This window comes from Lissotriton helveticus, chromosome 8 (assembly GCF_964261635.1).
Source record: "Lissotriton helveticus chromosome 8, aLisHel1.1, whole genome shotgun sequence".
In the NCBI taxonomy this organism is placed as follows: domain Eukaryota; kingdom Metazoa; phylum Chordata; class Amphibia; order Caudata; family Salamandridae; genus Lissotriton; species Lissotriton helveticus.
The window spans coordinates 9,584,837-9,656,925 of record NC_136069.1 but is presented as its reverse complement, the minus strand read 5'-3'; the positions used below and the strand labels follow the sequence as shown (position 1 = coordinate 9,656,925).

The 72,089-nt window shown below is 48.8% G+C and overlaps 1 protein-coding gene across 1 annotated transcript; it reads right to left on the bottom strand.

Moving 5' to 3' along the window:
• Window positions 1-12,616: 12,616 nt before the first annotated feature.
• Window positions 12,617-64,514, bottom strand: LOC144772214 (kelch-like protein 13). Its single transcript, XM_078656361.1, has 6 exons — window positions 64,383-64,514; window positions 54,308-54,440; window positions 51,669-51,865; window positions 33,827-34,622; window positions 27,770-27,883; window positions 12,617-13,461 (listed from the first exon to the last, which is right to left on the bottom strand). The coding sequence occupies exons 1-6, from the start codon at window positions 64,476-64,478 to the stop codon at window positions 12,965-12,967; spliced, it is 1,833 nt and encodes a 610-aa protein (XP_078512487.1). The 5' UTR covers window positions 64,479-64,514; the 3' UTR covers window positions 12,617-12,964.
• Window positions 64,515-72,089: the final 7,575 nt, after the last annotated feature.

Here is a 72,089-nt window from a genome sequence, read left to right as displayed (position 1 = left end):
CTTTTGCTCGCCCGCCCGTATTAAACGTCATGATGAGGCGTGCGCGCAGCGGACGCGCGCAGCGTGCGCGCCGCCTGCGCGCCGAAGGAGCGCCAAAGGAGGGCCCGTCTGTGCCCGTCCGTGCACCGGCCGGGCACAGGGCCATGACTCCTGGCAGTTTTCCCCCCAATTTTTCTGTCCCTCCTGGAGTACTCCGGTACTCAACTGCAGAGCTAAGGACTCTAAATGTCCCCGCTTGTGAGGCTGCGCATACCTGGGTGGTTTTGGATAGTCGGTTCAGAGTTTGCTCTTGTTGTAACTACCAACTCAACAGTCCTGAACCCCTGCCCACCCAACCCGGCCATGAAATCAAAAGCATTCAGGCGGGCTTAATCAATGCCAGATCAATGGTGTGCCACACGGCTGAGGTCTTTGACCTACTAGCAGAAAATGATTTTGACCTGCTTTTTGTCACCGAGACCTGGATGACTGATTCTTGCGCGCCAGTAGTCGAGTTGGCTATTCCCCGTGGTTTTAGGATCTGCCGTGCAGACCGCCAACAGGGAAGAGGTGGAGGGGTTGCTGTGATCTATCGGGATCATTGGACCTTCACCTGTGAACACCTGGATGAGCTGGTGGAGGCAGAACTTCTCCACTTTTGCTTGGAGCTCAGCACGCATTTTACCTTAGGTGGCACGCTAATTTACCGTCCCCCAGGTTATGTTGGAAACTTTATTGGAACCCTGGAGGAGGTCATCGTGCCACGAGCTTTACGGTTCCCCCGCTTCCTACTGCTGGGCGACTTTAACATTCATGAGGACTCCGGGAATACCACTGCAGCTACTCGTCTCAGCGAGACTTTTAGTATGGCTCACCTCACTCAATGGGTGGACGCTCCTACACATGTGGGAGGTCACGTCCTTGATTTGGTTTGCACCAACTTTGACATCAGTATGTCCCCCCCCATGCCTATGTTGTGGTCCGACCATTGTTTGATTAAGTTCGCTTGGCAGTTAGATAAGGATCTGAGAAAAATTCCTTCTCTGGTACATAGGCCACGAATTAATCTGGTGTCATTATCTGAGACCCTTTCTGGCACCCGTCCGGATCCAATGACGGAAACGGAAGCGGCGGTTGATGCATTCAATCTTTGGATTGCGAATGGTTCCGCTGCCTCCACTAATGTGGGGGGTATCCGTCGGATGCGATCAAGACCCTCTCAACCATGGTTCACGCATGCTCTGCGGGAACAGAAGTTGGTCTGTAAGAAACTAGAGAGAGCCTGGAGACATGCCTACCTGCCAGCCGATAAGAAGACTTTACGGGTAGCTCAAAAGGAATATTATGCTGCGATTAAGACAGCTAAAGCAGATATTATTCGGACAGAATCGAGAAGGCGGATAACAACAGCAAAGAGATCTTCTCGATTGTCCAAAATTTCTTATCCCCATGTGCCGCCCAATCCCTGCTCCCTTCTTCCGCTCAATGGTGTGAAGAATTATCTTGTTACTTTACGGACAAAATTAAAAAAATCCAACTGGACCTGGAAGTGGCTCAAAAGACCTCTGCGATCTCATCTGTCCTGTCATTATCTGATAGACGATGTCTAGAGGCTCAGTTTGCTGCTTTCCGGCCGGCTTCGGAATCTGACATACGGCAAATCCTGGTGGCCTTAAAGTCCGGATCCCCCTCGGACCCCTGCCCTGCCAGGGTTTTGGGAGGGATAGTGGATATCATTAATCAAGAGGTGACTCAGATCGTCAACCTCTCCCTTTCCACTGCCTCGATTCCGAGAAGCTGGAAGGAGGCAAAACTGCTCCCGCTGTTAAAAAAGGCTGGTCTAGATCCATCAACACCATCGAGCTATCGGCCCATCTCACTGCTGCCAGCTTTGGCGAAGGTGTGTGAGAAGGTGGCTTTCAAACAGCTGGATAGTTTCATCGAGTCCTCTCACGCCCTACATCCTGCCCAGTCAGGGTTTAGGGCGGCCTACAGTACCGAGACGGCACTGGTTGAGGTCTCAGAGGCAGTTCGGGAGTGCTTGGACGGGGGCGGCAGAGCGGTCCTGATTCTATTGGACCTCTCTTCTGCCTTCGATACGGTGCCCCATGCCTTGCTTATTGCAAGACTGGGAGCCGTTGGCATTTCAGGGCTGGCCCTCGACTGGCTATCATCGTTTTTGAGCGATAGAACTCAGCAGGTTTGGATGCCCCCCTACTCTTCGGCCCCAAAGAGACTGACAACTGGAGTTCCGCAGGGGTCTACGTTGAGCCCTTTATTGTTTAACGTTTACATGACCCCCCTACTCTACCTGGCGGAACAGCTGGGAGCCAAAATAATGGCCTACGCTGACGATACACAGCTGCTTTTCACCTGGCCTAAGGGTGTGTTGGATCCATCAGCAATCCAGCACTGTCTGTCGGTAGTCTTTCGGTGGCTTGCACAAGTCCAACTTAAGTGCAACGAAGACAAGTCTGAGGTTCTGTTTTTTGGCTCCTTCCCTGTCAACTTCAAGGACCAGATTTGGCCCTCAGACCTGCCCTGCCCTAGTGCGATGGGAGGCCCAGCTAAGAACCTGGGGGTTTGGTTCGGTCAGGACCTGAAGTTTTCGGACCATGTCAAAAAATTGACTGGCATCTGCTTTGGTACCCTGCGAGCCCTGAGAAGATTTTTCCCTCTCCTCCCCAGGGCAGCTAAGGAAACTGTTCTTCGAGCCCTGATTTTGTCTCGGCTCGACTATGCTAACGCCTTATTTAGCGGCCTGCCTGGGTACATGATTCATCGCCTTCAGGTGATACAAAATGCTGCAGTACGTCTGCTTTTCTCGCTCCCCAGGAGGACGAGCGTGCGGAGCCACCTACGTAGCCTGCATTGGCTCCCAGTACCACATCGAATTTTGTTTAAAATTCTTGTGCTGGCATTTAGAGCAGCTCATGGCCAGGGACCGACGTATTTGCAGAAACGATTCTCATTCTACATTCCCAATCGTGCCCTGCGATCGGCCAACCAATGCCAACTGATTGTTCCCAAATATAGATATGCTCGACTGGGAGGCCAATCTATTTCAGTTAAGGCAGCTTACGCTTGGAATGCCCTCCCCCTATCCCTTAGAGCCTCTTCAACCATCACTGTTTTTAAGAAAGAACTCAAGACTCACCTGTTTAACGCCCCACTTTAACAGACTTGCTCCCGATCTATCACTCCTGATGTTAAACTACTCACCGCGCCAGGATACCCCATGGTAATAGAGCGCGCTATAAAAGTTTTAATAATAATAATAATAATAATAATATTACATATGATATGTATAATAAAAATTTGTACAGATTTTTTTACAAAAACGACCTGAGATTAGCCTCGTTAATTGACCTTTGTTTGAATAACATTAAGAGTATCTCTGTGAATTACTTTAGTAGGAACATCTTTGACATATCAGAACCACCTTATCTTTTGACTTTGCCATACCTAAGTGGTACATGACAGGTCCTTTTTATGTTTGTTTGTACACAACATACACACAGAAGTCCTTCAGCTTAACTTTTGGACCTGTATAGTGGGACACCCCGTGATTTTGTTACTTTGTTCCCCCTGGTCCCTGACAAACCTAAAGAGGGGGCCTCCTTATTATTTCTAACCGATCCATGCTGGACCACCAGAAATCATTTCTGATTCTGCGCTTGGTGGCTTACATCCCCAAGTGACCAGAGTGGGCGGTTTCCATTATCCTCACCCTGAAACGTCATACTAAGTTGAGAGACAGAACAATCCCAACATTCCATACCAAAAATAATGCAAGAGTACACAGAAAATACCATATGCAGTAATACATAGAACACCACAAAACATTGTTTTATTTATTACCTCCGGGCCTGAGCCAGTGGGGCGACGCTCCTCCGTAATTGCAGCGGAGTGACCCCTGCCTCCACCTGCCATCCCTCCTTTACCTCATTTGTGCATGTTGCACCCCCACCCACTCTTCCTCTGTTGTCTGGGATGAACTCCCCACCCCTCTTTCCTATGTTTTCTGTGTTGCAGCCCCCACCCGCCCTTCCTCCATCGTCCATATTGTACCCCCACACCCACCGCCCTCCGTGTTGCATCTTCCACCCATCAACAATAAAAACAAATGCAATGACGGGGTCAGCACTATCTGTGTCAGTGTTGGTTCTGTTTCTTTCGGCAATCCTGCAGAGCAACCCTGCTCCTGTACAACATGCATAGTTTTAGATTTCTTTCTGAATGAAGCACAGAGATGATAAGGCACCGCTTGAGAGTTCCCAGGTGACATCTCTGCCCCTTGAAGGGGTTTAATCCAAAGCCATTTTCAGATCCGTCCTATAGAGTAGGTCGCAGGAACTTCACTCAAGTGAGGCCAAAGTCATGGGTGGTGTAGTTGATGGAGCAAGGTTTCACACGTACAGAAAAGTGTCGAAATCGGAAGGTATGTAAGGAATATTACTCATTTGGAAGAAGAACTGAAACCACTGGAGGTTGATAGTGCATGGAAGAGACTAACAGATGGTCTCTCTCTCAGTAGGTAGTTGGCTTTCTAATGTTGGAAGAAGCATTGTAGGTAAAGTACTGATGCCAATATTGGAGATACCACTAATAATTTTGGTGATAATGATTTGGTGCAAATGCTGCATAAATAGAAAAAGGTATACTGTGAATGAGAAAAAAAAGAAATATAGATGAAATCCAAATGGAAGAGTTAAAGGAGGATATATATATAAAAGAATGAAAGTTTACCAGAATAAAAGTGAAAAGAAACTCCCAAAGTAATTGAAGAAATTGAACTGGGAGAGTGTTAAAGTTGGCATCTGGTTCCGTAATTAGTGATGATATAAAATATCATCAAAGAGGGGATTGATGGAGCAAGATTTCACACGTACAGAAACTTGCTTGTATTCAAACCTCTTGATTTAACTTGTAATTAATTAATCAACATGTTTTGTCTACTAATATTTACATTATACAACATATCTAGTAAGTTGGGGAAGCTTTCGTATGTGCTTTCACTAACAGTAACCCGAGTGTCCTAAAATGGCCATGAAAATGCGGGAACTTTACTGCGCATGCGTCTGCAACATCTACGTGGTGTGACGTACCTCTGCTTTGGTGGGAAACTCTTGCTTCTGCGCACTAGTGCCAAGATGGCTGCTTCATGCTTACTCATACTTACGCCCATGCTTCTGCTTGTACTAAACTTGCTCATTCTGCCTAACACCTTGGCTGCGGCCGGAATTCCGCACCGGTGCTGGACATTCCGATTGCGGGCGTGGTCATGACGGCTCCCGGCCGTCATCAGCACACGCCCACCGTAACTCGTGACGACCGGGAGCCGTCATCAGCACCGAAGGGGTTAACCATTAATGCTATAGTATAAATAAAGTAATGGGGATAGAGAAAAGATGAGTGGTATACAGTGCATTCATTTATTTTTGTATTCTAATATGTTTTTTCTTTGACTTTGTTCCTAGCTCGTATTTGGGCCCAAGAGTGACTTGCATCTCCATATTGAATCAGCAATGCGCAGGCGCCGGGAACTTTGAGAGACCTCGAGCCATGACATTGAATCGATCCAATGAACTGTCTTTCCGGCAACGAGCCTGAGAACCACAATCAACAAATCCTGGGAAAGGATGAAGAGTGGCTACTGTATTAATTTTGTATAACAAATTGAAGTAATATTGGTGGGTGGAATAAAGTTGTGAGAAAATAAATTATGGGCAGGAATTTGATCAATATAAGTCAAGGAAGAATGATCTCATCTTAGTATGGTGTGATGACCTCTCCTCATCTTTCCAACCAATCACTGAAGGGGAACACATAGATGTCAGCGCTAAACAGCCCCGCTGCTCGTGCCAGCGCTATACAGTGCCGCTGCTCGTGCCAATGTTAAACAGCACCACTGCTCGTGCCAGCGTTATACAGCGCCCCTGCTCGTGGCAGCGCCAAACAGCACCCCTGCTTGTGCCAGTAATAAACAGCACCGCTGCTCATGCCAGCGCTATACTGCGCTGCTGCTCGTGCCAGCGCTGACCTGCACCGCTGCTTGTGCCAGCACTAAACAGCACCGCTGCCCATGCCAATGCTATACAGTGCCCCTGCTAGTGTCAGCGCTAAACAGCACCCCTGCCCATGCCAGAACTAAACAGCGCCGCTGCTCGTGCCAGCACTAAACAGCGTCGCTGCTCGAAGCACCACTGATCATGTCAGTGCTAAACAACACCGCTGCTTGTCCCAGCACTATACAGTGCCACTGCTCGTGCCATTGCTAAACAGCACCGTTGCTAGTGCCAGCGTTAAACAGCACCCTTGCTTGTGCCAGCTCTAAACAGCACCCCTGCTTAGGCCAGTGCTAAACATTGTAGAGAAAGAGCTGCAGGACTCACACAGGACGCTAACCACTTTGTCCATTTTTTCACAGGGTGGAGCACACTTACTGTGGGCATTTTTATTATAAAAGTATATAATAGAAGAACAAAACAACAAGATAGACAAATACAGTATTGCTTAGAAAATAGAGGAAGCTGTCACTACATTACAATGACTCAAAAATCTGTTTTACATTTCTTTCTGAATAAAGCACAAAGAGGGTAAGGCACAGCTCTGCTGAAGAGTTCCCAGGTGGCACCCCTGCCCCGCGAAGGGGTTCAATCCAAAGTCATTTTCAGAGCCGTCCTAGAGAGAGGGCCTCATGGACTTCACTCAAGTGAGGCCAAAGTCATGGGTGGGGCAGTCGGGTCAGTGGAGGGCCACCGGACTCACGCCAGGTCAGTGGAGGGCCACTGGACTCACGCCAAGTCAGTGGAGGGCCACCGGACTCACGCCAGGTCAGTGGAGGGCCACAGGGCTCCGGTGAGGTCATTCGAAGGCCACAGGGCTCCAGTGAGGTCAGTGGAGGGCCAGAGGGCTCCAGTGAGGTCAGTGGAGGGCCAGAGGGCTCCAGTGAGGTCAATCAAGGGCCACGGGGATCCAGTGAGGTCAGTTGAGTGTCACAGGGCTCCAGTGAGGTCGGTCGAGGGCCACCGGGCTCCAGTGAGGCCAGTCGAGGGCCACAGGGCTCCAGTGAGGTCAGTCAAGGGCCACAGGGCTCCACTAAGGTCAGCCGAGGGCCACAGGGCTCCACTGAGGTCAGCTGAGGGCCACAGGGCTCCAGTGAGGTCAGTCGAGGGCCAGAGGGCTCCAGTGAGGTCAGCCGAGGGCCACAGGGCTCCAGTGAGGTCAGCCGAGGGCCACAGGGCTCCAGTTAGGTCAGTCGAGGGCCACAGGGCTCCAGTGAGGTTAGCCAAGGGCCACAGGGCTCCAGTGAGGTCAGTCAAGGGCCAGAGGGCTCCAGTGGGGTCAGTCAAGGGCCACAAGGCTCCAGTGGGGTCAGTCGAGGGCCCCAGGGCTCCGGTGAGGTCAGTCGAGGGCCACAGGGCTCCAGTGAGGTCAGTCGAGGGCCACAGGGCTCCAGTGAGGTCAGTCGAGGGCCAGAGGGCTCCAGTGAGGTCAGCCGAGGGCCACAGGGCTCCAGTGAGGTCAGTCGAGGGCCACAGGGCTCCAGTGAGGTTAGCCAAGGGCCACAGGGCTCCAGTGAGGTTAGCCAAGGGCCAGAGGGCTCCAGTTAGGTCAGTGGAGGGCCACAGGGCTCCAGTTAGGTCCGTCGAGGGCCAGAGGGCTCCAGTGAGGTCAGCCGAGGGCCACAGGGCTCCAGTTAGGTCAGTCGAGGGCCACAGGGCTCCAGTGAGGTTAGCCAAGAGCCACAGGGCTCCAGTGAGGTTAGCCAAGGGCCACAGGGCTCCAGTGGGGTCAGTCAAGGGCCCCAGGGCTCCGGTGAGGTCAGTCGAGGGCCACAGGGCTCCAGTGAGGTCAGTCGAGGGCCACAGGGCTCCAGTGAGGTCAGACGAGGGCCAGAGCGCTCCAGTGAGGTCAGTCGAGGGCCAGAGGGCTCCAGTGGGGTCAGTCAAGGGCCCGAGGGCTCCGGTGAGGTCAGTCGAGGGCCACAGGGCTCCAGTGAGGTCAGTCGAGGGCCACAGGGCTCCAGTGAGGTCAGACGAGGGCCACAGGGCTCCAGTGAGGTCAGTCAAGGGCCAGAGTATTAGTTCCCTTTACCTGGACCACATTTAAGCCCTTACCCACCAGACCCACAGTAAGACTCGCCAGAGCCTGGTCTCGCCTTCCAGTCGATGAATGGACTACTAAACTCGCCAGTAACCAACCTCTCTATAATGAGGATCCTTGCCTAGCAAACCAGGCATATGAAGACTGGATCACTCAAACCCTTGATGACTCTCTCCTCAAAAGAAAAACCACATTGAAACGCTCCCATAAAACCACTCCCTGGTATTCAGAGGCTCTCAGGGTAAAGAAACGCCAATGTAGAAAAACTGAAAGGAAATGGCGTCTGGATTTTTCTCCGGTGGAAAAAATTCAAAGCCGCCCAAGCTGCATACTTCTCTAATAAAATCATTTTAGCTAAATCAAAACCCAGAGAAATTTTCCAAATTGTGAAAAAACTTACCAACTTGCCACCTAGCCTGCACGAGACTAAATCTACAGACCATTGTAACGAGGTGGCAGAATTCTTCCACCAAAAAGTCAATAAAATGTACGCATCCTTCCCCCCCTAGCCACCCTCCCCCCAGCTTGGACCAACACAATCATGGCACACCCCTCATTACAGCCTCCACCCACACTGGACCACTTCCCCCCTCTAGATCTTGCGTCCCTGGAATCTGTGGCTCGGAAAGTTAAATCTGGTTCCCCTGACGATCCAGCCCCGCCAGACATTGTAATGTCAGCATCCCAGGTCACATTGCCCACCATAATGGACCTCTTGAACGCATCCATCACCTCCGGCACGGTCCCTCTTGGCTGGAAACGGGCCATGGTCCAAGCCCTGCTAAAGAAATATAGTCTGGATCCCTCAGACTTTAGCAATTACCGGCCCATCTCCCTACTCCCCTGGCTGAGTAAAGTCCTGGAGAGATACATCAACGGCCAATTGGTTGCTTTCCTAGAAAACAACCATCTGTTAGATCCCACCCAGACAGGTTTTAGACCCAAACACGGAACTGAGTCCGCCCTTCTCATGGTCACCGAGGAATCCAAAAAAATCCTGGATCAAGGAGGATCAGTGGCAGTGATCCTCCTTGACCTCAGCGCGGCTTTTGACTCGGTCAGCCACGACATCTTGCTGAACCGTCTGACTAGTGTCGGTATCAAGAACAAAGCATGGCTATGGTTCAAGTCCTTTCTGAAGGACAGATCCTTTCGAGTATTCAACGGTGAGTCAGTGTCCACTAGCAGACCATTGAGGTGCGGGGTCCCACAAGGCTCCTCTTTCAGCCCTGCGCTTTTCAACATCTATATGAGGCCACTGGCTGAGTTTGTCCGTCCTTTTGGAGTCAAGATCATTTCTTACGCGGACAACACCCAGCTGGTAGTCTCATTGGCGCAGGAGGCTGACATGCCAATGGGAGGACGGCTCAGAAAGTGTTTAGAGGAGGTAAAGAGCTGGATGTCCTCCTCATCACTCAAACTAAATGGGGACAAGACGGAGCTGATGCTTCTGGGCCCCGCTGATCCTAGTTTCTTCAGCTCCTTGTGGCCACCCTGCCTGGGCACCCCCCCCAGCACCTAAGGATAACATCAAGAGCCTTGGGGTGTGGCTGGACAGATCCCTTTCATTTGACATCCAAGCCACCAAACTCTCGGCTACCTGCTTCGGCCTTCTCAGGATGTTAAAGAAAGTTCTTCCCCTTTTACCCATGGAGGCCAAACAGGTAGCCATCCAGGGTTTGATCCAATCCCGCCTGGACTTTAACAACGTCCTCTACCTTGGTGCTCCAGAATACACCTTGCGCAGACTTCAGACAGTGCTGAACTGTGCAGCTCGCACACTGCTTCAGCTCCCACGCAGACAATCAGTTAGAGCTGGTCTGATCAGCCTACACTGGCTGCCAGTGCGTCAGAGAATCCACTTTAAGGCCATGTGCATTGCCCACCAGGCCTTCTGGAACACAGGTCCTATGATCACCCGTGACCTAGTCACCCACTACCAACCCAGCAGAAACCTCCGCTCGAACCAGGCCTTCATGGCTACCGCCCCCAGAATAAAAAAGGCTAGATCAGGTGGCAGGACCTTCACCCACAATGCATCCAAGACGTGGAACGCCCATCCCCCTCATCTGAGAGCTAACCCTAATCTTTCCTTATTCCGTAAACAGCTAAAGACATTCCTTTTCAACTCTTCGCAGTAATTCTCTGCTAGCAATTCCTGCCTCCGCTAATTATCTCTGTTGGTTCCTAGCGCTTGGACGCCCCTGGGCAGCAACCGCGCTCTACAAATTCACATACATACATACAAGAGGGCTCCAGTGGGGTCAGTCGAGGGCCCCAGGGCTCCGGTGAGGTCAGTCCAGGGGCACAGGGCTCCAGTGAGGTCAGTCCAGGGCCACAGGGCTCCAGCAGGGTCAGTCGAGGGCCACAGGGCTCCGGTGAGGTCAGTCGAGGGCCACAGGGCTCCAGCAGGGTCAGTCGAGGGCGCCAGAGCTCCAGTGAGGTCAGTCAAGGGCCAGAGGGCTCCAGTGGAGTCTGTCGAGGGCCCCGGGGCTCCGGTGAGGTCAGTCAAGGGCCACAGGGCTCCAGTGAGGTCTGTCGAGGGCCAGAGGGCCCCAGTGAGGTCAGTCGAGGGCCACAGGGTTTCAGTGATGTCAGTCAAGGGCCACAGGGCTCCAGCGGGGTCAGTCAAGGGCGCCAGGGCTCCAGTGAGGTCAGTCAAGGGCCACAGGGCTCCAGTCAGGTCAGTCAAGGGCCACAGGGCTCTGGTTAGTTCAGTCCAAGGCAGTGGTTTCTCCACTCTGGGTCATCAGTTGTAGTTGGAGGTTCTGAGAGTTGTTTTTAAAGCCTCCCTTGAAAAGGAAACCATTCACTGATCCAACATATTGCTGACAGATGCAGTAATCCATCATGGTGCTGACAGACACAGTGATCCAACATGGCGTTGACAGACACAGTGATCCAACATTGTGCTGACAGACACAGTGATCTAACATTGTGCTGACAGACACAGTGATCCAACATAGCGCTGACAGACACAGTGATCTAACAACATAGCGCTGACAGACTCTGTGATCCAACATAGCGCTGACAGACACAGTGATCCAACATAATGCTGACAGACACAGTGATCCATCATAGCGCTGACAGACGCAGTAATCCATCATAGCGCTGACAGATGCAGTGATCCAGCATAACTCTGAAAGACACAGCGATTCAAGATAGTGTTGACAGACAGCGATCCAACATAGCACTGACAGATAAAACGATCCAACATAGTGCTGACAGATGCAGCGATCCAACATAGCGCTGAAAGACTCAGCAATCCAACATAGCGCTGACAGATGCAGTGATCCAACAAAGCGCTGACAAACACAGCGATCCAACATAACGCTGACAGACACAGTGATACAACATAGTGCTGACAGACTCAGTAATCCATCATAGCGCTGACAGATGTAGCGATCCAACATAGTGCTGATAGACACAGTGATCCAACATAGAGCTGACAGGCACAGCGATCCAACATAGTGTGATAGACACTGTGATCCAACATATCGCTGACAGGCACAGCGATCCAACATAGTGCTGATAGACACGGTGATCCAACATAGCACTGACAGATGCAGCAATCAAGCATAATCTGAAAGACACAGCGATCAAACATAGTGCTGACACAACGATCCAACAAAGTTCTGAAAGAAACAGTGATCCAACATAGCGCTGACAGACACAGTGATCAAACATAGTGCTGATAGACACGGTGATCCAACATAGCGTTGATAGACACAGCGATCCAACATAGCGCTGATAGATACAGTGACCCAACATAGCGCTGACAGACATAGCCATCCAACATAGCGCTGACAGACACAGTGATCCAACATAGTGCTGACAGACACAGCGATCAAACATAGTGCTGACAGACACAGTGATCCAACATTGCGCTGACAGACTCAGCAATCCAACATAGCGCTGACAGATGCAGCGATCCAACATAGCGCTGACAGACACAGCAATCCAACACAGTGCTGTTAGACACAGCGATCCAACATAGTGCTGACAGACACAGCGATCCAACACGGTATTGACAGACACAGTGATCCGAAATAGCACTGACAGACACAGCAAACAAAGATAGTGCTCACAAACACAGCCATCCAACGCAGTGCTGACAAAGCCATTCAACATGGTGCTGACAGACACAGCCATCCAAAATAGGGCTGACAGACACAGTGATTAGACATAGTGTTGACAGGCACACCAATCCAACATAGTGCTGACAGACACAGCCATCCAACATGGTGCTGACAGACACAGTAATCTAACTTAACACTGACAGACACAGTGATACAGCATGGTGCTGACTGACACAGTAATCTAACTTAACGCGGACAGACACATAGATCCAACATGGTGCTGATAGACACAGTGATCCAACATGGTGCTGACAGACACAGTTATCTATCATAGCTCTGACAGACACAGTGATCCAACATGGTACTGACAGACACAGTGGTCCAACATGGTGCTGATAGACACAGTGATCTATCATAGCGCTGACAGACACAGTGATCCAACATGGTACTGACAGACAGTGTGGTCCAACATGGTGCTGACAGACAATGTGATCTAACATGGTGCTGACAGTCACAGTGATCCAACATGGTGCTGACAGACAATGTGATCTAACATGGTGCTGACAGACACAGTGATCCAACATGGTGCTGACAGACACAGTGATCCAACATAGCTCTGACAGACACAGTGATCCAACATGGTGCTGACAATGTGATCCAACATGGGGCTGACAGACGCTGCCGTACAATAGATGTTTTCTTTTATCGAAGGGGTCCAGTCGGTGAAGCCTGAACAGCATCATTTTAAGGTTTGCCTCTTCACACAAAGTGTCCTATAGATGCATGACGAGCCAAGGTCAGCATTTCTTTGTCGGTGGTAGGGGGGACTCACGGGTCTGTGAGTCCACCGTCTCCTCAGGCATGTGGACAGTTAGCGTGCAGGCGCGAATGCCCCCAAGAGGCTCTTCTAGCTCCAAGACCTTGGTCCACTCGTCCTGGTCACAGTCGTAGCATTGCACAATGTCCACCATGCAGCGGCTGTTCCAGGAGTACCCTCCCACCACGTAGATCCGGCCATCCAGTACGGTCACCCCAACGTCGCTCTGGCCGTAGAGCATAGGGGCGACCACCACCCACTCGTCCCGGGCAGGGCTGTAGTACTCGCACATCAGCACGTCATCATAGTCACTGGAGCCCTGGAAGTGGTTGCCCCCGATGACGTAGAGGCGGTCCCCAACGGTGCACATGCAGTGCAGTCCGCGCAGGGTGTTCATGTCCGCCTTCTGGCACCACACCTCCGTGTCCGGGTCATAGCGGTACAGTCGGTTCTGGAAGGTGTCGTGAGTGATGCCCCCTGCAGAGAAAAGAGTGAGAGGTGAGACGCAAACTTGAAAACGCGCTGCGTAAAACCAATCCAATTCAAGTCAATCATAACTTTGGCGAATTTGACGAATCTCCATTAAATTTGCGAAATGGTTGCCTCGCCAATCTACACCCTTCCTTTCAGAGACGGGCAGATTGGTTTAAGTGCGACAAACTTATTTTGAGAAAAGTTCATTACAATAAGGCGTCACATGGATTTCAATAGTTTAACCTTTTGCTCAATGACTTGGACATTGGGCAACTTCAGTGCCCTACTTCTATTTTTAGAACACATTTTTGGGTGGTTTTCAAAGGTACATAAGAAGAAGCAAGTGGCAGGCACAGAAAAGAATGTGTACAAGAGATTGAGAGTACATCAGTGGTCATCAAAGGGAGGCGTGACCAGGCCTCCCCCAGCCTCCTCTGCCTCACCTCACTCTTACGTTTCTGAAGCTGAAGGGCAGTGATGGGATGTTTCTTGTGGAGTATAGGGCCCTGGCTACTTCCAGACTAGAAACACCCTCCTTCAGGCCTCATTATGAGTGGGTGGTTCATTCCGACCCGTGTTGAAAACCCCTGTTTATGCATGGGTTGGAATTAGGAGTTGTTATGTATTTACCACATCAGATGATTATCAGATGCATTAAATACCTCAACCTTCATTACATTTCGGCAGGTCAAACATGCCGGAATTTAACAGTGGAAAACCGTATGGTATTTACCGTATCATGCAGATTTTGGTGCATTAAACACCGCACTCCGTTCATGTTATTCCCCAACAACTTGGAACAACTCACTCAATAAATAACATACACCATGGGATTGTTGTTTATCATGTGTGATAAATATCACCTAAACTTGTAATCCGGGTCTCCAAGAGAAGCTACTCTCTCTCCTGTATGAAATTAAATGAATTTGTACTTGTAAAGCGCACTTATACCCCAACCGGGGTTTCCTGGTGCTGTACACACACCGCTGTGGAACCCTTCCTGGCTTTCCCTGTGAAATGTACACTCCTGGGCACCCCCAAGGTGGAGGCCAGGCATCCTTAGCGTTGTGGGGCCGTTGTGGAGATTAAGCAAGCTATTGCCCAGAGTCACAGAGTGGGACCCATGATTGGAATAGGCACCGAGGCGAGAATTGTCAGGTCCGGGGAAATTGAGCCCAAGACCCGCCGAGGCGGGTATTGAACCCTGGTCCCGGGCCAGACCTCTGCATCAGGGTCTGCCGCTCTAACCAGTGAGCCACACTTCTCCACTATGCTCTATGACAATGCAACCAAGGGCTGGAATGACCCACAAGTGTCTCTCAAGCTGAGAAGATGCCTCGACTTCGACCTTCGACTCTTTATGAGGGTAAACTTCCCTAGCCCATGCTCTCCAAACACCGGCAAACATCTCCACCTGCGTGGCCTCTAAGCACTGACAGAGCCAGGTTGGGACCTGCTATTAAACCCCACTCCATGACTGAAAGAGTGCAACCTCTTTTCTAGCACAATTAGGGGCATATGCATCATTGAAAATTGCATTCGCAAATGGTGCGAATTGCAAAAATCGGCCGTTCGCGAATGCAATTTGAACTTTTGGGATGCATCATAATTTTTGTACTTTTCGCAGTTTTAGTAATCGCTAAATTGCAATTACTTAAATTGCGATTGCGTTTAAGGAATCTCAAATTGAGATTCCTTAAATGCAATGCATCAAACAAAAAAAAATTGCGATTTCGCTAATAGGGGGACCAAATTACCATGAAGTTGACCTTCATTATAATTTGCAAAAACTTTGAAAAATGCACGAAAGTGCATTTTTCAAAGTTCATGCCCTTGGGGCATGTGCGTGTGCAAGATGTACTTATAGGCAGATTTCAGGGGTGCAACAGAGTGCGTCCTTTTGACACCCTGGCACCCTTGAAATTGCATTCTCAATTTGCGATTCTCTAATTGAGATTCGAAAATTGAGAATGTCTTCCTAATCATTCCTATGGGCCTCTAGGCCCATAGGAATGAATAGGGAGGTATTCCTTAATTGCGATTCGCAATTTGCGAGTCGCAATTAAGGAATTTTAAGAAATCGCTATTTTTTTAGCGATTTCTTCATGCATAGCAGTTTGCGATTCCTTATTAGCGAATCCTTATTTTTCGCTAATAAGGAATCACAAATGGCAATGTTGATGCATGTGGGCCTTAAAGTTGTTTCAATGCTCTTCCTAGCGCCCCCTCCACTTTATGTAAACCAAGCGCTATATCTTGAGATTCTCTACCTGTCGGGAAGACCATGCCTGTGGCACAAACCTGACACTGTCTCTATGGGCCAGATGCATCAAGCTAAAAACCGGTCGCAAAGGGGCAGATTCTCAGAATCTGCCCCTTTGCGACCGGTATTTTTGCATTTGGGATGCATCATCCCAAATGCAAAAATCGCAAATAGAGAATTCGCGAAATTGCGATTATTTGCATTTAAGGAATCTCAAATTGAGATTCCTTAAATGCAATGCATGTAAGTTTCAAAAATAGCGAATTCGCTAATAGGGCACGCAAATTACCACGAAGTACAACTTCATGGTAATTTGCAAAAACTTAGAAAAATGCACTTTTGTGCATATTTCAAAGTTTCATGTTGCGCACACACATGCCCTAAAGGCACGTGTGTGCGCAACATATGTGCACAGATCAAAATCAGGGGTGCAACAGGATGTCCTTTGGACACCCCTGCACCCTTGAACTCGCAATCTCAATTTGCGAATCGCAATTAAGGAATTCTAAGGAATCGCTATTTTTGTAGTGATTGCTTCATGCATTCCATTTTGCTATTCCTTATTAGCGATTCCTTATTTTTCGCTAATAAGGAATCACAAAATGGATGCTTGATGCATCTGGCCCTATAACCCTTGTATTGAACTTTCAGTGTAATGTCTATTCCTACTCTCTTCCATGTAACCGCCAGCAAGCGTTTAAAGCACCGCACAAGGCACTATGGGGCACATCAGCATTTTACCCGTAGCAAACGGACCCTTTGGAACTGGTAAAATGCTATTTCCGATCCATCAAGCCAAAAGGCATTCGCAATTAAGGAAATCACAATTTTTTGTTGATCTCCTTAATTGCGAAAGCAGTTAGGGAATCACAAATTGTGATTCCCTAAATGCAATGCATCATGCATTCGCAATTTGCATTTTCGCGATTTGGAATTGCAAATTACCATCAACTTCAAGTTGATGGTAATTTGCACTTTCGTAGAAAAATGCATATAATTGCACTTTCTTAGTGCCATGTGGCGCACACATATGGCCTTAGGGCATATGTGTGCGCCACATGTGCTCACATGCCAATTTTGGGGGTACAGTAGAGTGGTCTTTGGGCCTCTAGCACCCATCAAATAGCATTCGCACTTTGCGAGTACAATTGCGATTGACGTTTCATTCATTCCTAAGGGCCTCTAGGCCCATCGGAATGAAAGGAAAGGCATTCCTTGATAGCGAGTCGCAATTTGCGAGTCTCTATTAAGGAATTTGTAGGAATTGTACTTTTTTTGCGATTCCTACATGCATAAGGTATTGCGATTCCTAAATAACGATTCCCTAAAAATCGCTATTTAGGAATCGCAATTCCATTCTTTGATGCATGTGCCCCTATAATACTGAGGAAAAAAGAAACAGAAGGCACACTGGTCCCTGGTTTAAAGCACAGCACAAGGCACTATAGCAAGAAAAGTGCACACAGGGGCATGACTAAGCCAGCCAAGATGGCGTACGCATCTTCATAGTGCTCCGCCAATCAGCCCAAAAATCGGTAACTATCTATGCTTGAAAGCTAGCTTAATTGCCGCCCATTAACGGCGGTGGTCCCCTGGGGGCTGCTACTTGTAGCCCGATGCCCCGTGGCTTGCCCCGGCCCACCCAGCGAACCTCAGAGCAGAGACCTCTGTTGAGCAGGTCAGGGGACCGCAGACAACCGCGACTGAGAGACACCGGCAGCCGCACTGACCCACTACACTGCGGTAGGAGTGAGAACCCCGGAGCACCTGCATCGAGGGGGCAAGGAGTGCCCGATCAAAGTCGAGTAGGAAGAGATTCAGTGGGGACCCTGCAGTGGAGGTCGGCCGGGGGATGCGAGGACCTGGCGGACATTGGAATCCTCTCTGCCGGTAACGACTGGGAACCTCATCATCCACTTCTGGGAATCCCCTGATCGACTCCCAGGATAGGGTGTGCCGTGGAGCCCATGGGCCTGCTGTGGCTGATAAGGCGCTGGGGCCTTGCCTCCTGGTCCTGCAGGTGGCTGCGTCCAACGCACAGGTACCTCCCCGACTGCGAATGGACGAGTGCCCGGTCCGGGGTCAGCGCCATTAAAATCGAGGTGCATAGCACCCTCTTGGTGATGCCACCCCTGCTGTGGCGACAGACCTGGAGGCCTGAGGTGAGAGGCAGCCGGGTGGGCAGGGAGTATTGTCGACGGACAGCAGCCTGTGACACTCTCCGTGACTGTGGGGCGAGGAGCACTGAGAGATCCTCCGCAGAGCTCTGTCACACCTCGCCCCCTGTCACGCTGCCATGGACTATTGCTCTGATAGCTGTGGGGACCATAACGTTACAAGAAGAAGACGCCCGCAAGCCCTGACAATACATCGACTAGGTTCCTTTTTTTCGCTGCTGCAAGGGTGGAGAGGGCTGCGGACCACTCTTGCCTGACACGCCCCTGTGATTCCCCCGGCGAGGCTGAGATGACCTGCGTGACACCCAGACAGGCCCTTTGATCCAGAGACATTTCTCCCCACTTGGACGCTGGGGACACTGGGAGGGGTCCCATTTTTGGATTGTGGCCCTGACTCCCCTGGATCTAATTGCGCACCTCCAAGTGAGAGCCCACCCTTGGATGAGAAGTGAGGCTTGACCACCCTGCTGGGACTTGACCACCCCCTTCCCGGGCCTAACACAGGAAGTGTCTGGGAGTTTTTTTTCTCTTCCCAATCCGAAAGCACCGCCTGGTAGTGACAGCATGTACCTGAAGACCTCAATGTCATGGGGAGACTGCGATCAGCTGCCATGGCCCAACCATCATCCATGACGGACCCACTTGTTATGACCACTGACCACCTTTAGTTGGAGAGTGAACCGACTCTTACCACCTTTGAGAAATTAGATAGGATCCTACCAGCCATTAAACATTCTCGCATTACCATGGAGACCCAGTTCGGATCCCTCGCTGCTGACTTCAAACTTCTCCAGGACGATAAGCGCAAGCTTGCAGACCGGGTCTCAGATGGTGAGAAGTCCCTCTCTACTTTAAACCCTCTTGCAACCACTCTGCCATCAAAGACTTGCAGGACCGAGTTTTGCAACTAGAGAACAGGCCAGAGGATTTAGAGGGGCGCTTCTGGAGGAGCAACATTCGCCTATTGGGTCTACCAGAGGGTGTTGAGGGGTCGGACCCCCTCGCTTACCTGGAATCTTGGTTCAAGTCCTTTACCTTGGCATCCGCCCTTACTGTCTTCCATTTTCTGAAGAGGGTACACCATGTCCCGGAGAGATGCCAGCCAGGACAGATATGCAATACACTGTGCTGCCAGACGTATGGCACTTCTTCAAGTGGAGGACAAAACTATCATGTTGTTTCCAGATTACACATGCGCTGTCCAGTGCCAATGATCCTTCTTCCTGGAGGTCAAACGTCACCTTCGTCAACAAGAGGTGCAATGCTCTCTGTTATTCCCCGTCCGCCTCAAGATAATCTCTTGCGGCACCACTGTGTTCTTCACTTACCCCAAAGAAGAATGGGACTTGGCGGAACAACATGCAGGTAACTCAACGGGGGGCCCTACTGGGCGTGTGATAGGTGCCGGGGGCACTAGGGGCAGACACCAGAGGAGGAGACGGGGTGAGACACAACAAAGACCTCCCTTTCAGATTTCATCTGCCACTTTTCCCAACCTGGAGTCAATTATCGCAGATCACCGAAAAGCACTTCAAGCTGCAGTAAACGTACTCACCATGCTGTCATAGACGATGAGAAGGGCCCACACCTGTTCTCTTCTGAGGAGGACTCACTCCACTCTCATGACTCCCCTGTTGATTCACAGCCCTCTCCTATGGTGACCCCCCAAACTGCAGACACTCATCTAGCCACGTACCCTAGAGCCTCCGCAATGAACAATCACCTATTATCATACCATCTCTATGCGTACTTCTGCCAAAGCCGACAATAATAATCTTGGACTTTGATAGGCTCTTGGTTCAATAAATCAATCAGAACATTTGTAAAGCGCACTACTTACCAGCGAAGGTCTCAAGGCGCTGGGGAGGAGGGAGTTCTGCTACTGCTCGAAGAGCCAGGTCTTGAGGAGTCTTCTGAAGGTTAGCAGGTCCTGGGTCTGCCGTAGTGGGATGGGGAGGGTGTTCCAGGTCTTGGTGTCGAGGTGGGAGAACAATCTGCCACCGGAGTTTGCTTTTCGGATGCGGGGGACTGTGGCAAGGGTGAGGTCGGCAGAGCGGAGCTGGCGGTTGGGGCTGTAGAAGCTGTTAAGGTATGCTGGTGCGGTGTTGTGGAGTGCCTTGTGTGCATGGATGAGGAGCTTGAAGGTGTTCCTCTTGTTGACGGGGAGCCAGTGCAGATCTCTCAGTTGGGGTGTAACGTGGCTGCGGTGAGGGATGTTGAGGAAGAGGTGTGGTGCTGCAGCTAGGGCGACTGACTCCGGAATCTGGGAATCACGGTTCGATCCCCAGCACCGGCGGCAGGTCAGCCCAGCACCATGTGACTCTGGGCAATAGCTTGCTTAATCTTCCCGACGGCCCCCAGCGCCTATAGACCCTTACGGGTGATTGTGCGCTTTACAAATGTGGATTATTATTATTATTATTATTATTATTATTATCAGGCATGCAGAGGTGTTCTGAATGCATTGAAGTCGTTTCATGAGTTTGACTGAGGCTCCTGCGTAGAGGGCATTTCCGTAGTCCAACCTGCTGCTGACGAGGGCCGGGGTGACCGTTCTTGTTTCGGTGGGTATCCACCTGTAGATCTTGTGGAGCATGCAGAGGATGTTGAGGCAGGAGGACAAGACACCTTTGACCTACTTTGTCATGGAGAGGGTAGAGTTGAGGATGAACCCTAGGTTGCGTGCGTGGTCGGTGGGTGTTGGAGCTGTTACCGGTGCAGTCGGCCACCAGGAGTTGTCCCAGTCCGAGGGGGTGGATCCGAGGATGAGGACTTCCGTCTTGTCCGAGTTTAGCTTCAGTCGGCTGGTTTTCATCCACTCGCCGACGGCTTTCATTCCTTCGTGGAGGTTGGTTTTGAAGATGTGGGGGTCCTTGGTGAGGGAGAGGATAAGCTGGGTGTCATTGGCACAGGAGATGATGTTGAGGTTGTGTAGTCGGGCGACGTGGTTGAGCGGTGCCATGTAGATGTTGAACAGTGTTGGGCTGAGGGTTGAGCCCTGGGGCACGCCGCAGATGATCTTGGTGGCTTCTGAGCAGAAAGGGGGAGGCGGAGGCTCTGGGTTCTGCCGGAGAGGAAGGAGGTGGTCCAGTCCAGGGCCTTCTCTTGAATCCCAGCGTCGTGGAGGCATGTGCGTAGGGTGCGGTGGCAGACAGTGTCGAAGGCGGCTGATAGGTTCTGGAGGATGAGGGCCGTGGTTTCTCCGCAGGGCTCTGATGTCATCAGTGGCGGCAATGAGGGCAGTTTCGGTGCTGTGGTTGCTGCAGAACCCGGACTGGGACGGGACCAGGATGCTGTTTTCCTCGAGGTAGCGAGTCAGTTGTCTGTTGACGGTCTTCTTGATGACATTTGCCAGGAACGGGAGCAGGGAGATGGGCTGGAAGTTCTTGAGGTCCTTGGGGTCCAGCTTGGGTTTCTTCAGTAGGGAGTTGATCTCTGCGTGCTTCCAGCTCTCTGGGAAGGTTGCGGTCTCGAATGAGAGATTGATGACGTTACGCATGTGTGGTGCCATGTTGGTGCTGGCTTTGTTGAAGATGTGGTGAGGGCACGGGTCTGACGGGGAGCCGGAGTGCACGGTGTTCATGATCTTGATGGTGTTGTCGTCGTTGATGTTGGTCCAGGAGAGCAGGGGATCGGTGCGGGTGGTGATCGTGGGGGTGGAGGTCTCAGTGGCTGTTGGGGTGATCTTGTCGTTGAAGCTGTCGTGGATGTCGGCGATCTTGCAATGGAAGAAGGTGGCAAGGGAATCACACAGATCTTGCAAGTGTGGGATGTCGTTGGAGTTGGAGCTGGGGTTGGAGAGTTCCTTCACGATGCTGAAGAGCTCTTTGCTGTTGTGTGCGTTGTTGTCTAGGAGGTCTTTGAAGGAGGCCCTTTTGGCAGATCGGATGAGGTGATGGTGTCTGCGGGTGGCGTTCTTGGGGGCTGCGTGACTGCCTGGTGTCCGTTCACTGTGCCATTTCTTCTGAAGCTGAAGCTTTCGGCACATTTGCTTGGAGGCCTGGAAGTCTTCAGTGAACCAGCTGGCTTTCTTGCAGGTGTGACTGTTGGAGGGTTTCTTGTTCGTGGCGAGGGTGTTGGTGTAGTGGTTGCACTGTTTGGTTGACACATTTGCCTTTCTCGCTTTCCTCACAATACACAAAGGTACAATGAGTATGTTTAGTTTGGGAGAATCGCCCATTGTGGTAGGCTCCTAGTATTGAGAATGTATTTTCTACCCAGTTACTAATGTTTCCCTCATTATTCTTCACCCTACCACTATAACACACAGGGGCGGACACCACATGGCCTTTAAGGCACGGGCAGAAAAACCACGCTGTGTACATATCACACTTCAAGCTGGTAACAATCTCTGACATCCAGTATCTTACCCTCAACCTTCACGGCATGCACACTTTTAGGAAGCAATATGCTATCTACTCCTACATCAAGAGACAGAAGGCACAGAGAGCTTTCCTGCAAGAGACACACATCGTGACAAACAAATTAGTCCACTTGTGGAGGTGCTGGTTAGGGGTATAATTTGTGCCACAACATACTCCGCATACGTTAGGTGGTTGTGTCACTGTGGCTTTGTCCGAGTACCCTTCCAAAAAACTACAAAGAGGCTGACAAAGATGGACGTTATGCCCTCTTAGAGGGCCGTATTGATGGACAGCCCATCCTCCTGGGCAGTATCGATGCGCCCAACAATGACCAGTGATCGTTCTAGGACACCATTTCAACCACCCTTGCTCGTAGCACAGCGACACTGTGGGTTCTGGGTGGATACTATAATTGTGTCCTGGACCTTGATTTGGATAGGTACCATCCTCCATTACCTCACTCCCCCCCCACATACTCAGAAAGAACGCTTTTGTACCTGGGTCCACCACTGAGCACTCACAGACATGTGGCACTCTCGCCACCCCACATCAGGGCACTGTTCCTTCCATTTAGTCCCACACAATCTCTACATGCGTCTTGAAAACTTCCTTTGCTCTCCGACACTGGTATGTTTGCTACGGCATACAGAGTATCTGTGTAGGGTAGTATCAGACCACGAAGCACACATTATGGACCTTAGATGGGCACCTCTCCTACCCACCTAACCCCGCCTGGCAGCTGCCACAGGACCGCCTTGAAGATCAGGTCTTCCAGAAGTACAGATGGGACATCGGTCATTGGTTTAAAGCAATGCACAAGGCACTATAACAGCAAGAGTGCTCACCAGACATGGAAACATAAGGGATGCTGGTATCTGGTTTAACAAAAAACACACAATTGATGGACGGAAGGCTGAACAAATCAAAACATTCACCCCCAGTCAAGAGATCTGGGTTCAATCCATCATTCTTTTGCTCACTATGCCACCCCAGTTTAGACCCGGCCATATGCAAATCAGTCTAGACCCTGTGCCTCATGGGAACAGTCCAGACCAAACTGCCAAGCCAGGTCCGCCCTGATCCCCAAACAAGCATCCTATGACCAGTTTAGGGGTTTCATCCCTCTTCAGCCAGGATGGCTTGAATCTAGGGGCACAGTGAGCCCAGGACCCACGTCTGGGCATAACTGGCGCACTTAGGGCGAGGATGCAAAAGACACACAATTGATGGACGGAATCAGAACAAATCTCTTGATTGGGGGAGAATGTTTGCATTGTCAGCATTCCGTCCATCATTTGTTTGCTGTAACACTTTTCGCCCTAAGTGGGATGGGTATGGCCAGACGTGGGTCCCTTGCTTGCTGTGCCACTGGATTCAAGCTAGCCTGGCTGAAGAAGGGTGACATACCCTGAAACTGGTCCCAGGGTACTTGTTTCCGGTTGATCCTAATTCGGGGGTCAAAAGCAGGGATTCCACTGGATCAAGTTATTTTTCGTTACCATCAGTACAGATTTTTCAGGTGGTGGAACTTCATTCAGTCCCGGATATAAAGCATGGTATTTGGAAAAAAAATGCCTTGGATTCCATGGTGTGGTCAATGGTGAACATCAGCTGCATATTGTATGCATAATTTAATATTTTCGCGTTTTGCTTCTGAAGGGAGTGTATTCAGGGACGAATGTAGAGGTTAAACAAGTGGGGGATGAGGTTGATCCCAGAAGTCCAAATGAACCTTGATAGAGCGATAAGAGGGAGAGAGACTGACAGAGCCGTTCCCTGAAAAAACAGAAAAACAGAGGGCAGAAAAATTAGCCCAAAAAGAAAAACGAAGGGTGGAAAAACGAGCAAAAAATGGAAAAACAGAGGGCAGAAAAACAAGCAGAAAATACAAAACAGAGGGCAGAAGAAGGGAAACCAGAGAGCAGAAAATGAGCAAAGGAGACACAAAAAGAGGGCAAACAATCCAAGCAGAAAAGACAAAACAGAGGGCAGAAAATTAAGCAGAAAAGGCAAAACAGAGCAGAAGAGTTTAAAACAGAGGGCAGAAAAACGAGCAGAAAAAGGCAAAACAGAGGGCAGAGAAATAAGCAATAAACGGAAGCAGAAAAAAGAGCAGAATGTACAAAACAGAGGGCAGAAAACAGGCAGAAAAGGCATAACAGAGTGCAGAAAAACAGGCACAAAAATGCGAATGAGAGGGCAGTAAAAGGAGCAGAAACAGGCCAAACAGAGGGCAGAAAAAAGAGCAGGAAAGGCAAAACAGAGAAAAAAATGACGGGAGGAGGCAGAAATAGAGGAGAGAAGGTAGATAGGCAGCAGAGGGTAGCAGACTGTGGGCAAGCTGGACAGGGGAACGGTGGCAGGGGAAGCTGGCATGAGGACCTGCTCTTCCTCCCTTAGGATCAGCCATAGTTTTTGCCTTGTAAGTGTGTGTATACTTTATTTGACTGTACCCAGTGAGATGGTCACTTGGCTGCCTCTACACCAATGGGTAACCTAACCAAAGACGCGTTGGAGGCATTCACCCAGAGTTGACATCTTTGTCACTGGTTTGGTCATAATCAGAGTGGAGACCCCCATGTGTATAAGTTTGGTTACCCTCAGGCCCCCGCTCATGTGATATTCTTTTTCTCATGTACTGTAACAGCATTCATGAGCATAATGCCAATGGGGCCCATACATTGCTTTCTTCACAGCATGCTGCGTGTTGTCACTGCATGATAGTGGTCCGTCAGTGAGATATTTGAGGCTGTTCTTGTTGATTGGTCAGCTTTCCTAGCCTAACAGCAGTCCATCCATGACTTCCTGTGGGTAACTGCGCCAAAATACTGACTATCCCTCGCATAATTCTGTCAGTCCTTCACCGTCTGTGGACACTCTGATATCTCGCTTCTCCCTGACAAGATTGGGATGAACTCCGTGGCCAAATGATGGCTACCTCTTCCGTAAGGTGATGACGATAAATGTACAAGAAAGGCATATGCAAGCCGTCCATGTGTAACAAGAGTATATGTGAGTAGAACTGATGTTTGAGGATCTAAAATATATTCACTCAAAAAAACATGTTGTCATCTCGGGGCAAAATACTTTTTTCCCCTTTTGAGGAAGTTGAGCTTATTCAACCAAAATGAAAAGCTTGGGCCCGATTCACAACTAACTTAAGACAAAATCCTAAACTTACTACCATTTTCGTATTCACAGAATGAACTTAAGACCAAATCCTAAACTTACTACCATTTTCGTATTCACAGAAGGAACTTACTCATTTTGGTATTCACAGAAGTTAGGAGTCCTAACTTTAGGACTCCTAAATGCCTTCTGTGAATACCGAAAGTCTTAAAATTAGCATTTTTCTCAGTTTAGTAGAAGTAAAGTTAGGAGTACTAAAGTTAGGAGTCCTAACTTCTGTGAATACCGAAATGAGTAAGTGCCTTCTGTGAATACCAAAATAGTAGTAAGTTTAGGATTTTGTCTTAAGTTAATTCTGTGAATCGGGTCCCTGGTATTTTAATGTAAAATAACATTATTTTCGGAAATGGGCAAGCTGATAACATTGGACAAAATGTATATTTAAAAATGATATTTGATCAATAAAGTATTGAAAGACTTATTGCTTATGGGGATTCACTAGTGCCAGAAGGCACTTGCTGCCATGTTTGTTACTTCATGAATTTCATCATCTATATTAATATAGCCTTATAGCCCCCCGTAGAGGGCTATACCGGCTATTAAAGGCCCTCTCCATCGTTAAAGGCCACGAGCCGAAGGCGAGGGCCTTTAACAAGGGAGAGGGACTTTAATAGCGGTATAGCCTATCTACGAAGGGATGTAAGGCTATTAGAACATTCTGCCACTAGAGGGCAGAATGTTCTAACAAAAAAAAACAAAGCCTTATGGGAGCGCGAGGGGATTGGAATCCCCTCAGGCTCCCTGAAGCCTTTGTTCACAGCCAGAGCTGTGAACAAAGAAACATTGGAATGTTGGTGCTCCGGGCTTATATCAGCCATTATAAGCCCGGAGCATTCTAATGTTTTCAATGGAGCTCCCAACATTCCAATGTTCTAATCCTGCATCTACGATACTATTACTGCTGCTTTTGAAAGCATGAGCACGTATTATTAGTGTAACGTGGCTGCTTCTGATCATGCGATTCATATGTAATGCACCAGTAGAGGGCATGTATGAGCCGCTCGCTCTGCACCTGACTGTGAAATATTTCATAACATATGGGGCCAGGTTTACTAATCTTTCACGCAACGCAGCAAGGCAACACTGCGTTGCGTGAGAGGAAGAGAGCAGAAATGCGCCATATTAACTAACATGTGATGCCCTTCGGCTCTCGCCGTGCCTTGTCACGCTTGTGGCAGCCGAGCACCAGCGCAGACACCCTTGCGCCACGACCCGAGGCTGCGTGATGCGCTCAGAATAGATTTTGTACAGGAAGGGACACCGTCCTGCACGAAAACGACTCTCAGAGGCTGATTCCTCTTTGCTTGCTTGCTGCAGAATGCAGTCCACATGCAAAGAGGAAGTAAAGAGGGAAAAGAAAGATATTTTTCCTTGTTCTGCCGGCCCCAGTAAGCGCACCAATTTGGCACGACCCGAAGTTTATGGTGTTCAGTATATCTGAGTTTGCAACAAAACTTATGGGTGAATGCCCAGGAACGGCCATGCTCCACCATAGAGCATATTATCAACGCAATGTAACACAAAGCAACACAAAGCGGACTTTGCGTGGCTTAGTAAATCTTACAATGCGTTTTGCACCGGGACTGCGTCAAAAAAGTGACACAACCCCAAATTAGAATGTTTCGTAAATTTGGACCTCGGTCCGTTCACCCTAGCCCTTTCATGAAGATTCCTACTCATCAGTTGCAAGTGTGAATCTACTCAAAACAGCTGAATGGGAAAATGAAGTTAAGTTTCATGCTAAAAATATTTTGAAAACTAATAGGAAAAATCCACTGTTCTGCTGCCATTTTTCTAAGTTATTTTGGGCAGGGGGAGTCCCGGCACCCATGTGGAAATTATGGCTTCTCTCTCACATTCCAAAATGATTGATATATTTCATTACTGCCTCATTTTAGGGCTTTGTATTCTTAGCCAATTTGTTTTTATTTACATGCTATTTTATAAGTCAGAGCTTACATACAACACTGTGCTCCCTTCACTCTCCCGCCAAGTCCAGTTTGATGCTCTTTTAAGTTTAGCCAAAGTTCAGCCACTAGTCCAGAGCAGTGAAGAACTGAGCTCTGAAGCAACACAAACTTTAAAAAGTGAACCTTCCAAGGGACTTGAGGTACAGATAACATGTGCAGGAAAACATGCTGAGTAGGTTAAGATGTTGGAAAGAGGAGCAGGATGTCACAGGACTAATGCACCAGGGAGGTTGGACACTACACCGTTGACCATCATTGGTCGCCAAACTCCTCCCACATGGGAGCGGGAGCATGGACCATGTACCGTGGACTCTCCGGCACCAGAGTCTGAAGATTCTCAGTACTCACCTGAGATGTACATGTAGTCTCCGTGCACGGCGCCCGCGTGCCCATAGTGTGGCTCGTTTAACGGGGAGGTGAAGGTCCACTCGTTCCTTGAAGGGTCGTAGCGTTCCACGGATGCTGCACAGGCAAAGAGAAGGAGGGGGCCATGGTCACTTAGGAGCTTTGTAAAAATAAGGTCATCGCCATTCAGAAAGTTACTTACAAGATACAATGTACACCCCTTGCTATCCTAGATGAAAAGGCACCTACAAAAGGGCAAGTCAAATGCAGTTGAGGAAGCCTATAGCCCTCATCTCTTCCCCTAATACTGTAGTCAAAATACACCCAACTCTACTCCAACCAAGCCTTGAAGTAAGTCACACACCACACACGCTACTCACAGGAACTGCAAAGGAAATATGTACAAATCAATGGAGGCAGATAATAATACTACCAGCACGAACAAAGCCCAACAATTGAAAGAAAACTTAAATAAATAAATGGAAAGAGCCTGGTCATATACACACTGAATAAACCCACACACATCACATTGTATATATGTAAAAAAATTATTAGTGAGAGAGGTTTTTCCTAGAAGGGCATCGTAGAAGCCAACCTTCCCTCATCCGTCATCAGCAATAGAGGTGCCTCGTAGAAGCCAACCTTCCATCATCCATCATCAGTGATGGATGTGTCTCCTAGAAGCCAACCTTCCCCATCCATCATCAGCAAGGGAGGCGCCTCCTAGAAGCCAGCCTTCGCTCGTCCATCATCAGCGAGGGAGGCGTCTCCTAGAAGCCAGCCTTCGCTCGTCCATCATCAGCGAGGGAGGCGTCTCCTAGAAGCCAGCCTTCGCTCATCCATCCTCAGCGAGGGAGGCGTCTCCTAGAAGCCAGCCTTCGCTCATCCATCCTCAGCGAGGGAGGAGGGATCCTAGAAGCCAGCCTTCCCTCATCCATCAACAGCAAGGTAGGTGCCTCCTAGAAGCCAGCCTTCGCTCTTCCATCATCAGAGAGGGAGGCATCTCCTAGAAGCCAGCCTTCGCTCATCCATCATCAGCGAGGGAAGCGCCTCCTAGAAGCAAGCCTTCGCTCATCCATCATCAGCGAGGGAAGCGCCTCCTAGAAGCCAGCCTTCGCTCATCCATCATCAGCGAGGGAGGAGCCTCCTAGAAGCCAGCCTTGGCTCGTCCATCATCAGCGAGGGAGGCATCTCCTAGAAGCCAGCCTTCGCTCATCCATCATCAGCGAGGGAAGCGCCTCCTAGAAGCAAGCCTTCGCTCATCCATCATCAGCGAGGGAAGCGCCTCCTAGAAGCAAGCCTTCGCTCATCCATCATCAGCGAGGGAAGCGCCTCCTAGAAGCCAGCCTTCGCTCATCCATCATCAGCGAGGGAGGTGTCTCCTAGAAACCAGCCTTCCCTCATCCATCATTAAAGATGGAGGTGCCTCCTAGAGGTCAACCTTCCCTCGTCCATCAACAGCAAGGTAGGTGCCTCCTAGAAGCCAGCCTTCGCTCTTCCATCATCAGAGAGGGAGGCATCTCCTAGAAGCCAGCCTTCGCTCATCCATCATCAGCGAGGGAAGCGCCTCCTAGAAGCAAGCCTTCGCTCATCCATCATCAGCGAGGGAGGCGTCTCCTAGAAGACAACCTTCCTTCATCCATCCTCAGCGAGGGAGGAGGGATCCTAGAAGCCAACCTTCCCCATCCATCATCAGCAAGGGAGGTGCCTCCTAGAAGCCAGCCTTCGCTCATCCATCATCAGCGAGGGAGGCGTCTCCTAGAAGCCAGCCTTCCCTCATCCATCAACAGAGAGGGAGGCATCTCCTAGAAGCCAGCCTTCCCTCATCCATCAACAGCAAGATAGGTGCCTCCTAGAAGCCAGCCTTCGCTCTACCATCATCAGCGAGGGAGGCCAGCCTTCGCTCATCCATCATCAGCGAGGGAAGCGCCTCCTAGAAGCCAGCCTTCGCTCTTCCATCATCAGAGAGGGAGGCTTCTCCTAGAAGCCAGCCTTCCCTCATCCATCAACAGCAAGGTAGGTGCCTCCTAGAAGCCAGCCTTCGCTCATCCATCATCAGCGAGGGAGGCCAGCCTTCGCTCATCCATCATCAGCGAGGGAAGCGCCTCCTAGAAGCCAGCCTTCGCTCTTCCATCATCAGAGAGGGAGGCTTCTCCTAGAAGCCAGCCTTCCCTCATCCATCATCAGCGAGGGAGGAGTCTCCTAGAAGCCTGCCTTCCCTCATCCATCATCAGCGAGGGAGGCGTCTCCTAGAAGCCAGCCTTCCCTCATCCATCAACAGCAAGATAGGTGCCTCCTAGAAGCCAGCCTTCGCTCTTCCATCATCAGCGAGGGAGTTGCCTCCTAGAAGCCAGCCTTCCCTCATCCATCAACAGCAAGGTAGGTGCCTCCTAGAAGCCAGCCTTCGCTCATCCATCATCAGCGAGGGAAGCGCCTCCTAGAAGCCAGCCTTCGCTCTTCCATCATCAGAGAGGGAGGCATCTCCTAGAAGCCAGCCTTCCCTCATCCATCAACAGCAAGATAGGTGCCTCCTAGAAGCCAGCCTTCGCTCTTCCATCATCAGAGAGGGAGGCATCTCCTAGAAGCCAGCCTTCGCTCTTCCATCATCAGCGAGGGAGTTGCCTCCTAGAAGCCAGCCTTCCCTCATCCATCAACAGCAAGGTAGGTGCTTCCTAGAAGCCAGCCTTCGCTCATCCATCATCAGCGAGGGAGGAGCCTCCTAGAAGCCAGCCTTCGCTCTTCCATCATCAGCGAGGGAGTTGCCTCCTAGAAGCCAGCCTTCCCTCATCCATCAACAGCAAGGTAGGTGCTTCCTAGAAGCCAGCCTTCGCTCATCCATCATCAGCGAGGGAGGAGCCTCCTAGAAGCCAGCCTTCGCTCTTCCATCATCAGCGAGGGAGTTGCCTCCTAGAAGCCAGCCTTCCCTCATCCATCAACAGCAAGGTAGGTGCTTCCTAGAAGCCAGCCTTCCCTCATCCATCATCAGCGAGGGAAGCGCCTCCTAGAAGCCAGCCTTCGCTCTTCCATCATCAGAGAGGGAGGCATCTCCTAGAAGCCAGCCTTCCCTCATCCATCATCAGCGAGGAAGGAGTCTCCTAGAAGCCAGCCTTCGCTCTTCCATCATCAGCGAGGGAGGTGCCTCCTGGAAGTTAATCTCTCCTTCCATCCTAGAATAGAGGTATTGTTTGCCAACAGGATCTCCTCGTCCCTCCGTTGTAAGAAGGAAGCATTCCTTGGCGTCAGCCTCTCCTCAGCCGTTCATACGAGAGAGAGGTATTCATTGAATCGTGGACCTGGTCTAGGTGACTATACCAAGGTCTGGGGTCTGTGTGTCACCCGCAACTAAATAGCCGCATTAGGCCTCTACCAGAGATGTTGAACAATGACCCAGATATAGGGCAACAACATCACAGTGTTGTGCTGTGGAGGCATATTTAAATGCTGCAAGAACCATAGAAAACGGTTTTTTACCATGACTAACCCTCTCTGGTGCCGCTGGGGATCCTTGGCTAAAGACACACAATTGATGGACGGAATGCAGAACAAATCAAAACGTTCACCCCAGTCAAGAGATCTGGGTTAAATCCATCGTTCTTTTGCTCACCATGCCACCCCATTTTAGACCCAGCCATATGCAAATCAGTCTTGACCCTGTGCCTCATGGGAACAGCCGAGCCCTAACTGCCAAGCCAGGTCCTAGGACCGGTTTCGGGATTTCACCCCTCTTCAGCCAGGATAGCTTGTTTCCAGTGGCACAGCGAGCCCAGGACCCACGTCTGGACTTACCTGGCGCACTTAAGGTGAGAAAACAAAAGACACACAATTTGCTGTCACAGGTTGCACAACAGGATGGCAAAGTTGTCTGCTGACCAGTTTGAGAGCGCCAGCAGACAAACATCAACAGGATCTCTTAGAGTGAACCTCTCAGTCCTTCGCGAAGAAGATTCATGTGACCAGAGCAGACATCGAGACCCATCACCCTCAAACCCAACTAGGCACAGCTACACAACAGACTATTTAACTAAGAGGAGTTCATGAAGAAAGCTATACATACTAGACCCGATCAACACTCAACTGAAGACGTCGTCTACTCCTACAGATGAGAAACACGTTGAATATCCTCATTATAAATAATGTTAACACTCATCCCCTTAAAACTGGCCATGTTCAACTAATCCTCAAAAAGTTGAATACCAAGTTCAAATTAGTAGCAAATACAACCTACTTAACATCCTCAAATATTGTGTTACCAGCAGAATTAAGGAACTCCTCAATAACCATCACCTTCTGCGTCATCTCCAATGCACGTCCCTTGCGGTCGCAGCACCAAAGCTACACTTCTCAAGGACGGTGACGACGCTCTGCCCTTTTCCAATGCAACCCTTGCCTGTAAGTACTACTGGAACTATCCTCATGATATTGGTATCTCTTTCTTTAATGAGAGGAAGTGTTTTTAGAACATGATCCTGAATGGATCCAATCTTATCTTATAAAGGGATTGAAGTCACTAACACTGGCCGAGAATCCTACTCACACCCGTGCCCCAAAGCTCCACCCCTATATTCTTTTGAATGCACAGATTAAACCACAAACTGATCTACTACATACATGTGGTATCCACCATTACTGTGATGACACGCGTCTCTAGCCAAGAATTGACCACACCCTGACCACTTGCATTTGAGATACTATTATGCATGAGCCAAATAAAATCTAAACTGAACCCACAAAAGACGTTGGGCGTCCACCTCTTCCTGACTCAGAAACTGATCCCACCTTTAGCTTTGAATGAAAACACGAGCACTTAGTCCTTTTACCAAAACTTGTCACCTCTGCAAAGTCCCTCAAATGTAATATTGACTCCAAGCTCAGCCCGAACACGCATGTGGAGTCCAACGCAAAGAATGTCAACTATCAAGGGAGACCGGTACGAAATATCAGGCCCTTCCTCCCAAGAGCTGACCGAAAAGCCTCCAGTTGAAGCCAGCCATGGTTATTGCCCATTAAAGAGGTTCTACACTCCTTGTCCAGAAAACTCCCAGAATATCATGAACGACATGTCGGCCAGTGTTTCATAGGATGATATTTCTGCCCTTAATATTCTGACATAAACATTCTGCCTGGGTTATGTCAGGTGTTGGGACACAAACCAAGGTGCTCAGACTGTCCTGACTCCCTTGGTTGGCCACCACTAGGCGTGTGCTGCATCTACAAGACAGCATGCTTCTCAAATGAAGCATTACAGACACCCTCACACCTGGCACAAACTCTCTATCTCTGGTGGCAGTAGAACTTCAAGAGGTGAAACATCCTTACACCTGGAGGTTTCTTACTCCAAGAAAAAGGAGGTCCAGTTATAAGCGGTCGTTCGCCAACCGTTCCACTAAGATAAGGAACATTTTCCAAGCCAAACTAGACCAGCTCCTTCCCTGAGACAATTCAAGAAACCCTTCAGACTCAACCCACTGAGCTGCCACATCCCCTCCTACATCTGCCGACTCTATGCTCCCTGAGCAATAAACTCTTACACGTAGACTACTCCTACCTTACTTTAGCCTTATATTTTGCCACTTTCAACTCAGTTGTCACTGCTACAAATGTTCAACTACCTGTTGTGTTCTTTATTCACCTTTCTTTTGTAGTGTATTTTCCTTTGTATTTTTTACTTGTCTCTATTAAGGTTTGTGAAACACACAGTCCCTTTTTTTGTGGGTCTAATTCGCACTATATAAAAATGCTTACACAAATAAATAAACCCTTCACTCAGAGACACACTTCTATGTCCTATAAAGTGCCCCTAAGCCCAAACACATGTAGTGTAGAAACCCAGTGTTCTCTGAGTGGGGCCCACTGGTAACTGGTGCAAGACCTCCAAGAGAAAAAGGCCATCAGCGGGATGGTGGAATGGAATTACTTCTGCTCGCTACCACCTTAGACTGAGTTTACTGACCTGAAGAAGGCCTAATTCAGCGCCACACCAACGGCCCTCATAGTCGCTCCCTGGGGTTATATAAATCTAAAATCACCTGAAAGACAAGGTGCATCAGACATGGTGGGTACCTATCTCTCCAGTCATGTTCCTGCCTCCGGCAGCGTAAAGATGCCCCTTCAAAGCGCTCAGGTGGAAGAAGGTTCTCGTCTCATTGAGCGATGCCAACTGGCGCCACTTGTTGAAGCGCGGGTCATAGCGGAAGGTGGTGTCCACGGCGGTCTTTCCTTTGGTGTCGTAGGTGCTTTGCCCGCCAACCACGTACAGGAAGTTGCCAATCACTGCTACGCCATGCTGGTAGCGAGGGGCGTCCATGGGCTGCAGGGCCTTCCACATACGCGTCTTCATGTCGAACAGCCGGAGCTCCTTGCTTACCACCAGCTGTTGACGCATGACCCCGCCAAGGGTGACGAGTTGGGTAGCATCCGAGCGGATAGCGGTGCGCTCGCTTTGCATCATGGGCTGCATGTCTGGCAACATTTGGTAGTTGGAGGCCTCCAGAAGCAGGTTGAGGCAGGCGGTGTCAGCCTTAAGGTAGCCAGGTTTCTGGGCAATGTCCACTAGCTCCTGGGGGGTCAACAGCGGGAAGCGGATCTTACTCATCAGCTTGTAGGTGTACTGCTTGTGCGACTCGTCCTGGGCGAGCCAGGCCTTGGCGGCTCTATACAGGTCAATTTCCGCGCAGCCCTTAAGGCTGTCGCAGCTGAAGATGTGTGCCAGCTGCTCCGCGGACAGCTTCAGGTACTCGCCGCTGGACAGGAAAGATGAGAAGTTTAGCCGCAGGAAGTCGGTCATGCAGTCTTCAAGTTGGCCAAGATGGTAGGTGTTGGCGATGGAACTGACCTCCATGCAGTTTTCCAGAGTCACCTGCAGGCAGAATTTGAGATGACAATTAGGAAATTAAACATGAGAGCAATCTTGTTATCTGTTGCCACCCTGTAGAATAAATACCCCAGTGCTGAAAACTGCTCTGGGTGACATTCCATTGAATTGATTTTTAGCCTATCTGTGCTAGAAAGGGCACCATATGCAAATCAGCCTTGACCCAACCCCCAAAAAGGCAATGTAGCTCTGGTTCTCAACCTTTGAGTTATGGGGGCCCCCACTTAATCATTACTGGCACCAGGGGAACCCCACTGAATCATTATTGGAATTCGGGGACCCCTCACAAGTCATTACTGGAAACCGGGGACCGCGCCCTAAACATTGCCGATGATTTGAATCGCAAAACAGTATGCAAAAAATGCAGAAAAAAAGCATTCATCAAACAAACGCACATATGAAGCCACAATTTATTTAATTTGCGAGCACATAATAAACACATAATACAAAAAATGAACATTTTAATATGAAGGTTGAAGCTTTTCTACACTTAATTGAGTCCACTCATCGTCCATAGTATATTCTGTCTGATGCACCTACACTGCTCCAGCGAATCAGTCTGAGGGTACTAATTTAATTTTTAGCCTCCAATGTCAAATCCCTTCACATTTACAGTATGTTTTAAAATTTTCAAATGTACATTTAGCTTCTTTATATGCATACACTATATTAATCTGTTAATATAGCCTTATAGCCCGCCGTAGAAGGCCATACCGGCTATTAAAGGCCCTCTCCAGCGTTAAAGGCCCCGAGCTGAAGGCGAGGGCCTTTAACAAGGGAGAGGGACTTTAATATCCCGTATAGCCCATCTCCGAAGGGCTATAAGGCTATTAGAACATTCTGCCACTAGAGGGCAGAATTTTCTAACAAAAAAGAACAAAGCCTTATGGGAGCATTAGGGGATTGGAATCTCCTCAGGGTCCTTGAAGCCTTTGCTCACAGGCATAGCTGTGAACAAAGAAACATTGGAATGTTGGAGCTCCGGGCTTATACCAGCCATTAGAAGCCCGGAGCACTCCATTGTTTTCAATGAGGCTCCAAACATTCCAATGTTCTAATATTATTTAATTTTCTAAGTATTTGCAGACCCCCTGAGGAGGCTTAGCACACCCCCCCCCGACGTCCCCGGACCACATGTTGGGGACGGATATGGTACATTGCAGTGCGATGAATTACATTGCGTGCTTTTATAACACGGTTGTTACAACGGCCGCGTTGTTAGTATGCGATGCATTTACATCGCAAGTCATTACACCGACTTGCACTAGGGGGCGCTCCAGTTTGTGGAACATTAGGAAAGGTGATGGAATTCATTTCCAATACCTCAGTGCCCCCTAGTGCAAGTCATTGTAATGACTTGCAATGCAAATGCATTGTGCACTAACAACGCGGTTGTTGTAACAACCACATTGTAATGGTACAGCGATGTAATCACAGCTTTGTAAACGCTGTTTCCTGTTCGGAACCACTGGTCTAGCTCATGTTCCTGGGCATGTTCTTCTGCGTGGCAGCATAAGCCATAGAGAGGCACGTAAGCACCCCTAAACGCACCAGCCTCTTCTGTGAGGGGCAACCATGCACAGAGAGCTTGTGACGTGCATTAGAACTGAACCTTAACATGGAGGGAGGGGAGCTGAGAGAGGAAGGAAGTGTTGAATGCCCACTCTTGGCAATCATGAGATCAATAAAGGGTTCAGCTGATATAAAATGGTACTGCTGAGAGCTTAATTCTAAGGGAGGAGGCATGCCCACCTTCCATACTCACCCCCCAAAAGGATAACTCAGGTTTTCAAGCTGACACCCCACACAGGAGAGGGATCAGTCAAGTTAGGTAGACGGAATTTGCTTCCAAGTTCAAGTTCAAGTTCAAAATTTGTATAGCGCACTACTCACCCAGAGGGTCTCAAGGCGCTTGAGGGTGGGTGGTGATTTACTTATCGAAAATCCAGGTTTTTAGTTGCTTTCTGAAAGAGAGGTGGTTCTGAGTGAGGCGGAGGTGGGTGGGGAGAGAATTCCAGGTTTTAGCCGCTAAGTAGGAGAAAGATCTTCCCCCCATGGTGGACCTGTGGATGCACGGAATTGCGGCGAGGGCTTCCAGACACCAGGCTTCACACAGTGTAGAGCTAGCCATCAAGTAACGATGAACTCACAAGCTGTACCTGGAGAAAGCAGAACTCTCTCTCAGATTTGCCCGTTCAAGCCCTCGTACACTCGCACTTGGATGGTGCTAGTGCCCTGCCCATGGGCTGCTCCGCAGCGCCCCTCACGGGAATCCTACACACTGCAGCGCGTGTCATCAAGGGCTCAAAGGAATAGGATCACTGCACCCCAGCCCGATGGAGCTCATTGGGTCTCCTAGTCACCCTCACCATCTTCAAAACCAGCTGCATCATTTACAAAGCCATCACAACAAGCCCCCACCCCTTATCTTGCAGACAAGCTCAGCATCTCTAGTAGTTCTCTTAACACCTCAGCACCGTCCCTTGAAGTCCCCCATTACCCGCCCACCGCTGTTACCTGCACGGACCGGGGCTGTTCACACCTACATCCAGGACACCATCAGACTGGAGACGATGAAGTGTGAAAAAAGCAAGACACCAGGTCTTGTCCACCAGCCTTATCCATCTATGCTCAAGGATCTGGAACAACATTCCAATCTCCTTCAGGATTGTCTCAACACTGCTCCAATTTAGGAAAGAGTTACATCTCACCTCTTTAAAGAACACCACTTCACAATGCCGTCCGCAAACCAGCTCCCTCTCCTGTCACTCACTGACTAAGCTTGCCTTTCACCACGTACATCGCTCTGCTGCCATTTGGTAGGCCTGGGTAGTAAATTCCGCTCCGAATTTTTTGCTTGTTCGCGCTTTCAAAATGCGTGTTCGCGAGATATTACCCCACTGAGCACACAAACAGCGTTTGCGAACAGGAAAAAAGCATCGCGAAGGGATGGAACAAGCAATTCCGCGTATAAGTGGAATTTCTGCATGCACGCAGAGATTTCGGAGCTTTGCATAGCGAGACTAAGCAAATTCCGCCAATCCCTACCTTTTCCCTATCTTTTGGTAGGTGCGCGCTATAGAATACTATACACTTACGTAAATAGATCACCCCGCAGAGCTATCCCTCAGAGTTTACAAGCGTGGACCTCCTCCAGCAGAGTCTCCACGGCTCCTATCTCAATAGCAGAGCTATTTCTCAGCTTTCAAATATCTTACCACCGAGGCCCTGTAAAATGAGCCTCTTATTTTCCGTTTTTTTCAGGAGGTCACGTCTACTTGGCCCTCCCACTCAAGCTGCCCCAGACACAGTTTGGGTTTCTAGCGCTTCTTCGGTGAAGGGCAGTGTGAGTCTCTAGGCACAGTGACCTGGGGAGTCTCATCTGGGTATTGCTGCTCTCACTAGTGAAGCGCCACTGAGAGAAAAAATTAATTTGTGGGGCTGGTTTAGGGAGCACTTCTTAAAACACAGCAATCCCCTTTAGGTAGCATTCCATTCCATCTTTTTAAGCTCATTTGTGCCCTCATTGCACCTCACCGAAAACGCCAACATGTGTCTAGGGATGTTGTGTTTTGTTGTGTCAGCCATTCAGCTAAAATAGTCCATTGTGGAAGAGTGAGGCTGAGTGTGGCGTGATTGGTCCTCGTATGCAATGTACAGGAATGTAAATGTAAATGTACAGGAATTTATATAGCGCAAATCACCGAGCGGTTTCTAAGCGCTTGCTTAGGGAACCCGTCCTGGTATTCCCCTGTGAGATAACCCGGCAGGGTATCCACAAGGTGAAAGCCAGGCATCCCGCCGCGAGGGGCCGTTGTGGAGATTAAGCAAGCTATTGCCCAGAGTTGCAGAGTGTGAACCCGTGAATCGAGTAGGCACCGGAGCGAGAATTGTCGAGTCCATGGACATTTTAGGACTCAAGACCCTGCCGAGCCGGGAATTGAACCCCGGTCCCGGGCTGACCTCTGCTTCCAGGTCTGCCTCCTCTAACCAGTGAGCCACACTTCTCCACTCCACAATGGCGCGGACGAGATAATAACAATGATTCTGAGAGGCACAGAGAAAATGCACCAGTGGTAACTGCTGGCACAAACCTTATATTCTGAGTGGGAGGGGTCTGGCCAGGCTTAAGGCTCAAGCCTGCGCGCCCTGTGTAGGGCACGTGCTTGGTTGACAGCAAGCATGGTCGCGATTCAGTATTATGGGCTATTATCAATCTGATGTGTCTACAAGACCAGACTTTGGCGAATTTATCACCCAAAGACTACTTTAGTGATCCACATTTGTGAATGTGTCTGGCCCTGCGCACAAGAGACCAAGGTAAGGGTTCATAAACCTGAGCCATCTGAAGGATTTTGAGGCCCTGGGCCAAACCTATTTCGGGCCTCTGTTCCCAAAAACTTTGGATTAATGATCCATTTCCAGCAAAAACACACCTATTGATCATACTTTGACAGTTAAGCAATAGTAAAAGTAAAAAGACAAATGATAGGCATTTGCTGATTTAAAACGAGCATCCGTACCCTTTGACGCGGCTCCTTATCGCGAGTCGCCCTGGTACTGTCTCGAGCCACATTCAGCCCACAGATTGGCATGAAAGTGGAACGAGGGGTGGCCATGAATGAGGCGGTGGTATACCTGCAAACATTCTATGAACAAGAGAGTTGCAGGCAGTCATTACAACTTGAATATTTGAATTAATTAATGAGGGGCCCTATCATTAGCAAATAACAAGGGGCCCCTTTGAAAGGCGGGGCCCCGGACAGAGCCCACGTTGCCCATGCCTTAAAACATCTCTGCCATAAACACTTGCAGGTAAGGGACTTCTTAAAGTGAAACCGCTTTCTTTGATTGGTTACAGTCAGCCGCGGGGAGCAACACCCCAGTAACCGCCAGTGGAGGTGGGCGGAGCTGCAGATTGCAGGAGTGTACCACCAGACTTCCACCTCTGGACAAATAGAAGGTTTCACCCATGACATGTGAAATACTGAAGCAAAACAGTCTTTTCCAGGATTCTGTTCAGTGTTTGAGCTATTTTGATTGGCTGAGCATTTGAGCCAATGGGATTATTGGAATTGTTCTATGATATAGGTGCCTCCAAGCCCCGCCTTCCCATACTCCACCCCTTCAATGTCACCTTCTTTGCGTTCCACAATTAGCTCTTTATGCCACCGAAAGGCCCTGGACAGCCATCTGATGGTTAAGAGCTACAAAAGTCACTTACAATTGGTACTGGCCATTCAGACGTTCTTATGGACATCATTTCCTAGTTTTTATGGTCTGGGCCAACGGGGCAGCTGTTGCCAGACAATTATGAGAGAATCACCAGGAGAGGGGCTTCGACTCCACCCACCTGTCGGGAGCCAGGACCACATGCTTTGATAGGGCAGAAGTTGTGTGCTTCCACAAAACATTGCTTGCCGTCCACACAGCAGTGATCATTTTATTGACCCCGCTGCCAGAGGTTGAACTTTCAGGGGTACCTTGTTATGCTATTTAAAAGTCTTGCATAACTAGATCATTTATGGTGGTTTTTGTCTGGCAGCAGCACTGATGGGAGGAGGCAGTCGTTAACCTACATATATTTTTAGGACTGGTTTGTCAGTGCAACTGTCACCTGACTTTTTAACCAACACCAATATTCTACAGTCCTCTGGTTCCACCGAAAAATTACATATTCCCATGCTGTCTACCTGTAATGCCTTTAAAGCCAGACCTATTGGTATACACAATGCTTGTTTAAAAATTCACTTGCCTCCTGTGCACTAATACATGGACTGAGGGCCATATGTATCAAGGCCAAATGGGTTCGCCAACGCCGAAATTCACAGAATTTCGGCGTTTGCGAACTCATTTTCGCAAAATGGTATGTATGAAAGAATTTAGGTGCAAAATAAGGATTCGCAAAATTTGCCATTCCTTATTTTGCGATTGCATTTAAGGAATCGCAAATTTAGCGATTCCTTAAATGCAATGTATTAAGCAAAAAAATATTCCAAAATGCCCTTAAGGAATCGCAAATTACCACCAACTTCTAGTTGGTGGTAAGTTGCGATTTCCTTGAAAAATGCACATTTCAGCATTTTTCAAAGTGCCATGTGATGCACATACATGCCCTTAGGGCATGTATGTGCACCTCATGTGTACCCATGCTTATTTCAGGGGTGCAACAGGGTGTCCTTTGGACACCCCGGCACCCTTGAAATTATTCTCAATTTGCGATTAGCAAATTGCGGATCGCAAATTGAGAAAAAATTCCCATTCCTTCCTATGGGCCTCCTGGCCCATAGAAATGAATGGGAAAGTATTCCTTAATTGCGAATTTGCAATTAAGGAATATCAAGAAATCGCTAAAAAACTTGCGTTTTTCTTGATACATACCATTTTGCGATTCTGAAATAGTGATTTCTTAAAAATCGCTATTACAGAATCGCAAATTGGTTCCTTGATACATATGGCCCTAAATGCTTTCGGTGTGCACCGCCATTCCTTAGCAAACATTTCCAAAGCCAGCCCTGTGGGCTCTTTGTAATGAGCAGCTTTGGTGGCCTAAGTATGAGGATGTGTGTGCATGTGAGATTGTGTATCTGGAGAGTGTGGTCACATGCATTGGAGAGTGAGGGTGAAATGCAGAATAGTTATCCTGGTGAGTAGAATGTGTAATGTTTGAAAGGGGATCAGGCGGTTGTAAAAGGGTTTTTAGAACCAGGTGGACTGGCGAGCTGTGTGTGTGTCACTCTCCCATCGTGCACTCGCGTACTATAAGAAAGCACCTGTTTGAAGCACCTGCTGTGTGGCGGTGGACCAATCTTACCATATTTAACATAGAGAGTGCATGCACTTTACACTGGACAGCAGTGCTAAAGTGCCATGGGGCCTAAAACCACCAACACCATGTCAGAAAAAAGGCTAGGAGAAAGGCAAAAAGTTTAGGGATGACCCTGCAAAAAGGGCCAGGTCCAACACGGTGTTATCTTCAACACACTTTTGACAAGTGCAGCAGTGTGAGAGGTGTATGTCTCTGTAGACAAAAGTCTTCTGCTGGCCATGGGTCCTGGGAGTTTTATAATAGGTGGAATCGTCATCACCGGTACCTCCGGCTGTGATTTCCCTTAAAGTTCTAGACATCTGTGGTGATGCTTGGGTACCAGGTGTGCTCGGCTGTGAGCATTCCTAGAATGTTTGGGTTCAACACTGTGGCTGCTTCTAGGGGCAGTTGGAAGTTGGACACTGGTAGCTGGCCGTGTCCTTCTGCGCTCCTCAGTCCAATAAAGGGTTTACTTTAACCTGCGTCCAGTGCTTCTTTTCAACGATATCTATGTGCGTTGGTCACCTCAGAAGGTTTGTTTCAGTACCGTAGGGTGCCACTTGGGTGGACAGGGCAGCTTGAGTTTTACAGCGGGTACCCAGGTGCCATGGCAATATCGTGTACTGGGGTGGCAGAGTGGGCTAAAGAACGGTGATGGATTAAATCCAGATCTGTTGACTGGGTGTGAGTGTTTGATTGGTTCAGATGCTCCGTCCATCACCACCCCCTTTTGTACCGCTTTGGCCGCCATAAGTGTGGCAGGGTATGCTCAGACGTGAGTCCTTTGCTCACTTTGCCACTGGATTCAAGCAAGCCAGGCTGAAGACGGCTGGAATGCCAGAAACCGGTCCTCGGAAGGTAATTTCCGGTCCAGGGAAGACATGGCTTGGCAGTTCGGGCTGGACAGTTCCCATGAGGCACAGCGTCAGACTGATTTGCGTATAGCCATGTCTGAACTGGGGTGGCAGAGTGGGCTAAAGAACGGTGATGGATTAAACCCAGATCTGTTGACTGGGTGTGAGTGTTTGATTGGTTCAGATGCTCCGTCCATCACCACCCCCTTTTGTACCGACAGGAACAATGTCCAGCAGGGCGCTGCGGCCTTGACGTATGTCACTGAAGTCATAGTGATTGTGAAAAATGCAAGCGTCACACTGTCCCAAGTCTTGCAAACACCCACTCACAAGGAGAGTGGTAAGGATGTGGAATTTGAGTTTCACAAATATTTAAAATTTGTGCATCACCAAATAAAGTGCCTTGATTTTTCAAGCCGGGACTGGTGGCTCAGTGGACTAATGTGTCTGCTGCAGGGACCAGTGTCAGACCTCATGGTCACAGGTTCAAACCCCAGCAGGTGCACTCAGCCCTTCATGCAATTGAGGTCAATCACATTTTCTGTTGGGTAACAGTGAAATCTGTTATTCAGCGCCAAGAGGCCTACGGGTGAACGTGCGCTTTACAAATGCACCTTATGGTATTTGTTTTGTTCATATTACAATCTATGTTTCCATCAAACTTTAAAATGACTAAAATAGGGCTTAATTTGTGCTTTCCTTACTGCTGATATATGTTAAATGATTTGTACCATGCTGACTGTAAAAATGCTGTGACAGCTGTGGGGGGGAAGGTGTGGAACCGTAACAAGATTCAATCAATCAAGAAATTTGTAACGTACACTACTCACCCCTGAGGGTCTCAAGGCGCTGGGGGGGGGCGGGGTGCTGCTACGAGCCACGGGCCGTGGAGGGAGTTACGGTGGGGCGATGCTGTGCGCGCTACAAATTTCGTTTTATTATTTAAATTGTATACTTACCTGCAATTATCCATATGCCAGTTTTTAGGTCCCTCCACCCTGCTCCTCCCCCTCCCCGCCTCCCTGCCCCACCGTAACTCCCTCCACGGCCCGCGGCTGGCTGCTACTGATCAAACAGCCAGGTCTTGAGTAGCCTCCTGAAGGCCAGTAGGTCTTGGGTTGTTGTAGGTGGGTGGGGAGGGTGTTCCAGGTCTTGGCGGCGAGGTGGGAGAATGATCTGCCGCTGGTGGTAGCTCTTCGTATGCGGGGGACGGTGGCGAGGGCGAGGTCGGCAAAGCGGAGTTGGCGGTTCGGGGTGTAGAAGGTGAGTCGTCTGTTGAGGTATGCCGGTCCGGAGTTGTGGAGTGCTTTGTGTGCGTGGGTGAGGAGCTTGAAGGTGATCATCTTGTTGACCAGAAGCCAGTGCAGGTCTCTCAGATGGGGTGTGATGTGGCTGAGGCGAGGGATGTCGAGGATCAGGCATGCAGAGGTGTTCTGTAAGCGTCGTAGTCGTTTCAGAAGTTTGGCCGAGGCTCCAGCATAGAGGGCATTCCCGTAGTCCATTGCAAAAACAACAGTTGATGGACAGAATGCAGAACATTGTCATACATTCACCCCAGCACAGAGATCTGGGCCTAAATCCATCATTTATTTGCTCCCCATGCCATTCCAGTTTGAACCCAGCCATATGCAAATCAGTCCTGACCCTGTGCCCCTTGGGAACAGTCCAGCCGAACTGCCAAAGCCAAGTCCTCCCTGGACTGGAAACAAGCATCCTAAGAGCATTTTCAGGCTTTCAGCCCTCATCAGCTAGGATAGCTTGATTCCAGTGGCATGGCAGTCACACCAAAAGCTGGGTGTCATCGGCATAAGAGATGATGTTGAGGTCGTGCAGTTGGGCGACGTGAGTGAGTGGTGCCATGTAGACGTTGAACAATGTCGGGCTGAGGGATAAATCTTGGGGTACGCCGCAGATTATTTCGGTGGCATAAGGTCGGAAAGGGGGAGGCGGACGGCCTGGGTTCTGCCGGAGAGGAAGGAGGTGGTCCATTCCAGTGCCTTGTCTAGGATCCCTGCGTTGTGGAGGCGTGTGCGTAGGGTGCGGTGGCAGTGTTGAAGGCGGCTGATAGGTCCAGGAGGATGAGTGCCGTGGTTTCACCGTTGTCCAGCAGGGCCCTGATGTCACCGGTGGCGGCGATTAGGGGAGTTTCGGTGCTTTGGCTGCTGCGGAACCCGGACTGGGACGGGTCCAGGATGCTGTTCTCCTCGAGGTAGCGGGTCAGTTGTCTGTTGACGGGCTTCGCGATGACCTTCGCCGGGAACGGGAGCAGGGAGATTGGTCGGACGTTTTTGAGGTCCTTCGGATCAGCCTTGGGTTCTTTTAGTAAGGCGTTGATCTCGGCATGCTTCCAGCTCTCCGGGAAGGATGCTGTCTCAAAGGAAATATTGATGGCCTTGCATAGATGGGGTGCGATGGTGGTGCTGGCTTTGTAGAAGATGTGGTGTGGGCATGGGTCTGACGGAGATCCGGAGTGGATGGTGTTCATGATTTTGATGGTGTCGTCGTCATTTATGTTGGTCCAGGTGAGGAGGGGATTGGCCGTGAGGTTAGTGGTCTCGGTGGCTGTCGGGGCAGTCAGGGTGTTGAAGCGGTCATGGATGTCTGCGATCTTGCAATGGAAAGATTCAGTATGTAATCGTTGCACGCAACAGATGGCGGCGGAAGTGCCAAACATAGGCAGCGTCAATCACTATATGGTATGGTGAATTTATGGCCATACTTGCCCTTAGTAGACACACTTCAAAGGGCAAGTATGGAAATATATTCTCCATACCATGTAGTGATTGACTAAGATGACGAATTAGAAGGGATCTGTATCCTGAGGAAGGCCTTTGACCCTGTTGGGAAATTGAGTAGGCTGAAACATGTTGGTACAGCAGATAGGGTAATGGAGTCGTTGGTTCTCTCATATACCCTCTCAATATGTTTTTAATCCTGCCAAGTGGGACCCATCTATACTACTATAATAAAGGAAGAACTTTCAGCCTTTGAGGCGTGTAAACTCGGGAACAACACAGCCAATCCACACACCCGATACACCGTTGGAATCGTCAGGGTGTGTAGATGGTTATAGTCTATATATGGTTTTTTTTAAAAACGTTATTTAAAAAATTTACAGTAAAAAAAAGTAGTCCCTCCGAAGTAGCGCCGGCCGCGACGTGCGTGCTCACGTCAGGGGCGTGGGGAGGAGCGGCGTCCAGGAGCGCGACGAGGAGCGGCGGACATGACACGGGGAGGAGCGGTGACGTGAGGAGCAGCGGACAGGCCAGCGGCGGTGCGAGCAGCGGACAGGCTGGAGGAGCGGCGGCTGAGGTAAGGGAGCGGCGGACATGGCGTGGGGGAGGAGCGCTGACATGAGGAGCAGCGGACAGGCCAGCGGCGGTGCGAGCAGCGGACATGCGGGAGGAGCGGCGGCTGAGGTAAGGGGACCCTTGTCGGGGCAGAGGGGACCCATGTTGGGGCAGGCGGGGGTCGGGGCAGGCGAGGGTCGGGGCAGGCAGGGGACGGGCCGGGCGGGGGCCGGGCTGCTGGACAATGTCGGGGCCGGCGGGGGGTGGGCAAGCTTGTTGCTCCCGGACAACGTCGGGACGGGCTGCTAGTAATAAAATATAGGCGGGTACCCACTGAGACAGTTTTAATCCATTTAGTTTTTTGCACTTGGGATCCCTCTTTCGAAATAGCTCTTTTTCATAATTCTCTTTCAAAATAATATCGCTCCACCCTGAACGTTGGCTTGCACCAGGGTGTGTCAGCCCCCTATAACGAAGCATGCCGCTGTCTAGTGGGTGAGGGCAATTTTAAAAACCGCAAGGGTTTTCCCAAATTGCTTGTGTGTATTTCTTTGTTGTTAACTAACCTGGGTTGTCATGGTCAGGAGCTCAGCGGGCCAGTTCTCTTTCCTCTTTTCCCCTCCCTTGTTTAGTCTGATTTAGTCGTATGTATGTGTCCTTCTCATTTTGTGAGTAATAACAGCCCCAGCATGGCTTCCAGCTCGTCGGTCCGAGTTGAGAAGGCCAGCGGTTGGCTGTGATATGCAAACTGCCCACGTTCTACCATCAGCCCCAGCCTGGAATGGACATCTGCCCAGCATCCGACATGTTTGCCACATCTCCCTGTCCCATATTTGATTCATTTTATTCTTTGATGAAGGATCCAGTGCAAAACAGAACAGAATTAATATGCCACAAGAAGATTTGTATGTAAATGTCATTATTGTTGCAAGGACCACACAGCTTTTGCCTGATTGACACCCTAATCACATTATTGTGTATTAGCCCACAAATGGTTCACCAAGGAATTGAAAGAAATTAAATTGGCACTTCGCCAAAAAGAAAGGAAATGGAGAGTGGGCTATGACCCAGGGGACAGGATCCTCTATAAACAAGAACAGGTCGAATACAATAAAGCTATTAAAGCAGCAAAGGTTGTACACTTCTCTTCGAGAATCCTTACCTCTTCCAACAAATCGAAATAGAAAGAGATCTTTTCAATAGTGGATGAGCTATCCAACCCGGATAGACTGTCACTTAAACCCACTCCCTCTCCCGAGCTATGTGACAAATTGAACTCCTTCTTTTTGGATAAAATTACAGCCATTAAAGCTAGTATCATATGCCCCCCATCAACTAAGCCACCGAAGGACACTATCATGAACAACTCTATCATGGACATTTTTCCCTCAATTAGTGAGGAAACATTTTTTCTTTTACTGTCCAAAGTAAAATCTGGCTCTCCTCGGGACTGCTGCCCACCATATATATTGAGGGAGGTTTTTTCTTCCTCCCCTCAACCTGCTCTGTCTTTGCTCAATTCATCAATCTCTCAAGGATGTGTCCCCAGATCATTTAAGGACGCGATAGTGATTCCCTTGCTGAAAAAGATCGGGCCGACACTTCGGAACCCTCCAACTATCGCCTGATCTCTCAACTCCCTTACCTAGCCAAGGTATTAGAGGCACATGTGGCAAAGTGTATGTCCGATTTCATGGAACACACTGGACATCTGGACTCCCATCAGGCCGGTTTTTGACCGGGTCATTCTACAGAGGCAGTCATTCTGGCACTCCTGGACGAGCTCCGAAGGAAGGTTGATGCAAGCATCCCCCAAGCACTGGTCCTTTTAGATCTGTCTGCCGCGTTCGACACGGTGGACCATACCATCTTTGTGGACCGTGTCGGACAGGCAGGCTTTCAGGGCACTGCCCTGAAATGGATCACTTCCTTTTTGGAGGATCGTACGCAGGCAGTTCATTTATCCACCTTCACTGCCCCCAGGCTGAATACCACCTGCGGAGTCCCACAGGGATCCTCCCTGTCCCCACATCTATTCAACCTGTACCTCCTCCCCTTAATCAAAGCTCTAAAACAGAGGCAAGTATCCACATTTAACTATGCGGATGATCTGCAGCTGTCTTTTACTATTGATAACTCCACTAAGTCCATCACCGATTTCCAGGAAACTATGGTATTCATCCGTCACTGGATGGACCATAACCAGTTGAAACTAAACCCCGGGAAAACGGAGGTGTTATTGATAGGAGATAGCTGCATTCACTGGGGCCCCCACTATTGGCCCACAGAACTTGGTCCTCTGCCCAAACCGGCCTCTGCTGTAAAAAGTTTAGGGGTTAACATCGATCGCGATCTTTCGCTAAACACCAATCAATCAATCAATCATGCCATTTGTATAGCGCACTACTCACCCGGGAGGGTCTCAAGGTGCTTGGGGGGAGGGGTATGCTACTGCTCGAACAGCCAGGTCTTGAGTTGTTTCCTGAAGGCGAGATGGTCCTGGGTCAGCCGAAGGTGGATGGGGAGGGAGTTCCAAGTCTTGGCAGCCAGGTAAGAGAAGGATCTTCCTCCGGCGGTGGCTCTTCGGATGCGTGGTACGGCTGCGAGGGCGAGGCTGGTGGACCGTAGCTGGCGGGTGGGCGTGTAGAAGGTCAGGCGGTCGTTGAGGTACTTGGGGCCCAGGTCGTGGAGAGACTTGTGTGCGTGGGTGAGGAGCCAGAACGTGATCCTCTTGTCGACGGGGAGCCAGTGCAGGTTCCTCAGGTGGCTGGAGATGTGGCTGCGTCGGGGCACATCCAGGATGAGTCGGGCGGAGGCGTTCTGGATGCGCTAGAGTCTTTTCTGTAGCTTGGCTGTGGTTCCGGCGTAGAGGGCGTTTCCGTAGTCCAGTCGGCTGGTGACGAGTGCCTGGGTGACAGTCTTCCTGGTCTCGGTCGGGATCCAGCGGAAGATCTTGCGAAGCATACGCATGGTGTTGAAGCACGATGAGGAACGGCGTTGACTTGTCTGGTCATCAAGAGGGAGGGGTCCAGGATGAAGCCCAGGTTGCGTGCGTGGTCGGTTGGCTTGGGTGCGGTGCCCAGGGCTGGGGGCCACCAGGAGTCGTCCCAGGCGGAGGGGAGGGCGAAGATCCCAGGATGAGGACTTCCGTCTTGTCCGAGTTCAGTTTCAGGCGGCTGTCCTTCATCCACTCGGCGACGTCTTTCATCCCTTCGTGTAGGCAGGTTCTGGCGGTGTCGGGGTCTCTGGTGAGGGAGAGGATCAGCTGGGTGTCATCGGCGTAAGAGATGATGTTGAGGTTGTGCTGGCGTGCGATGGCTGCGAGATGTTGAAGAGGGTGGGGCTGAGTGAAGATCCTTGCGGGACGCCGCAGATGACTTCGGTGGCCTCGGAGCGAAACGGGGGGAGGCGGACTCTTTGTGTTCTTCCGGCGAGGAACGAGATGATCCACTCCAGTGCCTTCTCTTGGATACCGATGTTGCTGAGGCGCTAGACTAGGGTGCGGTGGCAGACCGTGTCGAACGCAGCGGAGAGGTCCAGGAGGATGAGGGCCACTGTTTCCCCCTTGTCGAGCAGGGTCCAGATGTCGTCGGTGGCTGCGATGATGGCGGTCTCGGTGCTGTGGTTGGCTCTGAAGCCGGACTGCGAGGGGTCGAGGGATCCGTTCGTCTCGAGGAAGGCGGTCAGCTGTCTGTTGACGATCTTCTCGATGACTTTAGCAGGAAAAGGGAGGAGCGAGATGGGGCGGAAGTTTTTGAGATCGGTGGGGTCCGCTGTTGGTTTCTTCAGGAGGGCGCTGATCTCGGCGTGCTTCCAGCTCTCCGGGAAGGTGGCGGTGTTGAAGGAGGCGTTGATGATGTTCCGGAGTTGGGGTGCGATGGTGGAGTCGGCCTTGTTGAAGACGTGGTGTGGGCAGGGGTCGGTCGGTGATCCGGAGTGGATGGTGTTCATCGTGCGGGCTGTGTCTTCGGTGGTCACCGTGGTCCAGGTGCGAAGGGTGGCGGTGGGGGGCGTTGGTTCGACGGTTGGGTGCGTGGGTGGGGCGCCGAAGCTGTTGTGGATGTCGGCGATCTTGCGGTGGAAGAACGAGGCGAGGGAGTCGCAGAGGTCTTGTGACGGAGTGATGTCGTTGGTGCCGGTGCTGGGGTTGGAGAACTCCTTGACGATAGTGAAGAGCTCTTTGCTGTCGTGGGCGTTGTTGTCCAGTCGTTCCTTCAGGGATTTCTTCTTGGTGGTGCGGATGAGCTGGTGGTATTTGCGGGTAGCGTGTTTGAGGGCGTCATGTTGTCGGTGGTCCGGTCGAGGAGCCAGGCTTTCTCGAGGGTGCAGCAGGTCTTCTTGGAGTCCTTGAGTTTGTCGGTGAACCAGGAGGCCTTCTTGCTTCTCGGTCTGCTGGGAGGGTTCTTCAGTGGTGCGAGGTCGTCGGCGCAGGCAGTCAGCCACTGTGTGAAGTTGCGGGCTGCTTCGTTGGGGTCCGTTGTGTTGGCGGGTGGGCTCTGGCTGAGGGAGGTGGTGAGCTGGTCTGCGGTGATCTTGCTCCAATTCCTGTGAGGTACCTGTTGCGGGTGGTGGTGGGTCGTGGATCTTTTGAAGCTGAAGTGGACGCAGCTGTGGTCGGTCCAGTGGAGTCCGGTGGCGTGGCTGAAGGTGATGTACTTGCTGGAACCCAAGTGGGTTCAGTGGTATCGAAGTGTTTCTTCCAGTTATGTAAGATTCAGAAGATCCACCATCTGCTCACCCAGGCAGCACTGATCCAGGTTGTGATAGGACTTGTCCTGTCTCACCTGGACTATGCTAATTCCATCTACCTGGGTCTTCCCCTGTATCAGATAAAGAGGCTCCAGCTGGTACAGAACCAGGCCGCGAGATTGATCTACCAACTACCCAAATGGCAATCGGCCAAACCCCTACTAAAACAACTACATTGGCTCCCATTGTTTCAACGGTCAACCTTCAAAACTGCCTGCTTAACATTTAAGTCCCTGAACTGCTACAGTCCCATTTTCATCAACGATCTGATAATTAGGCACATCCCCATTCGTGATCTCCGTTCCAAACATCAAAACCTGTTGGTGAGCGCCAGGTTTAAGAAAAAGCGATATGGTGGCCGTCGCTTTGGATTCCTGGCGCCACAACTTTGGAACATGTTGCCATTTGAGATCCGTTCCTGCTCTTCAGCTACTTCAGTTCAGAAGACAACTTAAGACTTGGCTGTTTACACAGGCACATGAATGAACTAAAGTGAATTAGTCTCCGTCCACACCCTACTCTGACCAGCGCCATGGAACCTTGGTCTACGTGCGCTTTACAAATGGGTTAAATGAAAATAGAAATAGAAATAGCTAATGTGTTAAGTGGAAAGATAAAGGATGAACTGAATAAACTCATGTGAGGAAGAAACAAAGCTCTACTCATGCTTACAACCCTTTAACTTTCCCCTTTTATGGAATAAATGCTCAGACCAAGAGGGATAATTTAAGGTAACAACTTTATCACCCATCAATAGATTTTGTTCATTGAAATCCACTCCCTGCACACCAGATTACCGCCCGGGTTGATCCCCTTCCTGTTGATGGCAGATACCATAACCAACTCTCACTCTGACTGAGCAGCTTGGAGGACCCAGGCTGATTACACGTAAATGTAATACTGAGGATATAACACAGATACTCAGGCTGTATCGGCCGTCACTTTGAAGGGGATCAGCCGAGGCGGGCAGGGTTCACAGATCTGCTGTAGTTTGGGGCTTGGCCACACCCTGTGTTCCCAAGATTGCGTCACTGAGCAGTGGTACCGCAGAAGATACGTTGAGAGTCACAGGGGGATATGCCGGTGTTAGGGACAGATGCCGAGCTTGAGACGGGGAGCATGGAACATCAGACACGCACTATTCGAAATATTACACACTAATCTCACAGCCCCCTGGGTCTTTCTGGAATTTGCTTTTCCATGCGGATTAGGAGCTAACACAGCGGTTCTTCTCACCATGTAAAGTTACAAGCTTGAAGACATATCTTTGCACCCTGGGGAAGTGGAGAATTGAGGATTTGCCTCAACGGTGGTCTGTAGGCACACTCACCTCTGACACCAGGAGCTCTGTGCAGAAGTCCAGGATGGGCATGATCTGGAGGAAGCTGGCGGCTTCCAGGACCTCGTGAAGGTTGTCCATGCTGAGCGCCAGCTTGGCCGTGTAAATGAAGTCGATGATGTCCCGCAGGCCGGATCCGCTCACGCCCAGGAGCCGGATGGACTGCTGGTGCTCCTCCTTCATGCCTCCTAGGGAATGGGATAGCAAAGAGATTTCCATCAGAAACTGAGGGTGGGTTCAATAATTTACTGTATGTATGTGAAGGAGGGTTGAGTAATGACAAGAGGCAGACCACAACCTATTCCTTCCATGAATGTGTACATATAGAGTACAAATTATGGCTCTGTTCGCGTGCAATAGATGATAACATGGAAATGATAAGAATGCCCATCAATGTCCAAGCCATTTGTGACATGTACAATGAATAAATATAAAATATAAACACCAACCCAGGAGCCAGTCTGAGTTTTGAGATAAGGTTATTGCAAGGTGACTGCACACTTTGAAACTGTAAGGAGAATCCTAATTATTACATAGTTTCCTATTGCTTGTTTTTCAAACCCATTTTATGAGACAGTCTCATATTTGTCCTGTGTACCTCTATAATATATACTAGAGAAATATGTTCCTTCCTGTTGGTTGCACCCTAGTGTCTGCATAACATTTCCTTGCAATAGCTCATCCATGCACAGTTCTAGCCTTTTCACTGTCTCAGTCAAGTAATCAATTCTTATGTTGTCTTCTTTGGGTATCTCCAGTCACAGTAGATATGCTACAGTGTTGGCTGACTAATGCTATAAATGGGTTCAAGGTTTCTGTATACACAAGGGGACCCGAAAGAAGCTGAGGACCACGGGTATTAATATTACTTCAAAAGACAAAGGTCCTAAGCAATTGTTTAGCAATAGAAAAAAAAAAGAAATATAGACCGTGTTAGGTTACTATATAATACCAATGTCCAGCTGGACATGGAGTTTTATTCATATTATATTCAAGAGATGAAATCAAAAATGCACAAACAAAAAACTTTATAGTAGGGCACAGTCCTGTACCTTACAGCAAAGGGGAAGTGCGGGGAAATAGATTAACAAACATGGTTTACACAAACAAAAATTACAGGCAAAGACTAAGCGTTGTGGCCACTTGTATTCAGTGACAAAGATACATCAAGTATAGCCAGAAATAATGGTCACAAAGGTTAGACACAATGGTTACTTGTGGCACTATTAGAGAAAGTCGACGTTTCGATCCCTTGCTCAAAAATAAATTGGGATCATCAGGACTAGAAAATAACATTTGCCTGGTGTATTTAATTACGGCTAGGGGCCACGGTCCATAACGGGCACGTGCCTATGTGGGTGAGGATTAGAGCAGCAGCCCGTCTGTGCAGGAAAGATTCCGACCGCTCATTGGTCTGAGAAGGCAGCGTGTGGACCCTAGCCATCGCACTGTATAGTGAAGAGCACATCGCTGCTGGACTTCGCCATGAGCACACCGTTGCACTGATACCATCACCACCGTAATCTAGCTGATCCTCCCTCTCAAACCCTCGACCATGAGGTATTCACTTGGCTGCCCTCCCAGGGACCCCAACGACTGGCTGGTCTCCCCTGGCTAGGGGCCACACGCTCAGTCTTTGCCTGTAATTGTTGTTTGTGTAAACTATGTTTGTTAATCTATTTCCCCGCACTTCCCCTTTGCTGTAAGGTACAGGACTGTGCCCTACTATAAAGTTTTTTGTTCGTGCATCTTTGATTTCATCTCTTGAACATAATATGAATAAAACTCCATGTCCGGCTGGACATTGGAATTATATAGTAACCTAACACGGTCTATATTTCATTTCTTTTCTATTGCTAAACAATTGCTTAGGACCTTTGTCTTTTGAAGTAATAAATGGGTTCAAATCAGGTTTGTGGTAGAGTAGGAAAGCTAATGTGGACCATGTTTTCAAACTGATTTATTCACTCATGAAAGTTTCCCCAAAGAGTTAGCTTCAGATAATCAGGCACAATGAATTCACTTTGTGGAAAGTGCATCTTATTTTATGGCAGAGTTAATTTTGTGAGTGAAGATTTGCTTTATACCACTCTCATGTGATTAGGTTGAAAGAATGTACAAACAGTGCGACTGTAGAATGTATGTAGTGAGTTCCTGCCTATAGACAACATGATTTAATCTGTTGTTAGCATGTTGTTTTCATACCGGAGCACCCCACATTTCACAACTGATACATCTCTTTTCAATTCATAAGAAAAAAATTGACAAGTTCAAAATAGTTGTCAATGAGGATCAAAGGATCGGTTGACTGGTATACAAATACGTCAGTCTTAATTGTAGAAGTTAAGGTGAATGCTGCTGGTAGTTAAGTATGTTCCTAGCAGCATTTTAATGCCAGGAGAGGTGTAATGTTGAAACGTCATGTCTGGAGAGGTTGGGTGTGTGAACTGCGCATGATGTCAAGTGCAATCTGTGTTCTCAAGGTTCTTCCTGCTGGCACTTTCTCCCTGAGTTTCTTGCTGCTAGTGCTAGTATTTGTCAAGTGGTAACAGAACAACCTTGTGTTCCCAGAACTATAGAGCTGCTAACCATTCACAAGGAAAGAATGACCAAGCGCAGCAGCGCGTCACCTGTAAACATGGCCTTGAAGTAGTCGCTGGCCGAGGCCATCATGGCCCTGTGAACAGGGAACGAGCCCTCGCCATCTCCTGGGACCAACGTGACGTCACACAGCAGCCCCTCTGCACGCAGCTGGTTAAAGTCCTGCAAAGAAATGATTGAAGGTCAATAGACTGGAATCCACCTCATATGAGCACACAAACCACATAGTAACTTGTCTCCTTCAGGTGTTTAAACAATAGTTTCTATTTTCATCAAACTTGTAGCAATCGCTGTAAAACCAAAGGTTGCGTTAGCTCAACTATTATTTGAACCCATGCCTGATAGGTTACACACTGATCGGAATCTGCAAGACTTCACCTAAGCCACCTTCCAAAAGTACTTCATAAAATTTTACAAACTGTGTGACTTTCAGGGTGGGTTTAGTCTTCAGAGTTTCTGCCCAAAGTCACTAGGATCCATCAGCCAGAAGGTTGGCGTGGACGCCATGCTAGACACTGGTGGTCTGGCCCCTGGAGAAGCACCCAGTGTTCCTGAGACTCTGATCCGTGAGCCACTATCCCAGAGTTAAAAGAGGTAAATGCTGATAAGACTGACATACTGTTTACTCCTCAGAGCAGAGAGGGCTAGAGGCTCTTCTTCAGGAGTCCAGGCCTCAGCTGCTGGCGGGTGAGGATCGCGCTCCGGCCCCCGTCTCACAACACGAAACTGAGGAGGTCCTTGTAGGACCAAGGCCTTCATCCCACAGGTCTTCAGAGAACCAAAGGACCCATCCCAGCAGCTCAGGACTGTATGGGCCACGCTAGCCGAAGCCTCCGCTGGACACGCCGACATGTCTAAGACCTGGATGTGTTGACCTCCATTCCTCAAATGTATGGTACGTTTTGATGATTTTTATTCCTAACTACATTTACTTGCCCTAGATCGTACCTCCATCTTTTTTTGGATAGACACATTTTTCCTCCGGAAGAGGAAGGACGAGTGGTCGGCCGTATAAAGAACGCATCACCCCGTCAAGACTGAGGCGGCACAATTCTAGTTGGTACGCCGTATCAGCCCAACCGCCTGTCAGCCAGACATTTATTACTATCAGGTGGGACGCCCAGTAGTATCGAAAGATCTCCACTGCCCGATGACTCCATCATATACTGGCCAGCGACATTTCGACTGTGCGATGTGGGGGGGTTCGTTCCTCCATTTTATTAGTATTTAGTCGAGTCTTTCTTTTTATTTATTTATGTTTGTTTTTGTTTGACCTTGAGCTCTTTACTGACTCAGTCTTGCTGTTTCCCTCCTCCCCAGGCTCAGGCTGCAAGGTTGCTCTGCTACATCCATCAAAAGAGATACAGAGGCCTCTTCAGGGGTCCTTGGACCAACTCTGCCCTTGAAGAGATGGATGGAGGGAGCTTCAGAGACTCAGCCAAAGCCAACAAGCAATTCCAAAGCGTCGCCTGTGCCAGCGAAGTTTATATATATCTCAGATCCCATTTGGAATATTTTGCTTTTTTAATGGCAGGAATGATTTTAAAAATGAAATGCAGATTTCCTGAAACCCCTTTGTTACATTGAAAATAAAATAATGTTTGTTATAATAAAAAAACAGAAATTCTGCTCAAGGAATGTTTCAGCTTTGATGCAAAACAAACCATCCAGTGAAATTCACAGAATAGTTTAATGATCAACACAGCCTTAACTCCCCCAGGGCGTGGCTTATGACTTCACACATGAGCGGGTGCACACAGAGTTTTTGATTTGATCATTACTTCCAGTCCCTAAAGAGTCATCCATGTGAGGTCCTGAAGCGTAAGCCCCAAACCTCAACTGCCACGCCCTTCACCTCACATCATCACCCCTACCTGTGGGCCCAGCCTCACCTCACCTGAAGGCCAGCAAGCCTACTCCACCAGATCTGCTTGCCCAGTCCCACCACTACGATGGGCCTTTACCGCCACCGGCTCGAGAGTGAGCCAGAAGCCCCTTTTAGGAGGTTGGATCCTGCGTAGACTCGAGGTCTTATCAATCAAAATATCAAGAGGGGATTGTCTTTGGTGAAGGAAGCACAACATGGGACAGTGATGGACAAAAGACTTCTTTATGGCCGTACTTTGTAGCGGACGGGCGAAGCAAGACGGCGGTCCTTTAAAAAATAAATCATGTTTTTTCTGAGGACGATGAGGCGCTGTCTGGTGAGGTGGACTCACCTCAAGAGTGAGGATTAGAAGAAAAAGGCCATCAGGCAGTAATGTTTCTATTCCTCTCTTAAAATTCCAGTGGACCAGTAACAAAAGGTTTATATGGGATACAGTTGCTGACATACAGAGGTTTGTACTTGTGCAGAGGGGCTAAAGAGAGCAGTCAGGTTCATTGCAGTTGCCCCATCAGTGGCTATTGGTGTGCACTGGCATCTTTGGGTTTAGGGGGTCTTTTTATTTTGCCAATATATTTTTGTTGATTTTTGCACGCGGCACATATAGGCTAATGTCCACACCCCTGCATATCCAACCTGCAGTCACTAGAAAATATGCAACTGGTCCACTGGAACTTCCACCAAGATAGAGATGTCTTACCATCTTACTATCTCTTTATCTCATATCTCTAGGTAAAAGTTTTTGTTTTAAATTTAAATTCCAATTTAGGGAAGGACCAAAGGCACACCTCTTTGAAAAGCGCTACATCACTATGCATTAACAATCCCCTTCTGCTCCCTGCTTCCCCTCCTGTTAGATTTTTGACAGCCGCACACTTGCCGGGAATTTCTCATCTGTGCAGCAGAACAGACGTCGAAGAGATAACACTTCAGCAGCGAAAACCACATGGATTAATGGCGTCAGCGCCTTCGGATCGGCGCCTTATTTCCAATCAATCAATCAAATGACTCTTGATAAAGCACTCAGCATCTTCGACAGAAGCGCCCCGGCGCTCTAGCGGACAGTATAGCCGAGTCGAAAGGAGGGGACAGAGTTCGATATCCAGGGCCTCATTTATGAGGCCGTCCGTCACTTTTACGCCGCCGGTGCGTCACTTTTTATGACGCACCAGTGGCGTAAAAAATGCGCCTTGTTGCGCCACATTTACAAAGTGACGCATCTAGGTAGATACGTCACTATGTAAACCCCTGCACTACATTATACCTGCGCCAGGTATAATGTATGCAAGAAAGGGTCGTAGGAGCGGCGCAGCGAAATCTATAAGATTTCACTGCGTCACTTCTAGGACACAAATGCGTCAATTTCTTGCCCCATGTGAAAAGACACATTACTGGAGTTGCGTCACTTTTGCGCCATACAGATACGTCAGAAATACTGTAACTCGTTGCAACATGATGCGTCATACTGTAAAAATAACGCATCAATCATGTCATAGTGAAAAGTGACGCATCGCTGCTTTCACGCAGTGATGCGTCACTTCTCATAAATGAGGCCCCAAGAGTTTAGGAATAAGCAGAAGCCGACTATTATTGGATCGAAGTGCTCTTGTTCCGCCTACGGCCATACCACCCTGAAACCACCTGATCGCGTCTCGTTCGAGTGTACGGCAACAGTCTAACCATCAACTTACATGGGGCCTTACCGTAATAAGCTCTGAAAGCCAACGCCAGAGCTTTGAACTTGATGCGCTGTTCCACCGAGAGCCAACGCAAAGGTCTCAAATGAGGAGACATGTGATGACGCCGCGCGACTCCCCATAATTCGTCTTGCCGCTGTATTTTGAATTAGCTGGAGTCTGCGTATCACATACGCAGGGAGGTCAAGATAGAGGTTGTTTGAGTAGTGCAGGCGGGACGTGATCAAAAAGTGAACTACCGCCTTCCTATTCTCTGCAGGAGCCAGATCAAGAAACTTCTTTAAACTTTTGACTTTCAGAAAACTGGCTGATGAAATCTGTCCAATTTGTGCCACAAAGGATAAGGTGGAATCAAAGATGTTTCCCAACTTTCTACCAGGCAATGTGGGCATGGGCATGGGGGTAGTGTTCAGTTCAGCAGACTACCAAAGGGAAGATGGTGAGGCGCCATTTTAGCTGAAAACCAGAACCTCCATTTTATCCAAGTTAAGTTTCAAACATTTTGCATCCATCCAAAGTGCAACTCCTCTAAGACATTCTTTAAAATTGGAAAAGGCGGCTTCGGTGTTATACTGGAAAGAGAAAAGCACTTGGGTGTCATCAGCGTAAGACACAACCTTCACCCCTCAAGACTCAATAAGATTTGCCGAGGGGGGAAAGTACAGGTTGAACAGAAGTGGGCTCAGAGCAGAGCCCTGTGACGCCCCACATACCAAAGGTTTAGGGGAGGTAAAGTGCGGGTGTAGATACCTTTTGGCATCTGCCCTCCAGGAAGGACTTGACCCATTGAAGAGCTTTGCATTGAATGCCAGGATTGCTAAGTCTGCTCAACAAAACAGCAAGCGACACAGTGTCGAACGCTGCCGACAGATCAAAGAGCGGTACAAAAGGGGGTACCGACAGATCAAAGAGCAGCGCCAAGACAGGTGTGCTCCTGCTCAGATTATCCCTGACAAATTCAGCAACCTCCAAAAGGGCTGTCTCCGTACTAACGCCTGTCCGAAAGCCAGAGTACGAATAATGGAGAATCTAATTGGCCTCCAGAAAAGTGGACAATTTTTGATTGGCCACTTTTTCCAAAATTATATAGGCCCATAATTGCTCACCAAGCCGGTGTCGGCTGTAGACTTTTTTTAGCAAGGGCAGGAGAGACGCCTCTTTCCAACATGCAGGATAAATTCCCAACATTAGGGAGGCATTCCAAGTTTCAGTGAGTGGAGGACTGAAGTGCGGAGCAAAAAGTCCAAAAATATGAGGGTGGTAGACATCCTCCGGAGTGCCGGGCTAACGGTTTAGTAACTCATTCGGGGAGTGGTCTACCGGGATAGGGGCAAATGCACGGAAGATCGGCTCGGGACATTCCGTATTCTCCGCAACAACAGAGCTGATGGCTACAGTCTCCGACGGAGCTTTAGAAAGGAAGAGAATTGATCTCCCTTGGTGAGAAGTGATCTCCCTTGGTGAGAATTGATCTCCCTTGGTGAGAAGTGATCTCCCTTGGTGAGAAGTGATCTCCCTTGGTGAGAAGTGATCTCCCTTGGTGAGAATTGATCTCCCTTGGTGAGAATTGATCTCCCTTGGTGAGAAGTGATCTCCCTTGGTGAGAATTGATCTCCCTTGGTGAGAATTGATCTCCCTTGGTGAGAAGTGATCTCCCTTGGTGAGAATTGATCTCCCTTGGTGAGAAGTGATCTCCCTTGGTGAGAAGTGATCTCCCTTGGTGAGAAGTGATCTCCCTTGGTGAGAATTGATCTCCCTTGGTGAGAAGTGATCTCCCTTGGTGAGAATTGATCTCCCTTGGTGAGCAGTGATCTCCCTTGGTGAGCAGTGATCTCCCTTGGTGAGCAGTGATCTCCCTTGGTGAGAATGGATTTACCTTGGTGAGAAGTGATCTTCTCACCAAAGGAGAATGATATTCTTTCCAGAAAGGTCAGGTGATGGAGTGAGAGCCGTTTTAGTCCCATCCGGGGATCAAAAGGAATTTACAAACTTAAACACTTCCTTAATTTGCTGCCCTCTTAATGTGATCTGAAAAATAATCTTTTATAGCAATGAGATTCTTAGCATTAGAGTCAAATGCTATCCTCCATTTGCGTTCTAGTTTCTTGCACCGACTTTTCCCCGTTCTAAGGCGTGGGGAAAACCAAGGTGCCGACGGCCTCAGCCTTTTTGCCTCGTACTTTTTTAAGGGAGCAAGGCGGATGGGTTAATGAATTAAAAATGCAACTATCGAACAACAGGACGTCGGATTCAACTACTGCTTGTAAGATCAATGGAGTAGAATTAACTGACTGACCCAGAGCCTACTCTGTCACATCCTGCCACTTACTTTTCATCGCCTGAGTCGGAATACTCCTAGGCTGTGCACAAGTGCCAAAAAACACAAATGAAATCCTAAAATTGATCAGTGCAGATCTGTTCTGGATCATTAACCTGCAGGCTGGGGACATTAGTAAATATTAGAATATTTGCATGTTGAGCCCTCCTTTGTAGACACTGGAGTGCTCGGGCCTCTAATGGCCGGTAGAAGCCCCGAACATGAACATTCCAATGTTTTTCTGTTGCTGTGGACATGGGCCTCACAGACCCCGAAGGGATTTGAACCCCCTCAAGCTCTATGAAGTCTATATGTTTCTAATTAGCACATTCTGCCCTCTAGGGACGGAATGTTCTAATAGCCTTAAAGGCCTCTGCAGCGGGCTATAGAGGTTTTAAAGGCCCGCTCCCTTGCTAAAAGCCCTTGTATTTGACTCAGGCCTTTAATGCTGGAGAGGGCCTTTAATGGCTGGTAGTGCCCGCCATAAGGCTATATTAAATCTAGCATATGGCCCGCCCGATGAGTAGGGGTCTGGACCAATTGCACTAGATTAAAACCTGCCAAAGTTTGAAGGGACTGTGCAGCTAAAATGGAAGAAACCGCTAGGAAGGCAGTTGGGGGGTCGATATAACAGCATTCCAGAAAAAGAGAAGGAGGGGTGAGTTTAAAACTAAAAACGCAAGCCCTCAATGTTTCTTTATTGACTAAGGGGAGTGGAAGATGCTTCAAATGCATCTTTGAAGATAACTGACACCCCACCACTCCTTATTCCCGCATCCATTTGCTGCCAAAATGCGATAACCAGGCGGCAGAGCAAAGACTAGGTCAGGGCTAGAGCTGTGTCTCAGCCAAGTTTCCTTCAAAGGCAACACAATCCCTAGAATTATTGTCTACAGCCCATTCGTGAAGATGCAGAGTCTATTCTTTACGCCTGCCCAGACCCTGCGTAGTTTACAGCACGTGTCAAGCAGTAAAGGACCGGAGAAGGCATGGCCATCTTCAGCAGAGACGCTTCTAACTGCATGCTGTGCAGAAATCAAGGCTTCCCTGTCTCCTTGTATACTTTGTTTCCTTCCCACTCGTTTCCCTGGTTGTTCCACTCTGCCTGTTTACCGTTTTGTTTTGTGGGTTCGTGTAGCAGTTGTATTCTGTTGTCATCTTCCTCAGGAATATATATGATGTTACAATGCAAACAATTACAACACATGCTTTTACAACGCACTTTTACATTGCAACTACCATTGCAATGCATGATTTTACAACGCATGCCATTACATCGCATTTTTTAAAACTACCATTACAACACATTCCAGTACAACGCATACCATAACAACGCATTATACTTTTAGGGCAACAGTAGGATAAGTGTTGGATAGTGTAGGGGTAAAAATTACTATTCCCATCTACCCCAAAACCCATACCCACCCTACAACTAAAGAATCTCTATTACTTACCTTCTAATGCATTTTTATGGCATGCGTTGTAATGGCATGCGTTGTAGTGACATGCGTTGTAATGCATGTGTTGTAATGCATGCGTTGTAATGGCATGCGTTGTAGTGACATGCGTTGTAATGCATGTGTTGTAATGGCATGCGTTGTAATGGCATGTGTTGTAGTGACATGCATTGTAATGCATATGTTGTAATGGTATGCGATATAAAGGCAGTTGTGTTGTAACAGCTGCGTTGTAAAAGCAGTGCGATGTAACGACTGCGTTGTAATGGATGTTTCCCCTTCCTCAGTCACCCCATTCATGTTGTGCTGTACTTGGCGCTGTTCCTTAGCACAACATTCATCCTTGCATCCGTTTTGGACCAGAGGGTGCATCTTGCGCTAGGGAAGCAGCCCTAAATGCCGGCAGTAAATTGGGGAAGAAACATCCTATCCCAACAGCACATTTAGCGAGCCCTCAGCGGCTGCACACTTTTCGTGTTTTGTTATATTTGTTATATTGTTGTTATATTTAGTGCTATTTCTTAGTGCCTAATGCGTCCTCACGTTCATTTTGGGCACAGTGGGACATTTTTGTGCTTAGAAATAGCAATAAACGCAGAATTACTCTTCTTGCGTAATTCAAGTGTAAACTCTGGGAATTCTTAAGAAATTCTGCGTGATTACGCTACACAGAATTACTCGAATTTTGCCCACTTCTCTTTGAAAGTACCCCTACACCCTCTCCATTTATGCATCGAGGGTGGGGAACAACATCCCTTTTCCCCTCAGGGCTGCATTAACCCCGCTCCAGATTGAGAGCTGAACTCACACCTCATTAACAAAACTACATCACAGAGCAGTAACAGTTCATGTCCCCTCAGCTGAGCTTGAAGCACTGGTGGACTCAGGACCGGACTGGGAACCGAAACCAGCCCTGGCAGACTGCTCGGCCGGTCCCCGGGTTCGGGAGGGCTGGGGGGGACTGAGGGTTGCCGCTGAGCTGTTTGCTAGGCTTGGTTTTAGCTGATTTTGTTACAAGGGGGCCGATACTGCCAAACCCTGGTAAGAAAAACTGCCCCCCAGGGGTCCAAAACTGGTCCCCAACCCTGGCAGCCCACCGGGGAAATGCCCGGTGCCCACTACAGCCAGTCTGGCCCTGGGTGGACGGTATTCTTGGGTCTGTATCCCGTACACACACTTGGGTCTGTATCCCGTACACACACTGGGGTCTGTTTCCTGTACACGCACTGTGCCCACCTCTGCCACCTCAAGAAATTGCAATAAGACTAAGATCTGCTCAGGGCGCCGAGCTCGAGATCTCTTTTACTTCTTTTGTCGACCTCAGAAGGTTGAAAGGCTGAGTGGACCTGCTGGGATTTGAACCTGTGACCATGAGGCCAAACATAGTACCCTACTGGGGAAGAATTAGTCCACGTGGCCACCAGACCCGGCTTTCCTTGCCCACTTGGCATCAGTTTACTCAGGTGACACATATGTGCCCTGTGTGTGTTGCCATATCGATTCCTGGGCCTTGTCTGATTAATCCCCTTTTGGGTGTGCACACAAACAGCATGCCGCTGCCCCGCTGGGCAGGTTGGAGCTGTGTAGCTGCCCTTAAACTGCCCTGAGTCTGTCTGCCCCAAACCTGGACTCTACACCACACCATCCAGATGGACTCCTGCCTCTTTCAGCTGCCTCGTTCCTCTTGTCTCCTCCCTTTGAGTGTCCACCTCTCACCTTTTCATCCATCGCACCTACAGGCGCTGCCCCCAGACACTAAGGGCCCGATTCACTGAACTAACTTAAGACAAAATCCTAAACTTACTACCATTTCGGTATTCACGGAAGACACTTACTCATTTTGGTATTCACAGAAGGCACTTACTCATTTTGGTATTCACAGAAGGCTCTTACTCATTTTGGTATTCACAGAAGGCTCTTACTCATTTCGGTATTCACAGAAGGCACTTACTCATTTTGGAATTCACAGAGGGCACTTACTCATTTTGGTATTCACAGAAGGCACTTACTCATTTCAGTATTCACAGAAGGCACTTACTCATTTTGGTATTCACAGAAGGCACTTACTCATTTTGGAATTCACAGAGGGCACTTACTCATTTTGGTATTCACAGAAGGCACTTACTCATTTCGGTATTCACAGAAGGCACTTACTCATTTCAGTATTCACAGAAGTTAGGAGTCCTAACTTTAGGACTCTTAAATGCCTTCTGTGAATACCGAAAGTCTTAAAGTTAGAATTCTCAGTTTAGGAGTCCTAAAGTTAGGAGTCCTAACTTTACTACTCCTAAACTGAGAAAAATCCTAACTTTAAGACTTTTGATATTCACAGAGGCATTTAGGAGTCCTAAAGTTAGGAGTCCTAACTTCTGTGAATACCAAGATGGTAGTAAGTTTAGGATTTTGTCTTAAGTTCGTTCTGTGATTTGGGCCCTATAAGAGCATCTCTCGGGTCCCTCACACAGAGCACCAAAACTCTTGACACCTCGAATCGGAACCAACACGACACTCCCCTACGGTATAGCATGCAGCACCTCTGAAAGTGTGCTTCAGTGCCCACGACAGGGCTTGAGGCGCTATATAGACAGTACAATACAAGACCAGAATCCATTGCCTTTTCATTCATCGGCACATTCACAGCCACAGACTCACTACAAGAAGGGTATGTCCATGCTCACAGCGCTTCGAAACCACTTAAGCTATTGATACAGTACATGGTCAGGTGTGTAGGTGCTCTAGCAGACTTACCTCGAGGATGGCAGAGGGGTGCTGGGAGCAGCTGAAGATCCGGGTCTCGCCTTCAGCCAGGAAGGACGCGGGGGGCCCCTGGCAGGCGGCCGCCATGGTGTCTGCTTCACCCCGAGATGGAGACGCTTCTCTGGCCCCTATAGGATGGAAGGGGATAGACAGAGGCGAGTCAGGGCTGAAAGCATTGAGAAGGGGTGCAGCAGTCAGCCATCTTGTGACTGGCACAAAATGGCGACCATGGGTGCCCGACCGAGGGTTCTGTAAACACACAGGCAACCTTTGAGTAATAACCTGAAATCTGTCACCCTGAGAACCTGCTGTCAAGTGGCCCCCAGCCCCCTCCTCGCCCGACACGGACACCAGCAGGACATGTCGCTTAGACTATCATGGGGGGGGGGGGAACCAACGCCAACTAACCTAGACTTCAATATCCGAGTTGACTCCCATTCAAGGATAGTTGGTGACCGGACTATGCTAATCACCTTTTTCTTGTTTTCTCCCCCTCCGTTGCACTGTTACTTATTTTTCATGCTGTATTCTTTATCTTTGGTGTGCTTACATAGGGCCATATGTAGGTAAATGGCATTTACCGAATCGTAAATATCAAATTTTACCGATTCGGTATTTACAAAATCGGTAAATGCCATGTAGGTAATTATTCTGTAACAATTACCGAATCGGTAATCGGTATTTGCCATTGATTCCTATGGGCCTTGAAGCCCATAGGATTCAATAGCAAATACCGATTCGGTAATTACCGAATCGGTAAAATTACCGATTTTACAAGGGGGACAGGGTGTCACTTTGACACCCTGTTGCACCCCTGTTTCTGGCTTTTATGCCATGTGACACACAGACATGCCCTTAGGGCATGTCTGTGTGTCACATGGCACAGGTGTACATGCACAGATGTGCATGTACACAGGAATTTGTTATTTACCATGCAATAATATTTCATGGTAAATAACGAATTCCTAAGGGCCTGTGGCACTGTTTCCAGTGCCACCTACATGCCATATTACCGATTCTGTAAATTTACCGATTCAGTAATTTACAGATTTGGTAAATTTACCGATTCTGTAAATATACAGAATCGGTAATATTTTGGCCACCTACATCTGAAACTCAAAATACCGGTCGGTAACGGCCGAAATCGGCCGTTACCGACCGGTATTTGGCCACCTACATATGGCCCTTACTGTCAGCCTACTATGTAATGTAATGTCCTTCTGTTTTTCACAGTGTGTATGTGAAGCGCTCTGATACCTACGGGTCTAGCTAGCGCTATATAAAACTTTTAAAATAAATAAAATGAAATAAAAATAAATATTAAAGCATGTGCATTGAGTCTGTCAAAATTTGTGAAAAGCACTTCTGCCATCGGTGTCTGGCACTTTCATTAGCGTCACAGTACTGTGTCGTATTGTAATTGCATATATAACCCAGAGACGTCGTGTCCCACAGTGTCAAGGAAAGAGTTAAAGGTTTGTTACTGGGCGTACAAAGTGGCCCAACCACAGGGGAACCATTCAATAGGAAAGCTCTCTGTAGCCTTCTTGGCAACTAAAGAGCAGTATATACTAGAACCGATAATCAATGACATCACGCCGGCTGCCGCAAGGAAGCTCTATTTACAATTTAGGGGAATTGCCGATGCGCGCTTTTACGAATAAATGGGCGGCCTACAATCATTGGGATGCCCGGCCTGCAATGGCGCAGAAGAATCTGAATACCACGTGTTTTTTTCCTGCATTGGCTATAAGAAAGCAAGAAAATTGTATCTATGAACTGTATAAGCACGATAATGCAATCTGTTGTCTTGGAATTGATTGCAATATAGATTTCCGTAGGTTATATTATGTATCTACTATACAATGTCATACAATGACTGTATATTTTTTATCTGTTTTATTGCAAATGAAATGTAAGCTATTGTTCAAATGCTTTTATGGTCAAATTGACTGAAATAAAGTTTTATAAATTAAAGTAAGGAAAAAGCACATATATGGCGCTTACTGCATCAGACGCGGCTTTGAAGTGCTTCACGGATGCTACTCCTGAACCCAAAATGAGCTGTTCATTCAGTTGTTATTGTTAATAGGATCCGTCGTGTGCTCTCAAGGAAGCCTTCCAATGCACTTACGCCAGTTTCTTTGTTGTTGATTAAGGGTCGTATTTATCAAGCAGTTGCGTCGCTCTTACACCGCGCAATTGGACGGTGCAACTACATCCTGAGTTTCTTGAGAAGTCTAGAGTAACGCAACGCAGCGCGAAACGCTGACTTGCTTTACTCTGCCGCAGCGAGGCGTTCCATGGGTGAAGTTTGGGTGTTCCAACGCAACTACCATAGATTTTGACGTTTCCCAGATTAACCATTGCAGGTCGACCTGCGAAGGCGTTAAAATGGTACGCATCCCCTGGGGAGGTGTAAAGAAGAGAAATATCTTTATTTCTCTTTGTTTTCTCCTCTTTCCATGTGTGTTGCATTCTGCAATGCACATTGAAAGAGGAATGTGCCTCAGGGGATTGTTTTTGTGCAGGAAGGTGCCCCTTTCAGCACAAAAACAAATCTAATTACAATGCGTGGTGCAAGGGTGCCTGGGCTGGTGCTGGGCAGCACATGGTGCACCCGCAGGGAAAAGACAGGAACGCGCCGTGTAAAGTTAAATACGGCGCGTTCCTGCCCTTTTACTATCACACAGTGCAGCTGCGTGATTTTTCGATAAATGTGCCCCTCAATTAGCAGGAGATGTGTAATGAATAGTGCATGGTGGGGTAGGTGAGCTAAAGCTGATTGGTTGGTGGGCTGAATAGACAGACTACAGGAGGCTCGGCATTGATAGATTGCAGGGATATGGTTGCTAAGCGGGAAGTTCTGATCTATGGAATAACGTTTAGGCAGCGGCGGCTCTTCCTGTGAGGGGGAGGAGCATCACCCCACCACTCTGAAGCAGTGACAGGAAGGAAACATAAAATGATAACTCCAGGTTATTATCATTTTTGTTCTCCTGCTGTGGCAGGTTTGCGTGGGTGGGGCGGGGCTGCTCTGATGACGGAGGAGCAGGGGCAGGAGTGGTTTGCCCACTCCAAGTGTGCATGAATGTTTGGCCAGCCGTCTCGGGCCGCTGAAACAGTCATGCGCACTTTGCATGCTCTCCACGCAGGCTGCATTACAGCCAGGGTGGAGAACATGCCGCGGCCCATTCCCTGGCTGAGTGCTGAACCACAACGCTCAGACCAATTACAAGGATGCATTGCAGCGTTGTAATTGGCTCAGGGGAGCCTGGGTGCTTCCTGTTCTGGTCCCAGGGGAGAGACGTGATGGAGACCGAACTATAGAGTCTGAACATCATGTACCGGAAACATCCATAGCAAAGGAGTACGGAGCTCATGATATGAGAGGAGGGGAGAGGGGGCAGGAGAGGGTGTTTCTCATTCCTAAAGCCCAGCCAAGACCCCAGGCAGTGTCACACGGGGCAGAGGGAGGAAGGGACAGCCTTGGTTTCATTCTTCGCCAGGGAGGGGCCATGCTAAAGAGGGAGTGAAGTGGGGGGTCAAGAGAAGTTTTGAAAGTCTTTCTCCACTGCAGGGCGTTACGTCATCGGACCCAAGCGGGTCTGTTGACTCATATTAACTGGTGTCTCCCTTTTCTATCTGTCCTGATGATGGCCCTTTTTAAATTATTACACCGCAGGGTCGAAACGTCAACAAAAACACTCTTATGCGGACTGATTTTAAAATGCGATTGTGTCGTGGGCCTCTTGTTTTGCGAGTGACGTTTGTAACAACGTACTGTCGCAATCAGTCACATGCATATAGTCTGTACATAACACACACGCACCACTTCGAAACTTTATTCACTTTTACCGCACTGACAAATTATAGGAGCACCTGATTTTTTGTTTATTATCATTTTAGAAAAATGCCAAATGAAATAACACTGAAAAGATAAAGTATGAATGCTGTACCATTTTTGGCATATCATTTAAATATATGAATGCACTTATCACAGAGTCAAAATAAGATCTGTTTAACTCCCTCTATATCACTATTACTGTGGAAGTCCCTTGGGGACCACCTTTTTAGGTCTCACCTAGGCAACATTTGCGCTGTCTGATCGAGTCATGCTGTACTCAGGATATGGGCATAAAGCTGCACCCACATTCCCCCCATCTTTTTAATTGGCTCCTGTCCCTGTCCTTTGTACATGGTGGCTTGTCATTGGTCAACAGGCTTAGTAGTCCCTCAATAGTGCCACCTTGTCTTTTCTTGTAACCTTCCATGAGGACACCCCCTGTTTCATATGTTGTTACTCCCTAGGTTTTAATTACAGCCTCAAGGCACTATTTTCTGAAAAGGCTTCAAGTTGGACACACGCTTGGTCAGAGCACTATTTTCTTAAAGTGCTTCAGGCAGGACACATGCTTGGTCCTAAGCAAGGCTGCCAGGGGTTACTTTACTCACTAGCACATCTCACGTTTGTATGAGACCTTCTATAAATGTCCCTTCATCAGCGCCACAAAGAGTTCAACCTAATCCGGAATTAATATAATAAATATTTTGTCACATTTCAAAGCTACTAATTGTATATATGGAGATAGCTATTTGAATGTACTTGTGGTACTGTCTTGCATGCATGCAATGCATTATGGGTAGGGTGGATTTACCATAGCTTTTGAAGGGTGCAGTACCACATGTGGCCAACAGAGGTCCCATGGGACTCCTTTGGCCCACATATGGCACTGCACCCTGCAACACGGCTAGGTACAAACCATTGGCATTTATAATGCCAATAACCAACTCCATAAAATGTGGGAGCGACTGCATTTACAATGCAATAGGTCTCACATTTGTTAAAGTTAGAGCTGTTGGCGTTGTAAATGTTTTTTTACTTTTGCTTTTTAAACCATTGGGGATAGTGCTATGCAAATATAATAACTCCACTGAAAGTAAAAAAAGTAAAGTAAACAAATTTTTTATTTTTCACGCCAAAAGCTCTAACTTTTTAACAAATGGGAGACCTATTGCATTGTAAATACTTGTTTGATATATATGGTCTGGCTCAGGTTACTGGGTTGGCCCCTGGTTTCAAAATTCTCACCATTCCATGCACCAGCAGACCACAGCATCCTATCCTCCTCTTCTGGGTCACGTGTCACTCGGAATGTTCTGGAGTATTTGAGTCTACGCTGATATAATAAAGGAACGGGAGTCCTACTTGAGTTTCTAGCGTAGATGTAAGGACCGCACTCGAGCTGGTGAGGGAAATGCAGTCCACACATATTTTACCCAGACCCTTGACAGAGCTGTTTTTTATGGTAATGCTTTGATAACACAGAGATCTTAGGCCTCAGATTCCATCATGTTGTGATGTTTCCCTGCACCACATGGAAAAACTTGTAGGGGCTAATTTATAAGAAAGTCATGCAGTGAGGTGCCGCAAGTCACCTTTTAAAGCAATATGGAGCATTCCTGTCCTTTCCCGTGCGCTGGCACTCTCTTAGCAGCCTAGCGCCAACGCAGGCACCCTTGCAACATGCTGCCCCTCGCTGCACAAAAACAATCTTGAGAGGCACATTCCTCTTTCTACGAGTGCAGCAGAAAGCAGCACACCTGGAAAGAGGAAGAAACAGAGAGGGAAAGCGTAATTTTTTGACACATTCACAGGTTTACCAGTTCTCGTAAATATGGCAAAGCATCATTAACCATGAGGGTTGTGTGGCAACATCCACCGCAAAGCCCATGGAACGCCTTCCCAGGGCAGAGTAAGGGAACACAGCGATTGGCGATTCGTTACGATATTTCGTGTTTATGGGGCCCCTCAGGGCCACGCAAAGTGGCCTTGTGTGGCTTCATAAATCCCATGTAGGACTTCCGTCGCTCTGGCACCCCTTTGCGTGTTGCAAGAGCGACGCAACTCCACTCGTCAATATGCCCCGCGATTTCATATCTTAGTCGTATAAAGTGTGCATGAGCTTCATGGACAAGGACAGCGACCTTCACAGTCTGTTCCGAATAAAAATGTGTACTAACTCAAGGTAGTACCTAGCTGTTCCAGTGCAATCGCATATGACGTAGCCCAAGTTGTTGCAGCACAGGTGGCGTCCACGAGAAGCAGCATGTCGTAGAATTGTGAGTGATTTTCTTAATGTATTCATCTGAATGTGTTTTTTGACCGCTCATGTCAAGAGAGCTGCTGCTCGAGTAGAAAATGTACTCGAGCGGCAGAAAGAAGCAGCGCCCTCTGGCGTGGCACGTGGTGCCGTTGCGCAGATTTTATAATGAGGAACAAGTGCCCCGTGCTAAAAATCAGCACGAGCAGCGCGATGTGTTGAATTCTGCCTGCTCACAGTACTCCGCACATCTCGTGGAGTTTTTATGTAACTCCACGGATGTATGACAGTGCAACACAATCATTTTGATCGCGGTACTTTACATTGCGGTTTTTACAATGCAAGTCTTTACAACGACTTGCATTGGAGGGCGCTGGATTGAGGATCAATATGATTTTCTATTCCAAGTCCAGCCCACGTAACAGTAGGGTAAGTGTCGGAATAGAAAATCACACTATTCCTTAACCAAGAGCGCCATCCAGCGCAAGTGGTAGTAATGACTTGCGTTGTAATGGCTGCGTGGTAAAGGTCGTGTGGTGTAAACACCACGTTGTAAACGATGTTTCCCAACTCCACGGGAGTCCGCGGAGTGAAACTTAGCGTGTTCCGTCCACCCCTTACAGCCATGGTTCATCCCTTCTGGGCTAGCAGGGGGCACCATCTCTCTCCACTGCCCACTGCAATGCCAGGTTTCGTGTGTTCTATTATTTCAGTCATCCTCACTGGTGGGCATCATTTGCCCCTCTCAGGTCGATCAAAGTGTTTGCCCCCGGAGACACAAGAGCTGAAGATAAAATTCGGAGTGGCGGGGTTTGTGGGCGAAGAGACCCCCCCTACATTCCACACTCTGCAGAATGTTTTCCCGCCTGATGAAGCAGCGATCATCATTTATGTGTCCTGCCCAGCAGCAGACTGCGCCTCGACCTTTCATCAGAAGGCGCTGTTAGCTTCCACTAGTGAATGCTGAGGTTGGATCAGCCAATCAGAAGCCTGAGAATGCGGGCATTAACTGCTGCTCTTTTCATGCACTTTAGGTGCTGTTCCATCGTGCTATTGGGGACCTGACGCCCTTTATTACCATTTGGAAGCTGACGTCAGGTCAGGAGGATGAAAGGCGGAGTCACCCTCCTCAGGACCCCAGTCTGTGTGCGTCAGGAGTAGGAACGCGTCATTGTAGGCGCTTGGAGAGGGCACTGGGGTGCAGCTATCAGCCAGCTGCTCGGCCCCGCAAGGATAAAGGCTGCCACTCGCATATCTGACTGTGCTCCCAGACCTCGGCAGTGACCTTGGGAGTGGAACAGCACGCGCTGGGCCGGGCCTGTGACGTCATACTAGTGACCGACACCCGTCAGAGAGTCTGTCTCTAGACTAACACCCCCGCTCCCCCCACAGCCAGCGCCTCGAAGCCTGGCTGGAGGAGGCAGGAGCCACTCTCCTATGATGCCTTCCTGCACATAAACAATCCTGAGAGGTGTTTTTCTCTTTCTATGTGCGCTTCAGAATGCGACAAGCATACAAAAAGGAAACACTAGTAGAAATAATGGTCTCTGTCCTCGTTCTGCCTCCCGAGCTTTCTGGCACATTCCCAATTTTT

Bases quoted from the DNA above. Each gene is read 5' to 3' on its own strand.
- LOC144772214 (XM_078656361.1), bottom strand. From the start codon at position 64,478: ATGGCGGCCGCCTGCCAGGGGCCCCCCGCGTCCTTCCTGGCTGAAGGC. The intron at 54,441-64,382 runs GTAAGTCTGCTA...ATTTCTTTGCAG, and splicing joins ACCCCTCTGCCATCCTCGAG to GACTTTAACCAGCTGCGTGC. The intron at 51,866-54,307 runs GTGACGCGCTGC...CCCATTCCCTAG, and splicing joins CTTCAAGGCCATGTTTACAG to GAGGCATGAAGGAGGAGCAC.